Raw genomic sequence first — 72,089 nt, 5'->3', positions numbered from 1 at the left:
CCTGGAAACCTGATGAAACCTGTCAACAACCCCCTCTGAATCCAGAACCACAAAGCCTGGAGAAACCACCTCCTTTTGCGAGTAATCACCTGTCACCTGCCTGGCTTTCCGAAAGGTCCCCGTGGAAAGAACATCCTCAACTACTAGAAGTTCTATGTCCCGAACACGACGAGACATCAGAGCATAAGTGACCTGTTCAGCTTCCTCTGACTCACGAACACAAGAACTACCAACATCAGTACTGGAAAGTTCCTGCCAACTGCTGCCATCTACTGGCAAGCTATCCACCACCTGGTCTCGGAAAGCCCGCACCTGCAGCGTATCCACACTTGAGTAGCCATCACCAAACTGCCACTCATCACAATCCTGAGGACCTGGGAGAGAGAGTGCTGAAAGCCTGTAAACTCCATTCTCCACTCCACCTTCCCAAACCACTTGGCCTGTTGCTTTGTCCCGGAAAGCAACAAAATGCTCATCAAACTCCACCCGTACGCCAGTCTTGCAAACCTGATGCACTGACAACAGATGAAAACCAAGTGCCAGAACATACAACACCTGGGAGGAATGCTTCCCCCCTCTGCCATCGGGAACTATCTCCATCTTGCCCTCACTGTGAACTGGGATAGTGGATGTATCCCCAGTAAGAATATGACCAGAAAGCCTGCAGAGATCCTGTAAACCGAAACGGGAAGGAGTCATGTGCCTGGAAGCACCACTATCGAGAATCCACTCCCGAGTATCCGTTGTTGCGGAGAGTCCTCCAATCTCCTCCCTGCCTGAAGAAAATGAAGCATCGGTGTCCATCACCTCCAGGTGCACAAAAACCGGAGTCTTCATGATTGCTGAGGAGTCTTCACCCTTCTCGGTCTTCGGCTTGGGACACTGCCTCCAGTAGTGGCCTTTCTCGCCACAATCATTACAGGTCCTCTCTGCCTTCAGTTTCTCGCGGTCACTAACGGACATCTTCTCAGAAGACTTCTCCGACGAAGCCTTCCCCTTGCCCGTGTTACGGCCTTTCGACCGTTGGCCAGTTAAGGCCTCCGAGCCTCCACCCTGAGGAGGGTTCGTGAATCGTTCCTCCTGGTCCAAGACCATGGGCACAAGCTCCTCCCACATGATGGTGCTGAGCCTGCCACCACTGGTAATCAACGACGAGTAGAATGCTAAGTACGAAGAGGGCAAACGTGACAGCAACGTGATGGCCATGTCCTCTGACGATATCTCCTTCCCAGCTTGGAGAACTTCCTGCTGAAGAGCTTGCAGCTTGTTAATATGCTCCCGCATCGTCGACGACTTTGCAGGGCTCATAACCCGCATCTGTACTTCCAAGGAAATCGTTTTCATGGGCGATACCCTGTTGTAAAGTGAGGCCAAATGCTGCCATATACCTCTGGCCAGCGTCATGTGCTTTACATGATTGATTACCTGTGGTGTGCAGTTGAGAAAGATAAACGAACGGACCCTGGCGTTGACGCGATCCCACATCTACGTTTGGGCCTCCCGGTCCTTTCGGGTTGACGGTAACTCCCCTTCCTCTACTTCCGGCAGTGGAACACCAACAACGACGAAATCGGCGAGGTCGTAAGACTCCAGAACGGATTCCATCATCACCTTCCATATGCCGTAGTTGCTCCCGTCCAATTGATGGTCCACCGGGAACGTGGGGAGTGTCGGGATCTTCACATGTCTCTTGGCCATCTCAAACAGATCTGCCATAGCGGGGATGTACTCTGAAAAGGGTGGGTGGGTGGGAACAAAGAAGAACTGATGCCTGCAAGTGGCTGTCCAGCAAATCAGCCCGCCTTCCTCTTGCTTCTCCTCTTCCCGATCAGCCCAAAACAGTCCACCAATCAGCCACAAAACAGCCCCCTCTTGCTCACACAAATCCCAAGACCTATCTAGAGCCTAGGGCTCTGATACCATGTCAGAATATGCAGCGGAGATGATGACCAAATCTGGGAACACAAGAGCAAAAGCAAAAAACGCAGGCAGAAAAACAGCACAAGAGAGAGACAGATGTAGGCGTGTAACTCTGCTCCATATACACAAGAAGATCTTGAGATATGATACAAATGAGGTATGGGGGCTGAGGACCTATATATACTCCCCTAGAGGGCAGTCGGCCAACATAAGAGAAGCCCACGACTGATAAAAAAAGGTCCACGACTGCATAAATGCAGTCGGCCAGCTATCTGGAGCTATCTGGTGCCAAGACCTGATCAAAACTAGTCGGCCAGCAGCAAGAGTGCCCACGACTGATAAACATCCAGTCGGCCAGCACTGTACTGCTCTTGGCCCCCTCTGGCAGCCCTCCCAAGCCTCAGAAAAATGGGAAAAAAATAGGGGAAAAATACGGAGAGTGGGGAAAAATGGGAAAACACCTCATAAGGGCGGGCACACCCACAACAAAGGCCCTGGTGTATAAAACTAGACAGGAGATGACTTCTAACAAGGAGAACCAGGGATTTTTTGAGGACACCTGACAGTGATTTAGGTGTACGCAAGTCTATGAGGGTTAGATACCTTGTTGATGACAGGCTGAGATATGATGGATATATAGCCCATCATTATGTTTACATGGTAAAAGCAATACACAGGAGGTTGAGCCCACTTGCTTTGAGTAGGAAATTGGAAATAAGAAATGGGAAGATGCCATGGATGAGGAGATGGCAGCATTGGATGCAAATGCAACATGGGAGTTAGTGCCTTTACCTAAGGAAAAGAAGGCAATTAGATGTAAATGGGTGTATAAAGTCAAGCACAATGCTGATGGTTTAGTGAGTAGGTACAAGGAAAGATTGGTTGCTAAGGGCTATGCGCAGACTTATGGCATAGACTATGAGGAGACATTCAGCCCTGGTTGCACGAGAATGGTAACCGTGAGAGCTATCATTGCTATGGCTGCACAACGAAGGGTTGGTCTAAAATGGATATAAATAATGCTTTCTTGCATGGTGATTTGCAAGAAGAAGTGTATATGATGCAACCACCAAGTTATGAGAGTGATGCACACCCAGATTGTGTGTGCAGGTTACACACAAAGCCTTGTATAGCTTGAAGCAGGCACCCAGAGCATGGTCAAACAAGATCGGGGAGTATCTCGTTACCATTGGATTTCAGATATCCAATGCAGATTTTTCACTATATGTAAAAAAGACAGATAGAGGGATCATGCTATTAGTCATCTATATGGATGACTTGATTATCACTGGTGTGATAGTGATGCAGACATACATGATGTCAGGATGCTTTTGAAGCAGAAGTTTGAGATGAAGGATTTGGGTGAGGTACGGTATTTCTTGGGCATAGAGGTGGTGAGATCACCTCATGGCATTTCTTGGGCATAGAGGTGGTGAGATCACCTCATGGCATTTTGCTATTTCAGAGACAGTATGGCTTGGACATGCTGTCCAAGTATGGTATGATAGGTTGTAAGCCTATTTCAGTGCCATTGGAGCAGAACACAGTTTTCTACAGATACAGGTGAGCTTTTGGAGGACCCTACTACATACAGGTGCATAGTGGGTAGTTTGATCTACATGACCATTACAAGGCCAGACTTGAGCTATGCTGTTAGACTTGTGAGTCAGTTTATGCAGGCCCCTAGGAAGCCACACTTGGATGCGACTACTCGGATGGATCCTCAAGTACATAAATTCCACAGTTGCTTATGGACTTTTCTATGAGGCTAGTATAGAGATACAGTTGCATGGGTACACAGATGCTGATTGGGTTGGTAGTATTGCAGACAAGAGATCTACCATTGGTTTTATATTCTTATTTGGGAGTGCTACTGTGAGTTGGAGCAGTAAGAAGTAGCCAACAGTTGCCTTGCCGAGTACAGAGGCAGAGTATAGGGGGTACATGTAGCTTGGTTTCAGAAGCTACTTGGTGACATGGGAGAGCCCGTGGGGATAGGGCAGTTGTCATATATTGTGACAACATGAGTAGCATACAATTATCATGCTAGAAAAAAGCACACATTGAGGTGCATTATCACTTTGTGAGGGAGAAGGTTCTAGCAGGAGATGTAGATCTGGTATATGTCAACACAGAGGATCAAGTGGCTGACATCTTCACGAAGGCATTGGACATAGAGAAGCTCCACAGGTTTAGGAGCTTACTTGGAGTGCAGTGTGTGGGGTTGAGCTCGAGGGGGAGTGTTGAGATATCGAACTCAACTAGTGCTAGGACGGACATTGATGACCCGCCTTGGTGATAGCTTCCGCATCTACACTACTGGCATGGTTGGTGAATTTATGGGTGATATGCGGCCAGTGGGATGGCAGGCTGTGTGACAACCATTTTGGATTACTAGAGACTAGCATAGTTATAGTGCTAGCTCATTTAATTGGGTTCACATTATGGACCAACCCGTGTATGTTGTAGTATAGTTGAGTACTAACCCATATAGTGTGCACTCTTAACTTTATGTTATGTTGGTTGAGTAGAGAAGAATAAGATAGAAGAAAATTCAGCTATCCATCTCTCTCTTGTGTCTTGCTCTCTCTTGGGTGTGTGTGTTTTCTTGCTAGGGTTTGAAGCTCTCCCTCCCCCCCACATTCTCTTTAGTTTTCCTATTATATAGGAACAATAAGCAATACCAAAACGATTCCTCTCTCTTTATTTCTAACATTTGAAAGGTTTCCAGGTTTGTGTCTCTCAAACCCACATGCCTTTCTCAAAATAAATATCAAAGCATTCCTTTACTTACATCTTATGGAATGGTTAGGAGAGAAGAGATAGCCAATGCCTCCAATGTAGCCACTTATTTTTGTGTAGAGGATAGGGTTGATTAGTGATCATAACAAGCTTAATAACAACTAATGCAACTCCTAATTAGTGTTAATATTGAGTTGTTAGGATGAAATGATGACCTAGCTCTACTACCATGTTAAAATAAGCGGATTTGAAGAGAGCATTGAGTGCATAACCATGAGCATTGATTTGTAGCTCTCATTCACATGTTCTATGCACACTTGTGCCATCCATGTGCCTACTTTTTGACCATTTACCACCTTTTATTCACATCTCCTAATAACCTTAGCTTGCATCCATTCCAATCTCATAGCATCCTAATCTTCTCCTTATTCCCACATATATGTATCCCATACATAACATGGCAGGCACCATAATTCAACAGCTCTTACGTATGCACTAACCCATGCACCTGTTTTAACATTATGCCTACTTTTTGACCATTTACCACCTTTTATTCACATCTCCTAATAATCTTAGCTTGCATCCATTCCAATCTCATAGCATCCTAATCTTCTCCTTATTCCCACATATATGTATCCCATACATAACATGGCAGGCACCATAATTCAACAGCTCTTACGTATGCACTAACCCATGCACCTGTTTTAACATTATTTGATTTCCTTGGACCATTCTTTGTGGTAGTGGATGCTAGTGGACATGGTATTAGTGCTACACTTATGCAAGATAATCATCCAATTACTTTTGAAATTATGAAATCAAAACCATCTAAGCTTAAATATAGTATTTATGAAAAAGAATTGATTGCTATTATTTATGCATTAAAAATTTGGAAACATTATCTTATGGGTTCTGATTTTATCATTAACATTGATCAACAAAATACTAAACATTTGCTTTCTCAACCTTTAATATTGGATGGACATATTAAGTAGGCATATTTTATTCAAAGTTTTCAACCGGCTATTCAATATACACCTAGTCGTGTCGTGAGAATGTTGTTGTTGGTGCTTTGAGTAGGATACCTAGCATTAATAATATATCCGTTATTGAGGGGATTTATTTTAATAACATGAAAGGAACTTATAAAAGTAATTTTGATTTTTTCAATGTATATAACAAGATGAAAGACAATGATTGGTTACCTCATTTGGATTATTCTTATGATGATGGTTTTCTTTTCTTTAAAAAGAAGTTATACATTACTAGACCATTTAGGCAAGCACCTTTTGCAAATAGTTGTAGAGATTTATTTTGGCCTAATATGTATAGAGATGTTGCTATAGGAGACGTGGATTTGAGGAAGGCTTGGGTTTGTTTTGATCACGTTAGGCGTGTGCAAGGATGGACAACAATGGCTGCATATGTATATGATCCAAGGTAGAGTTTGGTCTTGTTAAGTTCTTGAATTACTTTTCCAATTGTCGTATGATGGCATGCAACCTGCAAGAGCTCATGATAATTGCAACTTGTGAAATGAAAGAGGAGGACACAGTGGCACAAGTTCTTTTCTGGGAGATGATTAACAATGTTGTAGTCCAAAAAGGCTTCTCCAATTCAGATTTTTTTGGCTTCATGGGGCTAATGAGGTTGGAGCAAACTGGAGGGTAGTTAGGATTGCCTATAATAATGGACCAGAGAATATATTGGAAGGTCATCAGCATTCGTGTCTTTCTCATTGGGAACAAAGCTTTAACATCCATATAGTACAATATGTAGTTAGGAATTTTCAGGAAGAGCACAAGTGACTTGTTCATTCAGTGGCGTTGTACATTGATTGAGGAAGAGGCACTTTTAAAATATAGACACATTAGATCATGGTGGATGAACGGTAAAGTCACTGATGCAAACTTACCAGCCATGGATTGTTAGCTTAGTTGGTGGCATACTAGATATCCCCATTAGAGGAAACATCTTATAGGGGTAAGTATTGTTTTCTTGGTTCTTGAAAAGAATAGCTTGTATTTTGAATCTAAATTGTCAACTTAACTATTTGGTTATAGAATGTGATTGGAGGATGCAATTAACTTAATTTTCTATTGTAAGATGTCGACAATGCTTGTGTGCCACACATGCTAACCACCAATCTAGTAGAAATGAAGCATGCAAGTTGGTTATCATCAGGAGAGGGTTTCAGGGGAACCATCTCTTTATATAATGCAACTGTTTTAGACCTCGCTAATGCCCTCTTGCAATACACAAAGAAGCATACATTTATGCAAGGCAAATATCACGAAGCAAGCCCTACAATAACAAAGTTGATGGAGAAGGCCAAAACATCAAAAGCTCCAAGTCCGTTAAGCACTAGCAAATTGGTGGGAGAAGCAGTGAGTGGCACACCAATGCACATGCAACCAAATGTTTTTGGTGATAACATTACTCTGTTAGCTAGTGTTGAAAACCCACAGTTATAAATCTTGAGGAAGATAACTTATCACATTATCCAGAGTATGTCACAGAAAACCAGCCATGCATGAAACAAGGTAGGAGATTAAGCCTTCCACCCACTAAGGTGGTCAAAAAATACAGAGGGAGAGATAACTGAAGCAGAGCTGCAAGAAATTGTGGAGAGTGAGACATACACGATTCAATATGGGCTATACGTCGAACATCTCTACATAGCAAGGTAACTTTCCAAGGATGGTTATGTGGCTAAGATGGCAAGTGAAAAAAGAGCATCAAGAACTGTGGGGCAAGGTGTTCCAGCTCCTTCTTTCTAGGGTATGAGACAATGGTATGGGGGCAAAGGTGTCAGTTCATGTGGTTTTGTACAATAACATGGATCATACTTGGAGAGTATGTAACACCATCTGTCAAACACCTATTAAAACCCCGCTTGTTTGGCCCCAATGGGACGAGGTACAAACCTGACTGTGGATGAGATTCAAGAATTGGAGGCTGGTGGGTTTGTGTTGCAAAAGGGACAATGTTAGGAAGCAAATGATGTAGGCTAACAGTCAACAAGGTACAAAAGTGGCATATCAGATATGGCAGCCAAGCGAATAGATTCGACAATTTTAAGTACAACTATGGTCTTTGAGCATTTGGTCATTAAAGTTGGGCAGATGGAAGTGTTTGTAATTGAGACTGAGAAATCAGTAGTGTACAATGAAAAATACTGGGTGACTATGGGAAAGAATCCATCATGCACATGTCCCAATTTTCAAATCAGGGTAGGTGCTGGACAACCATATTGTGCATGCAAGCACTTTACTTTGTATATTTGCATATCTTTGGGTTAGATGTGAACCACAATATGTTTATACATCAACCCACTCTAAAAAAGGAGGACCTAATGAGAATGTTTAACAGCAGGAGAACAATGTGAAAAGGACCTAGTACTCTTGATGACATTGTATTGTAGTTTTTAAAAAATCCCTCATGTTGAAATAATAAAATGTCCAATGTCTCAATTCTCTAGCAAGGACTATTTACTTTTTAATTTTTTTAAATGTTTTAGCAAGGAAATTAATATGGTTATTTGTTTATGTCTTGAATATGTTCATTTCATTCATCTACTTTTTCAGGAAAAAAAGTGGATAGACATGCATCTACTTTTCTAAATTTAGGGAAAAGCCATGCATGTACTTTTCTAAATTTAGGGAAAAGCCAAGCATCTACTTTTCTAAATTTAGTGGGTAACCATGCAAAGTAGATTTTTTCTTTTGCTTTTTGCTTTTTTCTTTGTGTATCTAATAAATTTGACCCTTGCCTCTTACTCTAATCCTCACTTCCAAATCTTGTTGCCTCCCTCTCCCTCTTGTTGCCTCCCTTGCCCTCTCTATTGTTCTCTTCCTTATTACAACCCTCAGACCATCGACTACCTTTGTTCATCTCTAATGGCTTCTTCTAATGGCCCTAGTTATACTCTGAACAAAACCCTAGAAATACAACAAAACGGGTGGAGATGCAACAGAACATCTTTGAATCATGACAGAGGCCCGCAATCTTTGGACAAAGATGCTAGTGGATGAGCCTATTGATTATGGATATTTGTTCGTGTGGAACATGAAGATTAGAAGTGCCATCGGTACTTGGCGAAGTTTTGGATATATTGCTGAAGAGACAGAGGAGCCCTTATGGGAGGAGTGAAAGAAAAAAGTAGCCGAAAAAAGTGTATAGGTGTAGGATCCATAGGTAGTTATAATATGTTTTTAATTTTAAATAATGTTAGATTGCAGTAGCCCATGTAATAACCTTTTTTTAGAATAAAGTGGTTTTAACTATAGATCGCCGTCTTTTGTATTAATTGTGGGTTTGTTGTTGTTATGATTAATTATATCAAATTCTTGGTTTATTGTATGTTTTGAATAGCAGCATCATGTTCTTCTCTCTCAATCATAATTGACCAAGTTAATAAATTTACATTCTTCATTGCTTCTTACGCAAGGCATAGAAGATAGCTTGTATGTATAAATCTTGAAATTATTCACCTTGTTAATTGTACTCACATGATGCAGAGATATGCCATCACATGCAAAGGCTTTAAATGCTATGAAATTTACATTCTTCATTGCTTCTTACACAAGGCATAGAAGGTAGCTTGTATGTATAAATCTTGAAATTATTCACCTTGTTAATTGTACTCACATGATGCAGAGATATTCCATCACATGCAAAGGCTTTAAATGCTAGGAGATTAATAAATGTGAGTCTACTTAAACTGCCTACTTTTTTGAATGCGTTCTTTTGTTTTATAAAATAGTTTTGGGACTAATTAGATTTGGACTATCTAACTGTAGCATTCAAGAAAGTCACATATCAAGACATCCTTGTGTTGATGCTATCCTTATTGAATTTAATGAGGATAGTGAGGGGGAGGTTCTCACAGTGATCGCTCGCTTAAACATGTAAGAGAATATATGTTTTAAGACTTTTTGAATCAGGAATATAAAGATGAAAGAAAGTGGAGGCATGCTACAAGGATGTCACATATCAAGACATCCTTGTGTTGATGCTATCCTTATTGAATTTAATGAGGATAGTGAGGGGGAGGTTCTCACAGTGATCGCTTGCTTAAACATATAAGAGAATATATGTTTTAAGACTTTTTGAATTAGGAATATAAATATAAAGTGGAGGCATGCTACAAGGTGGCTGGCGGTGATTGTTTGCAAACCTTGCGCAAGGGGAAGGTTTCTTTGAGTAAGAAATCCTACACTATTTCCTCTATCTATTTCATTGGCAATAACATTGTATGGTTTTAATGTTGCTGTTTAATTATGGTCTTGTGTTGCAGAGCAGACGACTAGTGCAAGTTAATTGGGACGTGAAACCGGATTGTTCTATACAACTTGGATGCTCGTTGCCAAATGACAACAAAGCACAGATTTTGGATGTTTTGATTGATGACAATTTGCAGAGGCTGAAGGATTCACAAATCCCTAAAAGTATGTAATAATTACTTTTCCTATCTTCTTGATAATAACAAAGTACTCTATTTTGTTTGAATAACAATTTCAATGGCAATGCAGCAAATGCAAATTTATTCAGGGATTGGCTTTGAAGAGAAGTCATATGGCATGAGATTGGAGCGCAGGGTGTAACCGTCCCTTGTAGAAATATCAAAAAAGTATAAGGTAATTTTTTCAGATACATTCTTCGAACTACCCTGCTGTTGTCTCAAGGCTACCAAGTGTACTGTGTTCAAGTGCATAACATTCCATAAAGCGTACTTACTACTTGGTTGTGCTCTTATATTTGTAAACTGAATGGATGTAATAGTGTGTAGATGGATTTGTAAGTGCCATGTAGAGAGATCTATTGCAGATGTGCCTGCAATCTTAAAAGAATGGTACAATCCAAAACATGAAAGCACTATGTTTACACAACAACAACTTCGAGACCTTTGGGATGCAGAGATATACAAGAGATGCCCATTGTTCCTTGACCTTCTAAGTGGAAATTTCCCAAGAGTGAGAAGGAGATGTATACTCGGGCTTGTAAAGTAAAGCAATCAACCATGGTATGAACTATACAATTAGATATTTCACTTTAATTTAAATATTATTTCTTATATCTTTTCGAATGGTGAATTCTATTATGAAGCCGAGAAGTCTACGTGACAAATCACATGTTCAAGGCAAAGGAAAATGTCTTATAAAAGATGAAGGGGTTAATGAAGATGAAAAGGATGATGATGATGAAGAGGATGATAATGATAAAGGGAAAAAAGTGTCAAAAAATTTTGCAACAAAGGGAAAGGGAAAAGGAAAGTCACTATAGGAAGAGGACGACTTTGATATCTCTCCATCAGAATATGACGAAAGCAATTCTGATGATAGCACATGCAATATTGAGGCAACCCCAAAAGTTGAAGAAGTTGGTCATGCTACAACACATGGCAGGGCACTCTTTTACTTGTGGTTCATTGGTATTATTGTTACATTGTTTGCATACTAAAATAGATTAAGTGTTAAATAAGCTTGGCAAGAGGTGAAGCGCCAAATGCACTATTGTGACCAATTCCTCCACCTAGCCTGGGTGACCTGACTCCAATCCAAATGAATTTGCTAGGTATGATTTTACTCATTGGTAATGATAATGTAAAGTATTTGTGTGGTGCATGCACTTACAAAATGTATGCTTTGTAGGAGTGTCTCGTCGTACCACGACAATAGTCCTCGGTACTCCCAACGAACATCAAAGTGCTAGTTTCTCTACCGTTATAGAAGCCTCGGCATTAACAGGTGTAATAATCAATTATGACCACATGCGAAATGATTGTAAAGGTGTGTCTTTTATATCTTGTAATAACAATTAATGTATAACTCTACTCATACCTATCAAATGAATTTGCTAGGTATGATTTTACTCATTGGTAATGATAATGTAAAGTATTTGTGTGGTGCATACACTTACAAAATGTATGCTTTGTAGGAGTGTCTCGTCGTACCACAACAATCTGTGAAATGATTGTAAAGGTGTGTCTTTTATATCTTGTAATAACAATTAATGTATAACTCTACTCAACTCATACCTATCAAATGAATATCCTTATGCATATTTAATTGATTAGAAATAGTGTAAATCCACCATTTTAGATGATGTTGACCCTTTGGAATATCTTTTAAATAATCCACAATTTTGAATGATGTTGACCCTCTTGAATATCTTTAGTGATTAAATAAATAGGATCTTATCCCTTGTAAATGATTGACCATAGTCTCTCGAATTTAATACAGAATTAACCTCTAAGGTCTAGATTATTGGTAAATTTTAGGTCTAGTCTAAGCTGCAGGCTTATGTTGATTTTTCTAGCCTAGGAAAAGGTTTGAATTCATAGTTTAGGATTGATTTAAGTTTTCTACATATCCTAAGAGTGGTTGGGAATAATTTATGCAATTTAGTCTAAGGTGCATAGTAAATTAATTTAAATTGACTCTAGGCATCATCTTAATCATAGTAACTAAGGTGCATAGTAAATTAAATTGACTCTAGGCATCGTCTTAATCATAGTCTAATCCATGGTTTAATACGTAGAGTTGAGATTTGATTAATCTTAGAAGGGCTTAAAATTAAGGCTAAAATAGGATTGTAAAAATAGAAAAAAAGAAGAAGTGCATGTGCATAGATGTGCACATTGCACACATTAACTTAGAAAATTTTAGAGAGAAAATATGAAAATACACGTACATAGAGGTACACATTTCAATTTGATTTGGGTAAATTAAATTAGGATTTCACATAAATGTAATGTAGCCATTTATATGGTAGTGATGTGGCTAATAATGGACTGGGACACTTTTTCCCTCTTTAGGAGAGGTTTTTTTCCCTTGAGCATATGTATGCACACTTATAAGTGTATGTAAGTGACCTTATCATGTTACTTCACTTGTACTTCATGTTTGAATTAGGGTTAGGGTTTCAACAATGCACACACACAAGATAGAGAAGCTTGAGAGCACACAAACTCACTAGAATAGAATGAACAAGTGTGTGCTAGATACAAAAGATAAGTACACACCCCAAAATGAGTAGATAAGAGGGTGTACATACACACGGAGGAAAAAACCTCCTAGGTAGCGAGGGAAAAAGTGCTCGACGGTCCTAAGTATGTTCACACACATCACTACTATATAATGCTAGAAATCCCCCCTAGAGTGATGATGTGAACATGTACAGGGTATGGCCGATCGAAAAGCTTCAAACTTTTCATGAGGAAGAGCCTTCGTGAATAAATTTGCCATGTTGTCATGTGTAGGCACATAGACCAAGCTGATCTGCACAGAGAGTCTTTCCCCTGACAAAGTGGTAATGCACCTCAATGTGCTTAGTGCAAGCATGAAACATTGGGTTCCTCTTGCAACTGCTAATGCGCTCTAGCTATCAGTGAAAATCGTAGTGCTAGACGACTATCCAACACCCAAATCAGCCATAAGACGTCTGAGCCACACACACTCAACTACAGCTGTAAAAGCTGCCCTGTACTCAGCTTCACAGTTGGAAGAGTGAAGCTATAGGCTTCACTGTAGGCTACTTCTTGCTGAGCCATGATATACATGAATCACCAAGGCGAAAACAAAACCCACTAGTGGATACTTATGTGTCATAACATCCAACCCAATCAGAATCACTAAAAGCATGCAGATGTGACTCACCCCCCTTTGGATAAAACAATCCAAAATACAAAGTGCCCTGCAAATAGCGAAAAACCTACTTGACAGCCTACCAATGCTTCGTACTTGGGCTATGCATAAATCTGCTCAACTATGAGACGGGATACTGTATATCTGGCCTCGTGTTGCATACATAAAGAAGGGATCCAATAGCCTATTGATACAAACTAGCATCAAAAGAGTCTCTTGCATCTTGAAGACTAAGTCGAGTACCTATCTCCATAGGTGTAGACACAAGTTTACAGTCTTCAAGATCAAACCTCTCCAATAGCTTCTATATATATTTAGACTGCAACATAACGATGCCATCATTGCGCTGCATAAACTGGATTCCCAAATAATAATACAAGGACCCCAAATCTGACATCTCAAATGATGACTGCAAATCAGCCTTAAAGGCTGAAATCTGATCTATATTGGGTCTCGTGAGCAGCATGTCATCAACGTATAGAACGATGACCAAAAATGTGTCCTTACTCCTCTTCACATAGAGGGTACTCTCTGTTGGGCTGTTGCAAAAATCATTTGCAACCAAGTATGCATGAATCTTCTCATCATACCATGCTCTAGGAGCCTGCTTAAGGCCATAAAGAGCCTTTTTCAACCTGCATACTTTAGACTCTTCTAAAACAACCAGGAGGCTTCAATACATACACCTCCTCATGTAAATCACCATTCAAGAATGCAGTCTTAATGTCCAACTGATGTACATTCCACCCATGATGTGCTGCCAAAGCAATGAGACACCTAATGGTAGTCATACGAGATGTGGGTGCAAAGGTCTCATCATAATCAATGCCCTTTTGTTGGGCATACCCCTTTGCAACAAGTCTGGCCTTGTAGCGATCAATGCTACCATTTGCTTTGTGTTTTAACTTGTAAACCCACTTAGTAACAATGGCCTTCTTCCCATGAGGTAGATCTGTCAAATACCAAGTGTCATTCTTAAGTATAGAGTTATACTCATTCTGTATAGCATGCATCCAATGATCATCATCTTGTGATTCCTTAAAGGACACAGGTTCCTAGAACATGATCCACATGAGAATAATCTACATGATGAGAACCTACACGGGTTCTGCTAGGTAAAGGAGCTACCAACTTGCTATCCCTCAATGTCTACACAAGCCATTTTGGCATATGCCTAGATTCTTCTATGGCTGCTCTCTCCTCATCTACTACATCCTCAATAATTGCCTCATCAAAAGATCGATTTGCAAGCTGATTTTGCACCTACAAAGGTTGAATTTCAGCACTTAGTTAAGCACTCAATTGCTCTACATATGGCTGCTCTCCATTAAACAAAGGTAGGAGCAAATCAAACATGTCCTGTAAGCATACATTTTGTTATTTTTTGCATGAAAGAATGGGATGAACTGAGTTTTCGGCAAAAACATCTCTACTTACCAAATTCTACTTTGAGGCCGGATGGTAGAGTCTATATCCCTTGCTTTCTGAACTCTATCCCAAAAATATACATTTAACTGTCTTATCATCAAGCTTACTGCGTTGTTGCTCAGGCACAAGAGCATAAGCAAGACAACCAAAAACACGCAAATGAGCCACAAAAGGCTTCTTGCCATGCCAAGCTTCATAATAAGGAGTTTTAGACCACAAGGCCTTGGTATAGGGCATTTGTTCAACAAATAGTTTGCGCACATAGTTGCCTCTAACCAAAAACCATGAGGTAAATCTTGGGCTTTCACCATACATCGTGCCATCTCTATGAGAGACCTATTCTTCCTCTCAGCCACACCATTTTGTTGAGGTGTGTATGGCAATGTACATTGATGCCTTATCCCTTTTTCAGCCATATATGCATGAAATTCCTTGGACATATACTCCCTCCCTCGATCTAAACGAAGGGTGCCAACTTTACATTCACGTCCATTTTCAGCCATGGATACGAAGTGCTTAAAGCACATAAAAACCTCTGACTTCTGCTTTAATGGATACACCCAACTTTATCTGGAGTAATCATCAATAAAAGTGACAAAGTAGAGATATCCCCCAATAGATGGTGTCCTCATAGGACCACATACATCACTATGTATAAGCTGCTATAATTTCTTTAACAGCTCTCATAGATCCATCCTTTGAAAATGATGCCCGATGCATTTTACCAAGAATACACCCCTCACATACATGTCTAGTAGGGGTCTCAAGAGTTGGCAACTCAGACACCATATCATGCCTTTGAAGGTGTAGCAAACTGCCATAATTCAGATGGCCAAATCGTGCATGCCATAATTCTGCATCACTCAAAGCACTAGTCGTCGTCGCGAGACTGAGCAAGCATCATGCTACTACAACTTCTCAAATACATTCATCTTATATAGGCCATGAAACAAGGTACCTGAGGCAATGATAGAATAACCATAAAACTTGCAGATTCCTTCTTCTCTGCACTTGGTGCAAATGCATCAGCCACCACAGCCATGCCCGATTCTTTCTTTTCCTCCTTCTCTAGCCTTTTCTTGCACTCATGTATGTAGTGCCCTAGTTTCTTGCAATAGTGACACTTGCCCTTCTTTTTAGGCTTACCACCTTCTTTCTCTGCATCCTTACCTGAGGATTCTGATTTTGGCTTATAGCCACCATGAGAAGAAGCTTTACCTTTGCCTTTCAGATTGGCAACAAAAGCTTAGTCACCAACTCGCATATTAGATCTTTTGCCTAGACTGCTCTTCTTGTAAGAGTACTGAAACCAGCTCATCAAATGTAAGGGCATTTGGATTTCCCTTCATCATGAGTCTAAGGGTAGAGGTAAAACTCTGATAAGAATCCGACAATGCATTGAGAACTGTGGGAACCAATGTACTATCAGGATGTATCTCATCCACACTAGTAAGTTACTCCTTAAGATCTTTGATCTTGGTCAAGAAGTTGTCCATTGAGTCTCCCTCATTCATATACTCACACTCCAATTATTTGCACAGATATGCAACACGTGCTTCATTGCTCACTTGGTATAATGCATCTAGTGCATCCCATGCCTGTTTTGAAGTCTTACATGACCGAATATGAGGAATAATGCTTCACTTCACAGAAAGTGCAAGCAATGCATGTGCATGTGTATCTCTTCCATCCCATCTCGTTTGAGCAGCAATGGGAGGTGCTAGTTGGTGCATGTGGAGGAGCCACATCTATATCAGATTCTACTTCAAATGTACCTACAACACTTGGTTGCACTGATAGTTGTGAAGAAACAGGATGAGTTTCACTACTACTGACCACATTCCAAAGGCCTTTAACAACCAGTACTACATGCCTCATCATATAGGACCACAATGGGTAGTTAGTCCCATCAAGTTTGTCCTCAGCAAACAACATGTTGAATACATCATTACTGCCAGCCATGACTTTTTATCAAATGCAAAATCTTTCAACACACTACAAGTACTCAGTATTCACTAAATGCAATCCTGGATGGCTGCCAAACTAACTGAATCACCTGCAAAGTGTATGAAAAATAACACAAAGTAGAGAATAGAGTGTTACTGGCAAAAAGTATGTGGCCGATGTTGTCGAAGACACTGTAGATGCTGCTGCACACCAAATCTTTGCCATTACACAACCCAAACACCCAAAATCGAGCAGAACCAATCCAAAATGACACCTCTCCAGAACATTTGCAGAAACCTTACAGCGCCCAAAATGCTACCGAAATGCGAATCATGCCACAGACCCCGAAAAATTTGTATACAATGTATACTGTATACATTGTATACATCACACTATATTCTACACCTTCTTCTCCTAAGAGGGTATCTCAATCGGAGATAGAAAAATAGGGTCGTGTGAGGAGAGAGGTAGACTACTAGATCAAGTGTCAAGGAAGCTAGCTCTGATACCATTGTTGGAATTAGGGTTAGGGTTTTAACAATGCACACACACAAGATAGAGAAGCTTAAGAGCACACAAACTCACTAGAATAGAATGAACAAATGTATGCCAGATACAAAAGATAAGTACACACCCCAAAATGAGTAGATAAGAGGGTGTACATACGCATGGGAAAAAAAACCTCCTAGTGAGGAAAAAAGTACCCCGGCGGTCCTAAGTATATTCACACACATCACTACCATATAATGCTACACTTCATCTAATTTGAATTTTGTGCCTCCATCTATCTCTTCTTGCTAGCTGCATCTATGTGTATGTTGCTACCTTGCTCTCCACTCCAATAATTGATATCAGCGTAGGTTATCTTGGCTCTCACCCCCTTGTTATCTTCTTTTGGATTTTCTCTTTTCATTGTCTCAGATTGAGCCATCCTCTTAGGTAGAGAAAATATACCCTATAACATGATGTTAACTACATCATTTTAGCATATTTTAGAGCGTTTCACGCATGTTTGCAGGGCTCATTCACATGCTTTAAGCTTTTTTGCAAGCATCCTAAGGGAGTGTCAGTTTGAATTGTTTTGTTTGATTTTGAGTATTTTTCATAGCAAAAGCAGCATTTGGTGTGTAAATACAGACGTTGTCATCTTTGACATTGTATCTTCAAGGTCATCCTCAACTTCAACATCGTTTAACACTATCATCGATTTTGGGATTCTTGCTAAGTATTATTTCCATGCTCCACACTGTAAATTTTCATGCACTTTGTAGGTTTCCTTGATCACCATTGATCTATTGACAGCCATATCGGTTACATTCTCAGTGGGCATTGACTATACCTACAATTAGTTAGGATATTTGGATTTTGTGTTAAAGATTAATTATTTGTAGGCTGAATGGCAGTGATGTATTTGGGATGCTTTCCCCACAGAGGTTAAGCTTGACATGACCAACTACTTGTTTATAGTCCTATATGATGCGCCATGTATTGGTCGCCAAAGGGCTTTGGATATTGGTCGCCAAAGGTGGCATGGTAGGGATGCACAGGCACATACATTACTGGCAATTTTAATGAAAAGGAGCATTATTCACTCATGTAAAACTATGAAGCATGCTCAAGATCTACTTGTTGTGCTTTACCAGGTACATAAGGAGGCATAAGTGTCGTACTTGCACTTTACCAAGTATGTAACGAGTCACAAGTGGCGTACTTGTGCAAGCAATTAGAGGCTGAGCATATGAATGAGGAAGATTTAATGGATGAGCTCCTCACAAGGATTCAAGATCTCAAGGAGAAGCCCCTATTGGCATGTATTGAATGAGGCCTAGCCAGATAGTTCTTTGGTTTCTATTGTGCTCACAGCTCTACCAGATTTATACCAAGGTTTTATATCTACACTTCAGCTCATGATGAAGGGAAAACCTAATGCCCTTACTTTTTATGAGTTGGTTACAGTAGTGCTCTTGCAAGAAGAGAAATCTGAGTAAAATCAAATTAGTATGCATGTGGGAGATCATGCATTTACTGCTAGTCAAAAAGGTAAAGGTATTTCTCAGGGTGGCTATAAACCGAAGGCATTTACTGCTAGTCAAAAAGGTAAATCTTTTTCTCAGAGTGGCTATAAATTGAAGGCATTTACTGCTAGTTAAAAAGGTAAATCTTTTTCTCAGAGTGGCTATAAATTGAAGGCATTTACTGCTAGTTAAAAAGGTAAATCTTTTTCGCAGAGTGGCTATAAACCAAAGGCAGAATCAACCCAGTCTTCTGGAAGAGTTGGTTGCAATAGTGCTCTTATAAAGAAGAGCAATCTCGACAAAACCAAACTAGTATTTATGTGGGAGACAAGCATTTTCTACTAGTCATAAAGGTAAAGATAAAGCCTTTTCTCAAGGCAGTTATAAACCAAAGGCAGAATCAAACCAATCTTTTGGCAAGGATGTCGAGAAGGGGGGTGATAAGCCTAAGAAGAAAGGCAAATGCAACTACTATTGAAAGCCATGCCATTACATCAATGAATGTAGAAAAAGGCTTGAGAAGGAGAAGAAGAAAGAGTCAGCCATGGTTGATGTATCAGCGCCAATGCTGATGCATCAATACTAATGCTAAAAATAAGGAGTTAGCAAACTATGCATCATTACTGATGTACCAGCGCGCCAATGTTGATCCATGAGTACTAATGCTGAAAAGAAGGAGTTAGCAAACTATGCATGGGATAATTGGGGCATTCATTGTGCACTACAATTATGATACTTCTATGCATGCAAAATATACATAGAAGGATAATTGCGCATTCATTATGCACTATAGTTATAATCCTTATTTGCATGACGTATGCATGATACTTCTATACATGCAAAATATACATAGAAGGATAATTGCGCATTCATTATGCACTATAGTTATAATCCTTATTTGCATGTGAGTGATAGATCAACATATCTAGTACTTTGATAGTGGTGCTAGCAAGCACATTGCTTCTCAACACAATTTATTTTCCTCACTTGAGTATGTTCTCAAGGAGGAATAGACACATGTGCAAACAACTCCTCGTATCCAATAAAAGGAGTTGGTAAGGTTGTTCTCACTGTTGTAAATGTTACAAGTATATATTTTATCATATTTTTGATGAATTAATAATCGTAGAAAAATATGCTTAATTTAATTTGTGTAGGATTCAACTTAATGGAATGTGCTAATGTGCACAAGATTATTATATGTGCAAATGTGCACAAAGTTATTTTATGTAACAAGCCCCATTAGCAATTATATCTCGGCAAAGCTTTTTATATGTACAAACCTTAGGAGACTTCATATAGTTAATAATATGTAAAACAATACCCAAAAGTGAGAAAAGCAAGCCTGATTTATGCGCACATCTATTATTAGCTCCCAATCTTGTCTTGATGGTGATGTTATTCTATTTCTCTTGCCTTATGTTATGCTATGTTATTTGAATTCAATTTAATTCAAATCTTTGTTTTAATTTTTGATATATTTTGTGAGTTTTTAAATATTTTTTCAAGAAGTACAAAAAGGGGTTCATCCACATATAGTGGTATGAGAGGGAAAGACTTGTGGACAAAGAGGTGAAAGAAACAAAGGCAAAGGTGAATTTGGTAATTTTTTAATTTAGTTTGAAGAAAAAGAGGTTTATGGGTTTATGGTTGAAAGAAGACTTGTTTTTAACCATTGGATAACAAATCTCCATCAATCTATTAATCTATTGGCCAAAGGGTAAATCAATCTATTGCCCAAAGGACAAAAGGTAAAGCAAGGTTAAAAACTATTAGTGGGTTTGTGAAAACCACAAAACCACCTTCTTCAACATTAATCCTCTTCATAATCCATCCATAAAGATTGAATGAGCAAGGGAAATCTTTATGAGCAAGGGAAGGAGCATAGAGAGCCATAGCAAGATTGCTAAGCCAATGAAAGTGTGTGATTTCTATAATGGACGGACATGAGAGCCTCTCAAGTCAATTATGCTTTAAAAATCAAATAGCTTGTTTTTTTTTCTCTCTCTCTCGGACAGTAAGTAATTGAAGAATTAATGTGGCTTCTTTCCCACCAATTCTACGGCCAGCGAGCAGCGCTAATGTTGTCTTCTTCTGTTCTCCTCAGTTGAGCACTAAGCGCACATCGTGACTAGGCGTTGCAATTATATTAAATATATATATCTTTATTTCTTTTATCAATTGTTATTTTTTTATTTTTATTTTTACATGCGCTATTCTTCCTCGTTTTTTCCTGCGAGGCTTGTATATTAAGCTTTTCATAGGTTAAAGTTTTGAAAAGCTTTAGTTATTATTATTATTATTATTATTTTAAAAACAGGAGGGACCCGATAGTTTCCACCTGGGCAGCACAAATTTTCAGCGCAGCCATTTTCTTTTTTTTCCCCTTTTCATTTCTACGCATTTCCGTGCTTTGTTTGGCATGAACATTGAAAATGCTTGATTTTTTTATTTAAAAAAAAGCTTTTAATAAGCTTCCTTATATTTCTTTTTTTTCGCCTGTTGGGTTGCGCTATTTACAACTACTCAGAGATTTTGATTAAAAGCCTTGCTACTAAGATTAATTAAAGGTTAGTTCTAATATATATATAAGCTTCATGCTCTTTCTTATGGATTCTTGCAACAAGAAGACTTTTAATTAAAAGCTCTTTAAAAAAACATTAATTCAAATTTACTTAAACTTTAAAATTTTTTGGTTTTCTTTTAAAAGGCCAAAGCTTATACTTTAAAGTTTAATCATTAAAGCTTTAATATATATATATATATAATTAAAGATTTTAAGAGTGCATATTTTATTTTTAACAATCCCCTTGAAGAATTTTTCAAATGGCTAGTTCATTGGAGCAATGACGGGAAACTTGCTTCGTTCACCATCGAGACTTCTATGAATTATTTCCAGAAATTATTTTCCTTTTCTAGCTCGGCTCCCACAAATCATAAGCTAAGTCTTCACTACAATTACTCTTTACCAGTTGTAAATTAAATAAATTATTGCATGCATATTTTGTGTTGTCCAATCAACTATTTTATAGCTCAAGCCGACAAGCTTTGTAGAGATAAGTATTGTAAATATATATATAAATATAATTTCAATTATACTATCTAGTTGTGTATTGTATTTTTGCAGCCAACTGACACGATATCTAAGCTAAGTATTTACTATACTCTCTCTATTTATATTTTTATTTCAAATATTCAAGCATTTTGAGAGTATACTGTTTACAATAATTAAACCTTAATTTATTGTTCCTTGATCCTTTAAATTCGTTTAAAATTGTCAAATAGTATCCTTTTCAATCCAAATAAATTTCATAAGTCATTTTTGAGATTATCCCATTTTTTTAAAGGGTGATTATTTCATTTTGCATGTGCAAAATTAATTATTTCAACATTTATTTTCTAGTTTTTAATTAAAATTGTCTAAAAAATATAGTTTGCATGCTAGAAAAATCCATAAAATGAAATTTAAGTTTTTAAATATTTTTAGACTATTTTTTTAGATTTTAAAAATATTTTTAATAATATTTTGGTTATTTTTAATAATTCATTTTCTATAATTTTAATAAAAGTGAGTGTTAAAAAATCTATTTTTGATGTTCAAAAAAATAAAGAAAATTAATGCAAGTCCCTTGAGTTGTCATGAAGGTGTATGATGATGCAAGACCCAGACAGCTTACATACAATCACGAAAATTCTCAAGGATTTTTCTTCGAAATTGGAAGTATTTCTTTTTTTCAGACCGCGAGCTCAAGTCAACAAGCTTCGCATAAGATAAGTATTGCAAATATCTATATAATTTTTTTCGATTATAATGCTTAATACATGTTGTATCTTGTTACAAGTGTATATTTTCGCAATTCAAGCTAAGTAATAATTACACTTTCTAAATTTTATAAATTCATATTATATTATGAATTAAAACTAACATACAGATTAGTTTATGACAAATCTCCAATGATTTATCAGTTAAGTGTTCGCCTTGTGTAATTTGATTACTTGCATAAAATAAAATTATTAGTTGTCAATTTGTTTTCTTCTATAACTGATATTTTGCAGTCCAACCCAAGTAAGTTTCTCCATTTCTCATAATTTTAATCATCACAGTAAATTAAAACGTCATGTATGCTTACAATATTTATGTTCTTTTAATGATGTATTTTGTAGCAAAGCTATCAAACACTTATAAGTACGTTGCTATCCTTCATAACTTCGTAAATAATTCTTTTAATAATTCTATGTATGCTTTATCTTTCAAACAGTGATTCGAACACTTTCCAAGTAAGCTTCTCATTTCTAACCTTACAAAAGTGATCATGCTTAAATATTCATTAATAGAACTTCAAACCATATTACTATAAATTTTATTTCTTATAAGATCATAACTTTATATAACCCTAGGTAGTTAGGTTTGGAAGAATAATTATATTTCAATCCATTCACATTGCTTTTTCATTTTTCTAAATGTAGAATATCATTACAGTCAAAAGGTACGACCACCTTACACTTGCCACCTTATGATTGCAAAGTTTCATATTTATTATTCAAGTTTATTTCAACTTCAAATGTAACTTAATCTTTACATCATCTAGATTTGTTCATTCACAATTAATTTTATCAATTGTTTATTTACAATTTCACACCCTCTCAAACAGCTTTTCAACTCAAGGTTAGTATTTCCTACCCTCATACCCCTAATCAATTTATCTTTTATTCTTATGATGTTAAGTTTCTCATGAGATTCTATTTAATACCTTTATATACCTTATCCATAGAAGTAATAACGATTCACATCTCTTTCGAGTATTAATATTGTTTTTGACAGATTATTTCAATTACACCACAGCGATGGAGGTATGTATATGTATATATTCACTTCATTTTATACAACTTTTCATAAGTATTTCTATAATATTTTTTCAACCTATGAACCTAATTAATAAGCCATAGATTCAACATTAAGATTAGTTTAAGTCCAATAACTTAAATAAAATTTCTAGATAGAGAAAATTTGTGTTGGAATTTAAGTTTTAGAGGGAACTAACCACTCCGCCTCAAACTTCTATTCTGAAGGAAGTGATGTATGGAATTAATCTGGTCGTATGGGACATCAAATTGGTTTCATATACTTACTCCAGACACATTTATGTCTTCTATCTTTTCCCATCCTATGTGTGTATGTGCAACGCGCCTATGTGGTATGGGACACTTAGACTCATCTTACATACATAGTCCGGAATAGTGTTTCTTCAGACAAGTTCTTTGCACACATTATTGCTCTACTCTTGTAAGAAAGTTCTTTGCACACATTATTGCTATACTCTTGTAAAAAACTAAGAACCCTCAAGAATTATTGCTCCACACTTGTAAGAGAGTAAGAACCCTTGTATCCTTGAATAGAGTTCAAGGATACAAGGAAGAAGATGGATGTCTTTACTATAATAACAAGCTTTATATCCCTAACATCAACGAAATCAAAGATAAATTCCTAACATAAGTCATGATAGCCCTACATGACATCCTAGTTATGTAAAAACCTTTTTGATCATCAAGAAAAACCTCTTTTTGGCTAGGACTTAAGAAGGATGTATTAAATCATGTGAGGTAGACAATGTTTGATATGCTACAAGGTAAAGGCTTACTACTTACAAAAACATAAGGAGTGAGTAGGTGAGGAGGAAGCCATATAGCAAAAGTGGATTATCCCACATGCAAGGACCAAGCAAAGATATAAAAGGGATCGTTTTCAAGCAATGAAAGCATGAAGCACTTGCACACATCTCAAGCCTCTTTATGAGTACAAGTCTTAATCTTGTAACCTAATTGTGCTTGAGTCTAATGCATACACTTATCATTATGAGTGCACTTAGGCACCACCCATCGTAGGTTTAATCACTGTGATTAGTGTGTGCTTAGTTTGTCATTGGTCTAATTAGCTCCATGTAGAGGAGGTACCATGAATCTTAACATGGCATCACAGCCAACCAACCCTTGTTCCATGACCCTCTCTAACTCTCCATTGCATTAACCTCCACTTAAATTAGCACTAATATCTCATTAGCCTCACTAATCCCCCCTTATCTGCTCACCTCTTGTGGCCAAATTTTGATGAGATGATTTCACGCTACTCTCTTCACCATTGCCCAAGATATTTTAGGAGCTTGTTTATTGTATCATTGTTAACTCACAGCTTGAAGGATTCACTCTATTTCATAAAAAATCACATGTTTTCTATGTTTTTCTACCGGCTGTAAACATGGTCCATTCACTGCATGTAGCACAATGCATCGTACAAGTCGGAAGACGCGAAAACACAGTCGCCTACTTACTAGCATAAATCTATGTTTTTCGTGTGTTTGAGCTAGCTTTCTTCATTCAAACCTTCGTTTCCTATCAAGGGTAAGAGCTTTGAGCAAAAACCCCCTTCAATATTTGCTTGCACACGATCAATTGGGAGCTCCAAGATTCAGCTCACTTAATCACTGTGATTAAGACTAATCAAGGTGATTATTATGTAATTAGCAAAAATTGGGTGAAATTGGGGATACAAGTTAGTAATTACAGTTGCATTTAGTATGTTTACACATCAAAAACACTAATTTTGCATTGGGGCTACCACATCAGGAAGATCTAGAAGCAAAAAAAAAAAAGGAATTTGGAAGTACACGCACTACTTGCATTTCATCCTATTTAAAGCATCCACATTTGCCAAGTTGTACAAGAATAGACACTGCCAATTGAAGCATCACAAGCTCATTGGTAAGACCTTCTCATTATGGCAACATCAGCAAGCATTACCTCGCATGTAGAGAAGTTCAATGGGGAAGGGTTACACACCTAGGCTACACATATGAAGTACCTCCTAATGCATAAGAAATTGTGGAAAGTCACTAAGGAAAATATGCCGAATGTACCAAGTGAAGGGTGGGTTAAAAAAGATGAGAAAGCATTGTCGCTCATTGGTTTACATCTACACAAAGGCTTATTCATCACATCAACTCTATGGAACACGCAAAAGATGCATGGGATACATTGAATCTCATTTTTGGAGCTAAGGTAGAGAACCAGGAAATTCACTTAAAGATTGAGTTCTATGGTCTAGAAATGAACTTTAATGAATCTTTGGCTCAGTTTGTTAGTAAACTGAAAAGCATTATGACCTAGTTAGATGGCATAGATGCTAGGATTGGAGATAAAGATACAGTTGCAATAATCTTAAAAAGCATGCCAAAGGAATACAATGCACTTATCACAACCTTGAAGAATCTACCAGAGCCAACATTTGATGAATGTGTCTCCTCCCTTTTGGAGAAGGAGAGAGAATTAAACGAAAGGAATCCCAGCACTGTTGAGCATGCATTGTTCAACAAAAGCAATTTGAAGTGTCATAATTGTGGCAGGAAAGAGCACTTTCAAAATAAATGGGGGTTCAAAGACAAGCCAAAGTGTAACTTTTGCAACACGTTTGGGCACAAAGAAGAAGATTGCAGATTGAAGAAAAGCGAAGGCAACTTTATGGGGACTACTTCGACCACCAAGTTCAAAGAGACTCCTAGAGATTAGCTCTGCTAAAGAGCAAGGAGGCAACCACCACCACTACCCTGGCCATATGTTGTAAAAGAAGAATCGCCATATGAGTAGACACCCATCTTATCATCTTGTTTGTTATATGTATCTACCCGACCACCTGAGAGTAGCTAGTTGAGCACCTATGGGGGTTAATAATCATTATAACTCATACCCGACCCAGTTGAGCACCCAGGGGGGTAATGACTGTTGTAACTCACGTCTGATGACCTTGAGTAGCCCAGAGATATGGCACCAAGGGGGTATGTTGAGAAGTGTGGTGCCATAGAGCACATGTAGAGGTAGGGAGTGAGTAAGTGAGGAGGAAGCCATATGGCAAGAGTGGATTATCCCACATGCAAGGACCAAGCAAACATGTACTCTACCCATATAAAAGGGGTCATTTTCAAGCAATGAATACATGAAGCACTTGCACACATCTCAAGCCTATTTATATAAGTACAAGTCTTAATCTTGTAACCGGATTGTGCTTGAGTCTAATGCATACACTCATCATCATGAGTGCACTTAGGCACCACCCACTCTAATAAGTTTAAGTTAATCACTATGATTAGTGTGTGCTTAGCTTGTCATTAATCTAATTAGCCCCATGTAGAGGAGGTACCATGAATCTTAACAAGTTTTAGCATAGTCAGTGTCAAACGTTAGTCTTCTTTCGGAAGAAGAACAGAAAGTACCAGGGAGGATTGTGACTAGGGCATTCCTTGTGATAACCTACTATGGCTACAAAATCTCCTCAAGCTCATCCACTTTGGTGGCTAGTCCTCAATCTACAACCCAAGCACCGGAATTCCTAAGAACGTGAAAAATAAGAAATGATGCAAGGACAGTAGTAGGGGAAAAGCTACATTACCCTCCTCATGGCCAATAAAAGTACCCAATCAACCAAGGATCTGAATAAGTCCTAGTGGTAATGAGACAAGGGAAAAGGACCCAAAAGACCACCATTTAGGTTATGCTGAGATCGAAGATGCTTCAGACTTAGTAAGTCAAACAACCTTGGATGAAGAGAGGGAATTAAACGGTCTTGATGATGAACCTGTCCTAATAGAGAGAACCCCTGAACTTTGGAATGAATAACCCTGGGATTAAACCCAACTGATGATTCGAGCTATGTAGAAATAGAAATTATTCCTAAACACCCAGTTCAAGTCACTCTCGATTAAGAACAGGGCAAGAAAAGTGAAGACGAATCGATCATAATGGATCGAAAGAATGAGCTTCTTGAAATGGCCAAGAAAGCCGTGGAAGGGAAGTACAAATTCAGAGGACTAGAAGAACCCCTTCCCAAGAAGTAACAAGCCTATTAGAGAGGAATCCCATGAGGGGGATGTCTCAAATAAGGAACCAAAAGAGCAACCACTAAGGGAGGCAGAACCAAGATTACCGGCAACAACCGTCGAGCCTCACAAAGAGCATGAAAAAGAAACAAAAACATTGGAAAAGCCACTCAAGGAGAACTTCTTCACCAGTCAATGTGATAGAATATGGATCATATAGAACATGAGAGGGTGAGCTACCACAAATCGCTCAAGGAGAACTTCTTCACCAAAGACACCATGGAAAACCAACCAGCCTAGAGGCTCATATGGTTTTCCAGAGCCCCCCAATACAAGAACACTTACCGCCGTAAGGCCCCACCCCAGCAAAGGATAGATCCATAAACATGCCAGTCAAAAGGATCTATTCATATGATGAACATAATTCCAACACGCGGCAAGCAACAAATTCTTTTTTGATCAACTTTCCAAAGCTACCCTCTCCACCTACGAGGTGAAGCCATTCATGGGTGAGCATAAAGACTCTGAAGATCTACATGTCTAAGTCATTTGCAAAATCTTCCACACATTGGTAATTTACCTCGACGGTTGAAGTTAGCATTTGATTTTGCCATTGGCCCGACCTTTGAGGCAAATATATGGCTATTACGAGCGAGTCTGGTACCTCTCGCCCCATCATCAAGAATGTTCAACGAGGACTATTTTAAAGCAGAGTTTTTTTCAGTGTGACATGTCGAAGACAATCCTCTACTTTGACATGATGCCATCCGAAACTTCTCGCTCACACCGCTCGTCGTCGTGTAGTAACGCTTCTAAGGATGGAAGCTAGACTAGGCAGGAGAGCTGTTACTCCTTTTTCAAACACTTTTTATAATCCCCACCCTTGCTTAGATGTTTTGCACTTTAAATGGCCAAAGGCCCACCTTTATAATGAAGGCCGGTCATGTAAGGCTTGTATATACATGTTCTAGGCACCCCATAAGTGTGGGCAATTAGGCAAAGCTTACTTGTATATAAGTGACTTATGAGGGTATGTAAGGCCACTTTTCGTAATACAATCTACTATTGAGCTCAAGCTTGGGAGCTCCTTTCTTCTTGTTTACCTTGTTTCTTTCTTAAGGCCCATCTTTGTGAATGAGGGCCAGCCATAAGGCTTGTATATGTAATGAGGCTTGAGGACATGTTCTAGGTAGCACCCCATAAGTGTGGGCGGCCGGGCAAAGCCCACTTGTATATAAGTGACTTATGAGGTGTGTAAGGCCACTTTTCATAATACAATCTACTATTGAGCTCAAGCTTGGGAGCTCCTTCCTTGCCTTGTTCCTTTCTTAAGGCCCGTCTTTGTTAATGAGGGTCGACCATATAAGGCTTGTATATGTAATAAGGATATGTTATGGGCAGCACCCCATAAGTATGAGTGGCCAAGCAAAGCCCACTCGTATATAAGTGACTTATGAGGGTGTGTAAGGCCACTTCTCATAATACAATCTACTATGAGCTCAAGCTTGGGAACTCCTTCATTCTTGCTTGCCTTGTTCCTTTATTAATTCTTGCATACTTCCGTATTTATGCTTGTAATTAGTTATGAAGTCTTGTTGAGTTTCTTGCTTGCATGTGTGTGAGCTTGAAGCTTGCTTGAGATTAGCTAGATGTGGAGAGAGAGAGAGAGAGAGAGAGAGAGAGAGAGAGAGTAGAGAGAAGCTTGCTAGCTTCCCCCTCGTGCATGATTAGATTACGGAGGTCCAAGCATTGGTTCAGTAGAGCTTGAGCGCTTGACCACCCTTGAGGTTTCTGTGAGGAATGTGTTGTCACACAACTCTAAACAGGTTTGTACTCCTTGGAGTTGACATGCTTGTTGTGAAGCCATAACTTCTCTAAACAAGGAGTCGGGTGGTTAAACACGAGGAAGTTACTCCATAATGCTTCTGAGATGCTATCAGGACTATGTGATTTATGTAAGATCATATGTGGAGAAAATGAAGTTTTGGTTTCATTTATAAATAATCTACCTTTTCCCTCCACAATATGTATATACATCAAGCTAGCGAGGATAATTTTCCTCACTTCTTTCTAGTCTTGTATCCAAGTAAGCATGAGCTTGAAGATGTTGAGGTGTACTACCAACAACAAAGAGTCCATGAGATCAATGTCCCATGAGGATGAAAGCTTGAGGAGAGAAGTTGAAGAGCTAATAGAAGCTCATATGATGTTACGTGAATCAACCAAGTTGGGGATGAGTAAGGAGCAAGATTTTTTTGACAACCAATCTCTCTCTATACCCATGTCTTCCTCCTCTTCCCTACTCCCAACACAGCCAAGCTCGACCCCGCCAAGTTACCTCCTCCCCCCTCCAACCCATCATAGCCAACTCCTCTCTTTCCCTCTCGTTAATGCCCCCTATCTCTCTATCCTCTCTCATCTCTCTCTCTCTCTCTCTCTCTCTCTCTCTCAAAATGGCCCGATGTTAAAGTGGCTGCACATGCCTTGTTGTTGCCACTTAATTGTAAAAATCTTCTCTGATGGGGAAATATATCACTTTTGTGAACTATTTTATAGTTAAATGAGTGTTTGTGAGAGAGGGAGAGAGAGTGAACCATCCAATTGTATGTATTTTAAGCATGATGTAGGTTTGTAAAAGGATGTGATGCAAGGAACAAGAATGTAATATTTGTGTAACAAGAGATATAAAGATAGATGAAGTATGGAGGGGTGGAATGCTGAGTGGTGAGATAACATGGGAGAGGGAGAGGGATGGAGAAGGAGATATTGTTTTGTCATTTTACTAATCTTGGACATTCCATTATACCTTTGGCTCCTACTATGGAGATGGCCATCTATGGTCAAGGCTCATGGCTAGCTTTCAAGCCATCCGCTTGGGTGAGAGGTTAACACACTTAGGCCATTGTGTCTCTTTCTCTTTGCTACATACACATATGGATTCTCTCTCTTGTTCATCCTTGGCTATGATGCTTGGAAATGCTAATTTCATGTGTAATGGATGCTAGAATTCATCTTTCATGTGTTTGATTTCATCTTGAACTCTAGATCCATTCCAATATATATATGTACATACATACATGTATGTATGTATGTATGTATGTGTGTACATATATACATATATATATACATACATATATATACATATATATATATATATATATATATATGTACATACATGTATATACATATATATATACATACATATATATACATATATGTATGTATATATATATACATATATACATGTATATATATATATATATATATATATATATATATGTACATACATGTATATACATATGTACATGTATATATATATGTGTGTGTGTGTGTGTGTGTGTGTGTACATACATGTATATACATATATACATATGTATATATATATGTACATGTATATACATATGTACATGTATATATGTGTGTGTGTGTGTGTGTGTGTGTGTGTGTACATACATGTATATACATATATACATACATACATACATACATACGTATATACATACATACATATATATATATATACATGTATGTATATAAATAATGTATATACATATATATATATGTATGTATGTATGTGTGTACATATATACATATATATATCTACATATGTACATGTGTACATGTGTGTGTGTGTGTGTATATAAACTAAAAACACTCACATACATACCCCCTACCCAAATGTTACATGTGTGTACATAAAATACACATGCACGTAAATGCATGTACACCCCCACTTTCTGCACATGCAACCCCTCCCCTCTCTCTCCCAAAAAAAAAAAATTAATCTTACCCCGCATTAGAGTTAATGTTTCCCCCCTCTCCCCTCCCTTCTAGGCCCCCCAAAAATTTTTAGAGTCACTATCTGTTCTTATTTTTATTTTTATTTTTGAATTTATTTTTTGTGTGTTTATCTTTATGTTTTTCTATTTACATATTTTAAAAAGCCGTTTTAAAATATTTTTTGGCCTCGTGGCCGGGCGCCTCTGTGCCCACCTGTAGACCGGTGCCATCGACGCTGCCACCCCTTTGCCTCCCACGCTTTGCCCCGCCCCGCCCCGCCCCGCCCCACCTCGACTGCCATGCTCCGCCCGCCCGGCACTTTTGCTGTGCTACCGACCCACCCAAGCTGAGCCAAGCGGCAATGCCTTAACCGCTACTGGCACGAAGTGAAGCAACAAGAAGGTCCCCAATGGAGAGTAGCGCCAGTATAGTTGGGTTTGTTTTCAAGTACCTCCATTAGCGAACCGGGAAAGTCCCAGAGTTTCCACCCAACCAATCTAAAACCCCCATTCTGAACCCAACAAACCCATTCCACGTTCACGTACGACCCATTGTGACCACTCCTCTCCTTGCGTCGTCCTAACTTTGCTATGTCCAACCCTCTTCCTCGCAATTGCACTTCACACACAATAGTTGTCCACATACTCAACTAAGGACTTAACTGAACATTCACACAAAAAGCATGGTTGACGGAGCCACGTCCATATCATCCCCATTCCACGTTCACTTACGACCCATTGTGACCACTCCTCTCCTTGCGTCGTCCTAACTTTGCTATGTCCAACCCTCTTCCCCGCAATTGCCCTTCACACACAATAGTTGTCCACATACTCAACTAAGGACTTAACCTTTGCATAAGGAACATTCACACATTCGCACAGAAAGCATGGCTGACAGAGCCATGTCCATATCATGCCGACTGGGTAGGAAACCTAGAAAGCGGCCCTTGAATCTTCTTGATCCATTTGCCGAAATAACAACTCACCATTAGGGATGATTCTTCATGCTAGACTCAACATGCTCTAACATGCTCTCCAAAGTCCAAAGAACTCTCATTCACGCCACCCATGTCAAAACCCCATTAGGAACCACTTTAGAGTCACCTATCCTTCAATACAGTGTTAAGGAATTCTCCAACTACCGAAGTAGCCCCTTACCTCGTCAAAGTCGGGCCTTCCTGAATCAATCACCATCTAGCCCAGATTTCGCTCTCACACCTTGCACTACATTGAATATAGGACACACCCCACGAGACCCGAACCATAATGACTTTTTAGCTTCCCTAAGCACTTCAGAAATCGACACTCATCGTTGGGACAAGCTTATCGGCCATGTGGCCGAGATATCCAAGCGCCACATTCTTCGACAACAAAAACATGAACTTAAGTACTGGGATGAATCTATCCATGAAGAGTGCTAGAGCTTAACCACTCCCAACAACTGCTTCAAGCCACACATGAGAACAATGCAAAACTAGAAGCTAAGCTCAAGAAAGAAAAATGAGAAATATATGGGCTTTAGAAGCTTGTTGAGACCACTCAGGAAGAGCTATAGCCACCGCTCACAAGCAAGACATGGATGATGCAATTCAGCTACAATACCAAGCACTAGAAACTGCCAAGATTAAAAATAGCCCAGGCATATGAAGCCCAAACACATGAACTCAAGTAAGCCAAAGTCGAAGAAGCCCAAGTCGTCATGCACAGCAAAGGAGTGTGTGACATGACGTTGCCTCTTTTTCGATTATGCTACCCTCGCAACCAAAGCTCTTACCGATTTTCGTAAGAGTACAACCAAGCTATGACCAAAGGGGACACTTGAGAAGCAACCTACCAAGAGCAACTCCATCACAAAGAAGTGCTCATCACCCAGGTACACACTGAAATCCATAAGTTGGAAACCATTACCTCGAATGATACCTCGCTCGGTGCAACCAAAAGAATCTCGACATGCTTCTCTCATGGGCCACCAACCTTGACACCTTCCCAACCATGATCTGGTCCCCTATGGATACCCTTACCCTCATCAATCGTACACCCTGTCCCTTTACTTGCTTGATTCAATATCTTTTTATAGGACCCTATTTCAACCCCCACCTTCCACACCATATTAGCCCGCATCAAGACCACCAACCCACCCTTGCCACTCTTTTCTTCTTTGACCAAGCCATCTCCTTCCGAGACACTCCACACTCCTATACTCCATTGAATCCCATCTGGTTGTGTCCAACCTCACCATACGGTGCCACCTTCTACACTTTTTACCGAGTAAGATCACTTCCTCAAACTCATAGCACCACTTGGTTTCAACTTCCCCATTAATGAAGATTTACTTCACTCGGCTATGAAGGCCCTAGTTCATCAAACACATTGAAGTCCACCTACGGCCAGCTTTAACAACCAATACAACCCCTAGGGCGGCCTTGTCCGACTATTTCATATAGTCTACACTTACCTCAAGAGCAAGCCCTCACCATCGAAGATGCCACCATTCATACCATCCATCGAGATGAGACACAAAAGGCCTACGACTTTTTCCATAGCCACAAGCTTACAGATGAAGAGGATGACGTTGAAGATTTCTCATAAGGAAAACATAGTGGACGCCAGCCTTTTAGAGAAAAGGCTCGTAAGCCAATGAGACACACTTTTCTAACAGTTTGGGCGACAAAGCAAATACCTAGGATCCGAACCCAACTCTTCTAATAGTTTGGGCAACAAAGCAAATACCTAGGAGCCAAGCCCAACTCGGGCCATGAGCAATCCCAAAGCCACTCCACCCACCGCTCTAACCAGCCCAATCCTACACCCCACCCATAACCCTCACGTCAACCCATCCCGAAGCCACCCCACCCACCGCTCTAACCAGCCCAACTCTACACCCCACCCATAACTCTCCCGTCAATCCATCATTATCATCCTGCTGCACAAGAGTACCTACTTTGTCCACATTTCATCCCCCAAGCCTGGAGCTTCTCCCCCAACTCAGCAATCTCATCAACTTCATCCATAAGCCTTCCATCATTGAATCATTCCATGAGGGACCAAAGAAGATACATTTTGATTATGTGTATAAAAGATAAATTTTTATTATAAAAGTGTTACTTTTATCATATTTGATTTTCATGCATAGAGATATGCATAAAAGATAAATTTTTATTATAAAAATATTACTTTTATCATATTTAAATTTCATGCATAGAGGTATGCATAAAAGATGATTATTTTATTGTAAAAGTATTACTTTTATCATATTTAGATTTCATGCATAGAGGTATGCATAAAAGATTAATTCTTTATTATAAAAGTGTTACTTTTATCATATTTGATTTTCATGCATAGAGGTATGCATAAAAGATAAATTTTTTATTATAAAAGTGTTACTTTTATCATATTTAATTTTCATGCATAGAGGTATGCATAAAAGATAAATTTTTATTATAAAAATGTTACTTTTATCATATTTAAATTTCATGCATAGAGGTATGCATAAAAGATGATTATTTTATTGTAAAAGTGTTACTTTTATCATATTTGAATTTCATACATAGAGGTATGCATAAAAGATTATTTTTTTATTATAAAAGTGTTACTTTTATCATAATTGGATATCATGCATAGAGGTATGCATAAAAGATATTTTTTTATACTAAGTGTGATTTTCATCATAAATAGATTTTATGCATAAATTAGATGCATAAGAGAAATTCTTTTATTCTAAAAGTGTAATTCCTACTAAATTGAATTTATGCATAAGAAGATACATAAAAGATTGATTTTTAATTCAAAAGTGTCATTCTCATCTAAATTGAATTTATGCATAAGAAGATGCATAAAAGATTGATTTTTAATTCAAAAGTGTTATTCTCATCTAAATTGAATTTATGCATAGAAAGATGCATAAAAGATTGATTTTTATTTCGAAAGTGTAGTCTCCTTAAATGAAATTTATGCATAAATAGATGCGTAAAGAAATCTTATATCAAATATAAGAATTCTCTTGTATTCTATAAATAGATATGAGAAGTGATAGGATGTGATAAGATGCATATGAGATGTGATAGGATGTAATAAGATGTGTATGAGATGTGATAGGATGTGATAAGAGGTGTATGAGATGTGACAAGATGTGATAAGGTGCATATGAGATGAGTTAAGATGTGATAAGACGAGTTAAGATGTGATAAGATGAGTTAAGATGTGATAAGATATGTATGGGATGAGGTAAGAAGTGTGCGTGGATGTGGATGTGGATATATGGATGTAGATACGAACGTGAATGTATGCATATGGATGTGGATGTATGAATGTGAACGTGGATGTGTGAATGTGAAAATGGGAGTGTGGATATATGAATGTGAAAATGGATGTATACATGTAGATGTGTATGTATGAATGCGGATATGGGATGTGGATGTATGAATGAGGATGTGAAAATGGATGTATGCATGTAGATGTGGATGTTGTTTGCTCCCTCTCGATGAGCTTCTTCATTCGCCTTTCGTGAGAGAGAACCACCACACGAAGGACATTCTCTTTTTGCTTTCATCTATGCATACAGAGCAATGTGACAAAACGGAGTGAGAACGCGATAACCAAACGTACCCACATCGAAAAGTTGCAATAGCTACTCTAAGGCAAGGCCCAAGAACACATGGTTCGGCAAGGCTAAGACAAGCTCTTAACTTGAATAATGGGACAAGAGGATGCTAACATGCATGCATCATTTCCAAGACCAAATATTCTATGTCAATTGAAAATGCCAAAATGTTATCAAGAGTCAATCGGCCGATGCAAGATGTGGATGAAGATGAAGTGTTGAATGACAAAGAGTTGTTGATGAAGTTGCAATGATCGTTGATATGCTATAATTGGTTCACTCTAAAGTTCGAGTACCCAAATTTGTTTCCCAAATGTTGAGCATATTGGCAAGTGTGTCCAAAGACATAAAGATCTTTGAATTTTTAATTACACATGATGCTCTTATGATCTTCTGGCTCTAGGAAGGTAGCTCAGTGATAGAGCTCCAACTTCGGAAGTTGGGTATACTTGGCAGCCCCCCCCCTCCCCTCTTCAGGCACAGAACCCAAGACGTGGAATATAAAACAATGAACCTCCTCAAATTTTTTTTAAGTACCAATATGAAGCCACACTTAGGAGGTCCTTGTCAACTCTTGAGTGGGCACAAGACTGCTCCAAGAGCACAAGTCTTTGGAAAGGAGACACAAGGTTGAAAGGTTGACCAAGGGGTGACACCAAGGGCCTTCTATTGAGAATGTTGATCAATATATATACCTTGATGAATCCAAGAACATGCCCAAATTCACCTTTTAGGAACGTGCATGTTATATACTCATGGTAGTTAACCCACAAGACTATATAACGATCAACTCGGAGATGCAAGACAGACTCAACCATAATGAAGCCTAACATTAAGGGAAGTAGCAAATAGAAAGAATTAGTACACAAAATAAGTAGTTGATAGGACAAATGCACCGCTAAAGATAGAAAGAATTAGCACAATATCAATTGGACACAACTCCGATGAAAACTTCACAATGTGAAATTTGCATGTTTGCCAATACACCTAAATCATATACCTAGATGAATCCAAGAACATGCCCAAATTCACATTTTAGGAATGTGCATGTTATATACTCATTGTAGTCAACCCACAAGACTATTTAGCGATCAACTCCATTATGCATAGAATGGACTAGATACTAGGACATCTGCACTAACGTCATCAGTGCCCAATAGTGGGTGTACACACACACACACACACACACACACACACACATAAGAGCATATATTCACACAAAGCCCTTCGTGCGAAGTTTCTGTCAAACCTCCGAAAATGCAGGGCAAACTCAGCCATAGCACCAAGGGAAGTAGCAAATAGAAAGACTTAGTACAACAAATAAGTAGTTGACAGGGCAAATGCACCACTAAAGATGGAAAGAATTAGCACAATATCAACTTAATTGAGAATGTTAAGTTTATGGTTTCCAGTTGATGAGCTGGTGGTTGATGGCCTTTGCTAACTTACTACCTATTGGAGAGGAGTTGAGAAGAAGCAGGGGATTCCCCCGGTCCCCCCTTTTTCATACCAAAATGGTGAGGCGAGCGCCAAGGCCATTCCATGGCTTGGATAGGGGTGGTGGACCGAGGGTAGGGGCAGACCAGCAACCATGTCCTACTCACAATAAAGAGACATCTAAAAATTGATGTAAATTGATTGGTCACAACAAAAAATGTAAATTGATTAGTTACAACAAAAGATTTGATTGATTGCTACAGTCAATTTACGATGCTAGGTCTTCAAGGGTCTTACCCTAAGGAGGTAGATAAGTTCCCCCTGGTGCGAGCAAAGGGATGAAACTAGTGGCAAGCATTCTCCTTACGACACATTTTGCGCCAAGTAAAGCAAAACAAAAAAGTAGAAAGTATGGACCGCACGTAGATTGTGGCAGAGGAGCTGCTAGGCTGCTGAGTTGAATCAAAAGGGTTGTGCTGGCGGAGATAACTAGGACCTGAGTGAACTTCCATCTAGCTTTTATGGCCTACTACCCTTCCCAATAAATCAGTTGTAGACTACATGCTGTGATATCCCAGTGACGATGGGAAGATCCTCTGATGCATGGACATAAGAAACCGTCATAATTTTACAAGAACAAAGGTTGAAGTCTGGCGTTCTTCAATGCCTTTAAAACCTTCTTGGTAGTTCACCTTTAGGAGCAGGAATGAATTTCTAGCACAGACATACATGAGGATTCGTTTTATACCCACAAGAAAACCTTTTGTGAAAATAGAAGGATGATAACTGCGAAGCAAAAGCAGCACTTGGTGCTTCACAACTTCAAAGAGTTCCTGTCACAAAAGAGCATGCATCTACATCTTCATTCTTGACAAGTTCATGTTTTTTTTTAAAGCATGCACCTACATCTGCATTCATGCCAAAGCAACATTCTATGTTAAATAAGACTTTAGATAACACTGGGCCCTTGCTAGAGTGGCTCCAGAGCTCAGCTAGCTGATGACTTAAAAAGCAACCAACAAAACCATGATGCTGATACCAAAACCTTTGCCACAGCATCCATTCACTACAACTGAGTCAGCATGGACTCAGAGACCCATCTATCAAAATTGTATGTTCTCACAAGTGACTTGGTAGGTAAGATACGGTACATTCAAATGGGAAAAGAGGCAGTACATTCAAAGGGGAAAAGAGGCAGAAGGCAGAGTCATCACAGAAACTCATCAAATTTTCCTGAAATTACAAGCCGGAGGTCAATAGATATAAGCTGTCAACAGTCTAGTTCTCATCATGGACTGCATCCATTGTGTAGATCTTAATGAAACTCTGCCCAGCAAACCTGATGGCCACAAAGAGCATGTTTTCTCATTCACCCAGATGTGAGAAAAAAATGATGTAGCACTTAAGGCAAAAGAAAATAAACAGATTTGCATACCCATTGATTTGACTACAATAGTTGGAGATCTGGTTTGTGATCAGATAGCCATCCAAACGGGAAGGCTCGACCAGTGGCTTGAAGATAGGATTGTTCAGATCTTCCTCTGGTAGCGGCTCTTCACCCAGTGCTCTCCTTGCCATGTTTTCAGTTCTAATGTGAAGACAGTCCCAAAACAGGTCTAAGAGCCATGATGTCTTCCTATGAAAACTGAATTGAAGCAAGGGACTTGCAATTACGGCATGTACCTTCTTTTCTGCAACCATGCTTGCTGCTGTGCTTGCTGCCTTGACAGATTTCGATAATAGTATTGAAACTACAACGCACAAATGGATGAGATATTAGCTGCAGTAATGGCAAATTTCTACCAGGAAATAGGTTTGCACAGCTCGCAGGCAAAATTACCCTTTGCTGTTCCATCGATAGATCATCCATGCATTCAATCAGGAACTCCAGATTCTTTTCCATGAATGGATTGGTCGATAGGACCAGCCTATCAAAATCTGACTGAAGCCGGAGGTAAAGGTTACACAAGTCAAAATTATGCATGAGGATTTCGTATGCAGAATGAGGTGACCATTGAATTGGCATGCTGAGAATACAATATAATCGTAGCCTGCCATACCTGTGTGGCAGGAGAGTCTGTCTCAAGCTCTGTCATTATAGCACTCACCAAAGCAGAATTAGATATCTTTACCTGTAGCAACACAAATTTGGAACATCACATTAAGGCTTTTTTTTCAAAAGCAGACTTCTATTATGTATATTTTTACTACTACCAACACACTTGTCAAAAATTACGTCATTGTATAAACACTAAGGCCAAAGATGGAAATATTGATTAGACCATATGGTTAGTGCACAAAATAACAAATAAATAAAAGTAGTATCGAATATGTTAATGCTAATTAAGTGCCTATATATGATGCACATATATATGGGCATAAACTCACTGGAATTTCCTGAAAAATATCCTGCCATGTAAGGTTTTTTTCTCTCAACCTGTGAAATTACATAGTGACCAAGTTAATAACCGTGTGTGAAATGCATTTGAACAAACAAAAATACAGCACTTCAAATACTCAAGCACTTACTTCTCTCCAGTAAAATTCTGATTGCGATATAGGTCCATAAAAGGGTCAGTAAGCTTTAGCGCTTTCAGGGCCAACACACCCTGCCCTGACCGTTGTGGGTCGTAGATGATACAGACACAGCGTTTTATATTTTCCTACCAGATTTTCAAAGAAAAGCTTTAGAATTCATTAGGTACACTGTAGGCTTCAATAAACCCAAACCATGAACAGGATTTTTTTCAGTGATTAAGCCCTAACTGAAACATTGAATAACGCCTACTAAAAACACACCAAAAAAAAGACAGGGACACATCAAAAATGGCCAGATTACATGACTCCTTTACATTTGAAAAGACGAACTGGTTACAAGGTGCACTAGTGCTCCCATAAATGCACTGTGTGGATGCTCATGGAAAGACAAATGTGTAGGTCACATTTACGTTAACTGAAATCCAAAATATACAAAGCTAAAATCATGTACTCTGCATGTAAAAGTAGTCCAACAAAGCAAAGAAAACACTAGGAAGCCTGTCAGGAAGTACAAAAATTTAAGGAAATAGAAAGGGAAAGCAAAATAAAAGAGAAACCGTAACTCACTTGCCCGGGGGACTAAGGACTTTGACACACTTTTAGATACCATCAAATGCTTACTTAACATTTAAACATGAAACATGGCCACAGCCTTGACATATTTCCATAATCACTTTGCATAAGACATCAAAACTGGAAACATCCACTCAAAGTTGAAAATAGATACTTGCACATCTGACGTTGCACTAGAGCCAGAATGGGCCAACACACCCCCCCCCAATTAATTACCAAGGAGTAATTGAAATCTGTACAAGCTTTGAGGGCTCACTCATAACTGGAGTTCTTGCCAGATTATCCATGCACATAACCATGAACAAATGCACAATAGGGCTGTCCATCTCATGCCCAAGAGCCCATGAACATACAAAGTATGTATGTATAAGCCAACATACCTCTCAAGGGTACTGATCTTCCCCAATGACCAGCCCTTCCCACTCTAAAAGAAAAACTGCAAATATTCGGCACCATAAATACCTCTGTCTCTGCCATAATAGAGCCATATGGGTGGGTACAACTGGTACAATTTTCACTTCAGCCAGCACATCAAGTACAAGTGCTGGTACAGCAGGTATAGGGGCTGGTGAAACTGGTACAGCAGCTGTCACAGGTGATACAACCAGTATATGGGCTGGTGCAGCCAGTACAAACGGTATGAGGGTTGGTTCAGTAAGTACAATGGCTGGTACAACAAGTACAATGGCTTTTGTAAAGTAGAGTGAAATAGACAATCTCAGAAATCCAATATATCGGAAAGATTCCATGCCCCAAATAAATAAGAGCGTAAATAAGTTCGAAGGAGTAATCTCTCGTTCCCCAACACGTCAAACGCATGCTACTCTCCATTGGCTTCCATGCTTACACATGCAATCACTAGGCCAAGAAATAGAAGACCGATTGACCATGCACACAGATGTAGAACGTCCATTAGATCTAAGCGCAGACATCAAGTCCCCAGCATACCAAATTCCAGTCTTCTAACACTTTAGTTCCCTACCAACAAGGTGTCAGTCCACATGACCCTTGGCATAGACATAAGTCCCCTGCCAACCAAGCACCATGTCCACTCTACCACTTGCACTACATGTTAGTACTCTGACCACACCTAAGATAAGAATCACTCACAGGCATAAATATCCTGGTGCTCCATAAACATTTATGCAACACATCATTTATAGGCATTTCAACCAGTGAGAGAACTCCAGAGAAAATCCTTGATCCATAAAATACCATGTTTCATAAATCCATCATATCCCAATAAAGGGGGCCACAAAACTATAAATATATATAAAACCACTTAAAAATAAAGCCCAAGGATCACTTAGCCAATGATAGCCATATAGATGGCGCCAAACCATCATATATATATAAATCCTTGAGCAAAGGATGTGCCATAACTAAAGTTCCATAATCCTTAGACATATCCGTATGAAAACCATATAAGCCATTACGATGTTTACCTGAAACAATTCAAGCAAACAACACACAATTCTCCTTGTACGAGAGCTTACAAGGGCTAAGTGTCCAAAAACACTTACAATAAATTGCAAAAAGCACCAACTTTGCAAAACTCAAAATATACTTAGCTTTTTCTTGCCAGATTCGTCATGAAGCCAAAAGAAATATCTCCTCACCATATCCATAAGATATCCCAACATATATCTCCATATAGCTTGCTTATAAGTTTGATTATATAATATATATACCGTCATAAGGCCAGATAATTATATAATCCACAATATCCATATGGAAAGAGTGCTAAACACCGGCACATAAAGCCAACTCTATACTTCCAAGATAAATTCTATGAATCCACAAATCCTTAGATTAAGCTGACTGCTGCTCATGCTCTTGACACATGACTGCTTCCATAAGTGAATAACTTGGCCATGCTTAATAGTAATGATGATAAGCATGGTCCCCACTTGAGATAAATTCTGTGAATCCATAAATGCTTAGATTAAGCCGACTACTACTCATGCTCTTGATGCATGATTGCTTCCATAAGTGAATAAGTTGGCCATGCTTAATAGCAATGACGGTAAGTGTGGTCCCCACTTGAGATCTTTTCTCTCCCTCATTGATGAAAGAAAGCCTCCGCTTTCAAGAAAGCCTATGCTCTTTACTAATGTAACTCGCTTGCCCGGGGGGACTAAGGACTTTGACACACTTGTAGATACCATCAAATCCTTACTCAACATTTAAACATGAAACATGAACACATCCTTGACATATTTCCATAATCACTTTGCATAAAACATAGAAACTGGAAACATCCAGTGAAAGTTGAAAATAGACGCTTGCACATACGATGTTGCACTAGCCCCCCCTCTTTTTTATTACCAAGGAATATTTAAAATCTGTACAAGCTTTGAGGGCTCACCCATAACAAGGGTTCTTGCCGAATTATCCATGTACATAACCATAAATAAATGTACAACAGGGTTGTCCATCTCATGCCCAAGAACCCATGAACATATAAAGTATGTATATAGAAGCCAATATACCTGTCAAGGATACTGATCTTCCCCAATGACTAGGCCTTCCAGCTCTTAGAGAAAAACTGCAAATATTCAGCACCATAAATACCTCTCTGTCTCTACCATAATAGAACCACGTGGGTGGGTACAATCTTCACTTCAGCCGGCACATCAAGTACAAGGACTGGTACAGCAAATACAAGGGCTGATGCGGTTGGTACAGTTGGTACAACTAGTATAGGGGCTAGTACAACAGGTACAAGAGCTAGTGCAACTAGTGCAGTGGCTGGTCCAGCATGTACAGGGGCTGGTGCAATTGGTACAGCGATTGGCGCAGCTGGTACAACGACTAGTACAACAAGTACATGGGCTGGTCCAATCGGTACAAACGGTATAGGGGGTGATATAGCAAGTACAATGGCTGGTACAACAAGTACAATGGCTTTTGTAGAGGGGAGTGAAATAGTGTAGACTCTCCATAGAGTGATGTAAACAAGAAGGCAAGAGCCAACATGGTAGAAGAGAGCCTACAGCAAGAGGGAGCCTCCTCTCAAGAAAGAGAGAGGGCTCCAATTTATAGATATGGGGCTCTCATGAGCTAGAGAGAAGGCTACACTGACAAGTGAAGAGCGAAGGTGACAAGTGTGAGGCCACTTGTCTCACTTTGATCCACTTTCTTGCCGCATGTCCCAATTTAAGAGATGGTTCTCCCCATAAACTTCACCTCTAAAAATATCCCAACTAGTAGACCTTCTGCCAAATGTGCTTTGACATGTCTCAACATTTGCTTAGCTTACGGATGTAATGACGCAAAGCGAATGTCCATCGGGGTTGTCCAAAAATAGTAACCCTCCTAGATTTAGGAGTCTGATCCTTTGTATGCCAAGATAATCACCCATTCCCAAAGCTTGTACTTTCCAAATATTTAGATCTCTTCAAGTCCAGGCTAGGCTGGTGACAAAACTTTTAGGTTAATGTCAGATTTACTTAAAAGTACTGCTATTGTGGTCTCTTGATATGAATAAATCTAAGTATACACAAAGAATAGGAAGAGAAGAAGAGAGCATAGTCTCACCGGAGAGTATACTTAGATCTCTTCAAGTCCAGGCTAGGCTGGTGACAAAACTTTTAGGTTAATGTCAGATTTACTTATAAGTATTGCTATTGTGGTCTCTTGATATAAATAAATCTAAGTATACACAAAGAATAGGAAGAGAGATGAGAGCATAGTCTCACAGGAAACGGGGGAAACGGACCCCTGGAACCGGGAAACGTCATTTCCCCACTCGAAGATGCTAGAAACGCCTCAAAACAGCAAACAAAGGACGAGCGTGGGCACCTCACTGAAAACGACTGAAACGGCTGCCTAGCACACTGTTTTCGGGTGAGGTCCCTACCACGTGGCCAAAAAAGCCCCAAAAAAAAAACGTTGCAAGCTAAATAAAAAAGGACCAGATTTTTTTAAAAACGGTGTGTGCCCAACATGTTAACACTGTCCACCGCCCCGTGTTAGAAGAAAAAAAATACAAACGATGTGCGTGCGCTGGAAAAACAAATATTGTCATTGCCCCCAACGTGCTGATTTTCGATTTGATTCAGGGAACGTTGCAAAAATGTAACATTGGCATCCACATCGACTAGGTTCCATCAACCTATAAGCCTATAGTACTTGTTTGTTATGTACTTGCACACAAGTTCCAAGGGCAAGTAGTCCAATCCCAAAGCTCAAGCACTTACCTCTCTCTCTCTCTCTCTCTCCCTCCCCTCTCTCTCTTTCCGTGCAGAGCAAGGCAATCGCATTCACTTCTCAACTCCATCCTCCACACTCAATAAAGTTTAAACAATAAGCGCTCTTTTATATTTGTAAATGGACCTTGTTTTTTTTTTTAATGACCATTGAAGTTTATTAAATGACCATTGAAGCAAGTCCATATAAAATAGATGGAAAGCATCTTAATTAAATTGCACAGTTTTTTGTCTTATATAACAAGCTCTTTTTTCTTTAGAATAAATGGATCTTGTTTTTCAATAAATCCCCCCCTTCTTCTTACTGTGCTGCATTGAATAGTAGCACCAATGGCATTCTATGAGTGGCATTATGGTTGTCGTTCATGCGTGGCTGAGCAACAATACATCAAGACAACTCATTGTCGATGCCCTTTGGCTCTTCGAGAGAGCCTGACATTGCAGGAGGCAATCTCTAAGAGGGCTCGACGATGTTGCTGTCCTCCCATGTGGTTTTGGGATGATGAAGATTGCTTTTGCTACTGCAAGGAATGCCAAGACACACTCGAAGACGAGCACCCATGTGGCGAAACCTGCAACCTCTAGAAGTGCCTACAGTGGCCCTGGTTGATGCTAAGGCACTTGCCACACCTGAGGATCAGGACAATAATCCCATGTAGAAAGTCGCCTGTTGTAACTTGTATTGCCAAAAACTATTGCTAATGATGAATGAATAACGAATTTATTTTTCTCCGAACTTTGTCCGCTCTATTGTGTACTTTCTTTTTTCGGAATCTCGTGGCACCTTGTCCTTATTGACCATTTCAGTGACCCATGTTACTCATTCCTTCTTTGCAGTCTTTGCACACATGGCCTCCATGGATCAATCTCAGTCCACCTCAAAGAAGTCCAAATCTACGGAATGGTCTTGGTGGGATGAGACAGTGGTAGAGGGTGCCTACAAAACAGGAGGCGCGAAAAAGTGGACATGCAAGTAGTCTCCTTACAAAGTCAAGCAGTGCAACTCGTATTCGAACGCACCCGCTTCATCAGCATGGGCAGGACCTTGCGTTCTGTACTAACATCACTAGTGAAAGACGAGAGGAGCTTCGTCGAAAAGACTACACAACACAGCCATCTTCACTATCTCGGAGAGCAGGGGTGAAAGTAGAGCCTTCCACATATGCGGGCACTTCAGGACAAACCTCTGAACCACTAGGTCTTCATTTGGTGGAATGCCATCATTTTTTGGAACCATTGCAAGCCCATTTGGAGCACCACCACCAGCACTGGGGACGAGGGGTACTATTCGCTTGAGGCAGAGTACACTTAAGAGTAGATGGGACCCAAAGAAGGAGGAGGAGGTGGATGGTAGTGTTGCGCGCTGCTTCTACCACGACGCCATTGCCTTTTAGGCTGCTCGTACCTTCTACTTCAAGGACATGGTGCGCAAGATTACAAAGTATAGATCCACCTACACTCCGCCATCATCAAAGGCATTGAGAACCATACTAGCAAAGGAGAACGGTATACCTAAAGAGATTGTTAGGTCCTCTTGGGACAAGCATGGCATCACACTTATTGCAGATGGGTGGAGTGACAATCGGTCCAGATCCATTCATGGTGTCATTGCCTATTCGAGAGGGAAATCTTAATTTATCTCATCACATGATGCATCCAAGACAGGGAAGAGTGCGGAAGCACTTTTCCAAGAGTGGTCAACAGCCATACAAGCGATGGGTGGTGAAGAGAGGTGATCCATTTTGTAGCAGATGGAGAGAATGAGAACACGGCAACCGGCAGATTGTTGACTAACAGGTTTCCTCATATCACATTTTCCGTATGCATGGCGCACTGCCTCAACAATCTTCTCAAGGACATTGGAAAGTTAGAGTGGATTGCTCCCATCATAGAGCAAGCCACCCAGATTGTATCCTTCATTTACAGGCACACTTTCTTGCTGGCTGAGTTCATGAAGAAGTCATCTAGAGAATTGCGCAAGTATCCAGACACTCGCTTCGGATACAACTTTCTCATGTTGGGGTCCCTTAACAAGTGTTCTAGTGCCCTAAAGCAGTTGATGGTGAGTGATGAGTATGAGAGGCATGCTTTGTCTGGAACTACTATAGGGAAGGCGTGTGCGTTGCATATTGAGAACCCTGTTTGGCGGGAGTAGGTGAGACGCATCATAGCTTTGGAAACCCCAATCATCCACTTGTTGAGGATGACAGATTCACTTCAGCCATGAAAGATTTACGAGGGGATAGACAAGATGGTGGAAAAACTGGAGCACATCGAGCCAAATGAACAAAAATACCAAGTTTTAAGGAAGCTATGCAAGGATAGATGGGATATGTACCATTCACCAATGCATGCAGCAGGTTTTATGGTCGATCCCCAATTTCAAACAAGCAATCAATACACAGATTCAGAGGTGGCAAATGGATGGGACATGGTTTTGGAGAGGCTTGAGCCTAACATTGCAAAGCAAAGAACTATCAAGGATCAGCTACTGCCAGATTACACGGCTTGCAAGAAGAGGTTCAGAAGAATTGCATTGTACTTTGTATTCTAAATTCAACAAGAAATTGACTCGATCTTGAGGTGTCCTTTATGCAAATTTGAGAAAGTATGGCTGTTGAGCTTTCATGTGCGATAGGATTCCATACCACTTTTTTTCATTTCGCCTCTTTTTGTGTACTGCCGTCGCGTATCCTGGGAGCCATACTTGCACGCACGTGCTGTTGCAGTCGCCTGCTGTCGTACCCGTACCTGCTACAAGCTACTGTCCGATTCCTTGCCCCAAGGTGCAGCCATGGCTGAGGGCTCTCTCTCTCTCTCTCTCTCTCTCTCTCTCTCTCTCTCTCTCTCTCTCTCTCTCTCTCTCTCTCTCTCTCTCTCTCTCAACCCTTAATTCAACTAATTATATCTTTAATTAAATTGATTTTAATTTTTAATACCCTTAATTAAACTAGTTATCCCTAATTAAAATCTTCCTAATTTAAACCTTTTTTTAATTTTCCACCATTTCATGATTCATTTTAAAAAATTCAGCCCCTTGAACATCCCTAATTTAATCCCCAATTCAAATCCCCTAATTTGATGGATTTTTTTCAATTTTCATTCTCTCTATCTTCGGAAATTCAACCACTAATGTGAAGAATCAGTTTCCGATTCCACGCATAGATGACATCCTTGACATGTTGGATGGATCGGCATGCTTTAGCTGAATTGATCTCAAGAGTAGGTATCATCAAGTGCGTGTAGTGCCTGAGGATGTACACAAAACTGCTTTCGGGACAACATTTGGGCTTTATGAGTATCTTGTTATGCCTTTTGGTCTTACAAATGCCCCGGCTACATTCAATAGAATGATGGATCGCATATTCCGTGGGTACAGGAAATTTACATGCGTCTTCTTTGATGACATCCTAGTCTTCTCGAAGACCGTGAAGAAGAGCATAAAGCTCATTTGGCCATTGTATTTTAAGAACTCCGTAAGCATAAACTCTTCATAAATGCAAAGAAGAATGACTTCTTCTTGTCAGAGATACATTATCTTGGGCATATTGTGTCCAAAGATGAAGTGCGGATGAATCCTGCAAAGATTGATGCAATTCAGAATTGGCCTGAATTGAGTTCGGTGCATGAGCTCCGTAGTTTTCTTGGATTATGCTCTTACTACCGCAAGTTCATTCGGCACTTTGCATGGATTGCTTCTCCTTTGCATGATTTGACAAAGAAGAAGGCCGTGTTCAAATGGACTAATGTAGAGAGGGATACATTCCTCAAATTGAAAGATGCAACAACTCATGGTCCAGTGTTGATCATTCCGGATTTGCAAAAGCCTTTTAGTGTGGATTGTGATGCATCTGAAAATTGCATAGGAGCTGTCCTTAATCAAGAGGAACATGCCGTGGCTTATGAGAGCCATAGATTGCATGATGCAGAGCTATCTCTTGGCATTTATGAGAAAGAGCTCTTGGCTGTAATTCATGCACTTACTATATGGAAACATTACCTTCTTGGGGCTAATTTCACTGTGAAGCAAGATCACCAGAGTTTGAGGTATTTTCTTACCCAGACTAAGTTGTCAGAGAAGCATATGAGGATGGCCAATTTCCTCTCTATGTTTCGTTTTCAGATCTTGCACACCCCGGGAAAGAAGAATGTAGTGACCGATGCATTGTCACGAAAGCCGTATGTAGCAGCTATCTCGGTTGCCTCTCATGGGGACTTGTCTACCATGCGTGATTTGTATCATACGGATACTGATTTTGCCACTATTTGGGCTGATTTGATGGCTGGTCATGCACATGCCTCATATGTGATCAAAGAGGGTTATCTCATGAAAGATAATTGCCTATGTGTGGTGTCAAACATGAGACAAAAGGTTTTGGATGAGTGCCATGCTCCTCCATATGCTAGCAGGTCATAGAGGCATAATGTCTACTACGCACATGATTGAGCGGTATTTCTTTTGGCCATGTATGCGGAAGAACATAGAGGCACATGTACGTACATGTATCACCTATCAAAAGGTGAAATTTGATAGGCAAAAGGCACCAGGTTTACTTCAGCCATTACCTATTCCCACACAACCATGGGAAAGTATTACAATGGATTTCATTATGAACTTGCCACGCACCCAACACGGTAATGATGCAATTTGGACAATTGTGGACAGGTTTAGCAAGCAAGCTCATTTCTTGCCGGTCAAAAAGACCATCAAAGCTGAGCATATGGTTAAAATATATCTTGCAGAAGTGTTCAAGCATCATGGAATGCCGAAGTCCATTGTGGGGAATAGAGATCCGAGGACTACAAGTGGCGGGCCTTATTTGATAATATGGGCACCAAATTGGACTTCTTATCAGCTTATCACCCTCAAACGGATGGGCAAAGTGAGGCTGCAAATTCAGTCGTGTTGGATCTCTTGAAATGTTATGTGGCGGTTCAGAAGTCTTCTTGGGAGAAGTACTTACCGCTTGTGGAATTTGCATACAACAACACGGTGCATGCATCTACGGGAAAGGCCCCGTTTGTGATCGTTTATGATAAGGTGGTTTTATCCTTCGCACAAAGGATGAGATATTTGTAGCTGATGACTGTGTAAGAGACTTGGATATTGCTTTTGCTCAAGTGAGGACAGCCATTGCAAGGTCACAAGACAAGCATAAAAAGGTTGCCGACAAGCATAGAAGGCAATTGGATGTTAAAGAGAATGATTGGATATTGCTGAAATTTGAGAAAGCAAGACTTGCAAAGAGGCCTAGCAAAGAGGGTGCATATCCTAAGCTTGCAACCAGGTACTATGGGCCTTTTCGAGTGATCGAGAAGATCAATGAAGTGGCTTTCAGATTGGCATTACCTAGTCATTGGCACATACACAATGCTTTTCATGCGAGTCTCCTTCGCAAGTATGTAGGACCGGAGCCCAGTGAGACAGTCATTGAGGATCCACCAGAAGTGGATGAGCTTGAGGAGATCTTGCAGCCAGAGCAGATTGTGTATCACAAGGAACGCAAGCTTGTTGCAGGCAAAGTTGTGAGGCGTTACCTTGTGAAGTTTAAGAACTATCTTCCCATTGATGCTAAATGGGTAGATGAAGAGTTCTTTAGAGATTGCCCACATGTGCTTCAGACATATTTGGATGCTTTTCAGTTGCGGACAACTGTTTAGAAGCGGGGGGGAATGCATTTGGCCACCCAATTGGTCCACCCGTGCTTTCTTATCATGTATGTACATTGGACTGGTGTCCATGACAGTTGTATATACCGGGGATTGATGCCACTCATGTGATACTGTGGACTTGGCTTTCCGTTCGGACTTGTGCCTCCATGTACATGCCCGGAAATGCTTGGTGGATTGGTGTTCCATTGGGTCTGGTACCTCGTGTACTTACCTCGAGCACGTCTATTTTGGTAGTCTCATGAACGGAGATTGTCCATACCAATGCTACATTGCATAGCATCTTTATGTGCTTGCTTGCAATTGAAATTGCATGCTGTTTTCATGCTTGCTTGACCAATGTGTAGTTCCGAGTAAGGGGACGCCCGCCCGCGAACCGTGCGTGTGAAACTGTCTGCTGACATGGTTATGTGGCATGTGACAGGTGGTAAGTATTGGTCATAAACTTGGCCTTAGGAGTTAGCACTAATTTATAAGTGAGTGTATACACACTTCATTAAGTTTTGGGCGACCAAAACTCACTTATAAATTATAACCAGCTCGGTGTTCACACACACTGATGTCCCAAGGAGGACATAACCCAATGTCCACCGCCCAGACCTTATCCCCTTTGTACAAAGAGAGTAACCAGCCATGTGTCCACTCTAGCTTGCTCCACAAAGCACCTGCAAGACACCAACACTACAACTCACCACCTCACTCTTCCTCCTCTCTCTAGAGATGGGTGCCTCGTTCATGAGGGCTGTTGGGCTGCATTTTCTGCACTTTCTCCTTCCCAACTCCATTTCCAAGTTTGCTAAGGTGTTTCTCAAGCTTCCAAGAGTGTTTCCGGATGCTAATCACTCTCCTACACTGTCAAATCCCCACGGATCCCCCCGTGATCGATCTTGGTTCGAAACTCGAATCCTGCAAACAAACGAAACAACAAACAAGCAAGGGGGTGCACGCCTGACTCACCTCCCAACCATGACAGCCGTAGGCAAGCCCACAGTCTTGGCTGTCCCCACCGAGCCGCGAGCTGAGCTAACTAGGATGACGTACCGACCAATCTCCTCCTCGCGACGTCCCATACCGCCGCGAAGCTGCCCTCGCGGGCCTCGAGATTGCTGCCGGCCTCGGCTGCATAAAGCAGGAGCACGTCTGCACTAGATCCAGGCTCCAAGACCATAGAGCTCTCACAAACTCGCGAGACTCTCTATGATCCAATAACTAACCTTGGCCACCCTTTTATAGACTCTTGGCCGGTCATCGGGCGTCCACACTTGGCCGTCCACCCATCCATACTTGGGTGCCCGCCCGTTAGTATATCCCTAACTCAGCTCGTCAATCAGCCTGCCTAGTTCCAAGCTTCCCCAAGCCTCGAAACTAGTCTTGCATGCGTATAGCACACGGTAGATACCCACTGTGCACATGACATACTCCCCTTCCTCTAAGAGCTCACTCCTGAGCTCACTAAAAAGCCAGGGTAATCTCTCTGAAGAGTAGTCAATGTCTCCCATGTAGCGTCCTCCTCAACACGATCCTTCCACTTGATCTTGTATTCCGTGATAAGCGTATTACGCAATCTTCGTTCACGAAAGCCAAGAATCTTTTCAGGTTCGTGCGGAACAAATGTCATGTCCTGGACATCTATAATTTCTTGAGGAGTAACTAACTGATCTGCTCCACCCAGTACTTCCTTAAGTCTACTGACATGAAATACAGGATGAACTTTCACATGAGAAGGCAAATCCAATTCATATGCAACTGAACCAATCCGTCGTGTAACACGAAATGGTCCACAGTATCTAGGAGATAATTTCGGAGATCGACCTGTCCGTAAAGTCTCGGAATCTTTCGCAACTCGCAAATACACCATCGTTCCTTCAGAGAACTCTCTACGTGAACGATGTCTATTAGAATAAAACCTATCTCGGTCTTGAGCACTTCTAATAGATTCCTTTGCAACTTGTAATATTTCCTGCATATCTTGCAAAAAATTACGTGCTGCATCATGCTGAAGTCTTGAGAATCCTACTGTAACAGGTGATCTAGATTGAAAACCATACATAAGCATGAAAGGACTAAACCCTGTACTCGTATGCTTAGTACTGTTATATGCAAATTCTAACATAGGAAGATAATCCTCCCATGAACTCTGTCTTTTGGATACATATGCTCGAAGCATATCCTCCAAAATCTGATTCACTCTTTCAGTCTGGCCATCACATTGAGGATGATCAGAGAAACTCAAATTCAAAGTTGTTTCCAACTTCTCAAAAACAAGTTTCCAAAAGTCACTCGTAAACTTAGAGTCCCTATCACTGACTATGTCCTGCGGTAACCCGTACAGTCTAAACAATTGCTCGATAAACTGCCGAGCTAATTGCGTAGCTGTAATAGTCTTCCGGGTCGGTAAAAATCTAGCCATTTTTGTCAAGCGATCTACCACAACCCAAATAGAATCATGGCCTTGATGTGTTCTTGGCAATCCGGTAATAAAATCCATGGAAATACTTTCCCATTTATTACCTGGGATTTGCAAAGGATGCAACAACCCAGCCTGTCTAAAGCGTTCAGCTTTATATGCCTGACAAATCTGACACTTGAGAACATAATCTTCTACATACCCTTTCATCTTCAGCCAATAAAAAGTGTGTTTCACTAATGATAGTGTCCTGTGTACCCCAGGGTGTCCAGCAGAAGGGGCGTCGTGACACTCTCTCAGAATCTTGGACCTAATGTCCGGGATCTGTGGTACACAAATTTTGTCATTACGGAATAGCAAACCATTCCGAATCATCCACTGGCCTCCTGCAACCTGAATAGTAGACTGCTCAGTCATTGAGTCTTGGTCAATCAATGAGCTCCCGTCCTGGATCTTCTGCCAAAATGGACCAAAATAACTATCAGTCCTGCAAAGCCCTCTCAATGACTGAAATAAGTCAGTAGAAATCTCGGTGAACGACAAAGTATTCACCTCTCTAATCCGACTTAGCACATCTGCAATATTATTCATGGACCCTTTCCGATAACGGATCTCAAAATCAAAATCTTGCAATAACTCTGCCCAACGAGCTTTCCTTCCTCGAAAAAACAACAAAACCGCGAAAAGAACAAAGTTGTTTCACTGTTCGTGGTATAGGCCAGTCCAAAACCTTCTGAACTCGGTCATAGTCAATGCTCAATCCATCTCTAGTGATCTTGTGTCCCAAGTAAATGATGTCAGGCATAAAGAACTCACATTTACTTAACTTCGCATATAGTCGATTCTGTCTTAAAATGGATAAGACAATCGTGAGGTGTCTGACATGATCCTCGAGAGTACGACTATAAATCAAAATATCATCCAGGAACACACCACCACAAATTTCCCCAAATATTCACGAAAAAGATCGTTCATCATTTGCTGGAAAGTGGCTGGAGCATTGGTTAACCCAAAAGGTAATACGAGAAACTCGTAATGGCTATACCTAGTCCGAAAGGCGGTTCTTTCGACATGCCTTTCATGAATACGTATCTGGTGATAGCCAGTACGTAAATCTATCTTCGTGAAATATTTCGCTCCTGCTAACCGGTCAATTAGGTCATCTGATCTAGGGAGAGGATAACGGTTCTTAATTGTCAGCTTGTTCAATCTCTTGTAATCTATACACATTCTCCAGGTGTTGTCCTTCTTTCTCCTAAGCAACACAGGTGCACCCCAAGGTGATTTACTTGGACGGATCTAACCCATCCTCAAATAATCTTCGAGTTGTTTAGCCAACTCATCTTCCTCAGCTTGGCTCATCCTATAAGGTGGAATACTCACAGGATGAGCACCAGGGATCAAGTCAATACGATGATCTACTGCCCGTTCAGGTGGTAAACCCGATGACAATTCCTTAGGAAATACATCTTGAAACGAATCAAGTATCTTCTGTAATTCTTTGCTTTCAAACACACTTAATTCATTCACATCCATGGAAGGGATGAGAAAAGAAGAAAGTGAAATCAATACACAATGGAAAGCGGTATACAAAGAAGAATCCATTATATTTCCAAAATCAATTGTATTTACAAGAGATCCCTGAGAGGGATGGATACAATCACCTAAAATACTATACTTGGTGTCCCTATGCTGAAAAGAAAAATTATGACTAGACCAATCTATCTGGACGTCAAGAGTCTTAAACCACTCAATCCCTAATAACAAGTCTACATTTTCCAGATGCATAACATAGCATTCCAGAGTATCTTTGTAGTCCTGAATCTGGATTGGAAGCATCTCGACCTTGCGATCCCAAACTTGTCTTCCCACAGGTAGACGTACCTCATAGGTATGGTCGCTGAGTGTCGTATCAAGACTCAATTTCTGCACAAGTTTGTAGTTAACAAAGTTATGCGAACTGCCAGGGTCTAAAAGAATGTGAATCTTATGGCCCTTCACTTCTCCATAAACTCGGAGAAGATCATGCATGCCAAATACTTTAGAGTTGAACAGACAATCAGAACAAGTACTAGGGCGAGAAAGTACAGTAATTGACACACCTGTCAAAGACAACTGATTAGCTGCCTTTGGCTTGGGTCCTGCGTTTGACTTGGTACCCTTTTGCTTCGGGCACTCGTTACGCATGTGTCCTTTTTCTTCGCAGATAAAACAACGTCCTTCCTTCTTGAGCTTCAAAGCCCTAAGGAGTCGTTTCTTCTTCGCTGGTGTCGAACTGGAATTCTTCGAAGGTTGGTCTGAAGACTTGCCTTCATTCGTGTTAGCCATAGGTGCGAAGAACTTTCTTTTATGCTTGTTCCCCTGCTCGGTAACGGGTTTCAACTTGGAAGAGACCATTGTATCATCATAGATACGAGCTGAATGAATGGCCTTGTCCAAAGTTTTACATTTGTTATTTTTAACCTGTAATCGGTACGAGTCTGGTAAACCAGCTATGAAAAACCCCAACAGAGTAGTGGGATCCATCTTTGTAGCTTTCATCTGCAAGTCACGAAACTTCTGGAGGTAGACCTCATAAGTGAGGTGCTGCGAGGTCATGGTCAAAGCTGAAAACCGGGCAACAACATCGTAATCATCCTCTTTCTTGAGGAATTCTTTCTTAAAAACGTCTTCGAATTGTGCCCAAGTTGTTGGCTTAGGGTTGAGTTCCTTCCACCAAAGCAAAGCTTTGCCGGATAGGAAACCTGCTGCTAACTGGATCTTCTTTCCATCATCATATGGATGAAACTGAAAGTGAACTTGCCACTTGTGTAGCAACGTGTCCACGATCTCCTTGGTTCGCTGTTTTTGCTCGCCCACGAACGGTTCCGGAGTAATATTGGGGCCTAAAGCTGAAGCCAAGGTATCCATACCCGAGAAAGTAGAGAGGGTAGTGGTCAAGAGAGCGATGGAGTTCTGCAAAGCCTGCATCTAGGCTGCGATTTGTGCCTGACGTTCCGTCGAAGAAGCTTCGAGAGCTACTTTGAACTCTTGGAAATCTGATTTTGACACAAAATCGTCAAAAAGATCGGCATCGGTACCTTCCGTAGCCGGCAAGCCTTCGCGTTCCACGAGGGGCTCCAACTCTGATTCTTGGGTCGACATCGTGAAGAGGGTACATGGAGAGAAAATTCGATCTTTGCACAACAAAAGTGCGAGCGAACTTGAGAGCTTGAGAGCTTGAAAACTTGAGAACTTGAGAGATGTGTGGGAAGAAGCCCACTAGAGGGGGTTTATAAAGGTTTCCCAAAAGCCAAAAATCTCGAAAAGCTAGGCTTAGCTTTTGCTTTAGCTTTTGTGTTTTTTTTTTTGAATAAAAACAGATTCCAATCCCGCGCATTGATGACATTTTGGATAAGCTTGATGGCTCAGCTTGTTTCAACCGTATTGATTTGAAGAGTGGTTATCACCAGATATAGAAGTGGTGCCAGAGGATGTCCACAAAACTGCATTCAGGACAGCTTTTGGATTGTATGAGTTTTTGGAGATGCCTTTCGGTCTCACCAATGCCCCAGCCACATTCAATCGTATGATGAATAGGATATTCCGACCCCATCGAAAATTCACAAGTGTATTCTTTGATGACATCTTGGTTTTCTCCAAGAATGAGCAAGAGCATAGGACTCATTTGGCTACAGTATTTGAAGAGTTGCGGAAGCATAAACTCTTCATTAATGCCAAGAAAAGTGAGTTCTTTCTTTCAGAGATACACTATTTGGACCACATTGTATCCAAGGATGGTGTAAGAATGGATCGTGTCAAGATTGAAACCATTCGGAATTGGCCAGAGTTGCAAAATGTACATGAGGTACGTAGCTTTCTAGGGTTATGTTTATATTACAGACGCTTTATAAGGCATTTTGCTATGATTGCCACACCTTTACATAATCTCACGAAGAAGAAAGCAACTTTTAAATGGACCTCAAAGAAGCAAGATGCCTTTTTGCAACTCAAGAATGCTATCATATGTGGACTCGTCTTGATTGTTCCCGACTTGCAAAAGCCATTCGTGGAATGTGATGCATGTGGGAATTGTATAAGGGCTGTCCTAAATCAAGAAGGTCATGCAGTTGCATATGAGAGCCAACGATTGCATGATGCCGAGCTTTATATGGACATCTATGAAAAAGAGCTCTTGGCTGTAATTCATGTCTTAACGATATGGAAACATTATCTTCTTGGGGCTGAATTTGCAGTCAAGACAGATCATCAAAGCTTGAGATATTTTCTATCTCAAACAAAGCTTTCGGAGAAGCAGATGAGAATGGCAAACTTTCTTTCCATGTTTCATTTTCAGATTGTACATACTCCGGGAAAGAAGAATGTAGTGGCAGATGCATTGTCTAGGAGGCCTTATGTGGCTGCAGTTTCAGTGGCCTCTCATGGGGACTTATCTGCTATGCGAGATTTATATCATTTGGATGCTGATTTTTGCCATATATGGACTGAGTTGATGGCTGGTCACTCACATGCCTCTTATGTGATCAAAGAGGGTTATCTTATGAAGGATAACTGCTTATGTGTGGTGAAAGATATGCGTCCAAAGGTTATGGAGGAATGTCACGCTCCACCTTATGCTGGTCATAGAGGTATCATGCCTACTACACGCATGATTGAGAGAGATTTCTTTTGGCCAAGCATGCGTAAAGACATTGAGGCATATGTATACGCATGTATTACTTGCCAAAAGGTGAAATTTGATAGGCACAAGCCTCCAGGTTTGCTTCAGCCATTGCCTATTCTCTCGCAGCCATAGGAAAGCATTACTATGGACTTCATTAAGGATTTGCCTGGATCCCAACATGGAAATGATGCTATTTGGACCATTGTGGACAGGTTTAGTAGCAAGCAAGCTCACTTCTTGCCTGTCAAGAAAACCATTAAAGTTGATCATATGGTGAAGCTTTTTCTTGCTCACATATTCAAGCATCATGGTATGCCAAAGTCCATCATTGGCGATAGAGATCCCAGGACTACGAGCCTCTTTTGGAGGGCTTTATTTGATAACATGGGCACCCAAGACGAGAGGAATCATATCCAAAGCTTTCTACTTGATATTATGGACCCTTTAAAGTGATTGACAAGATCAATGAAGTGTCCTTCAGGCTTGCTTTACCTAGCCATTGGAAGATTCACAATGCTTTTCATGTGAGTCTTTTGCGGAAGTATGTGGGGCCAGATCCAGAGAAGCTTGTCATAGAAGATCCGCCAGAAGTTGATGAGCTTGAGGAGATCCTTCAGCCAGAGCAGATTGTTTTTCACAAGGAGAGAAAGTTACCACATGGAAAGCTTTCCAAGAGATACCTTGTGAAATTTAAAAATTATTTGCGAATTGATGCAAAGTGGGTAGACGAGGCTTATTTTGCCGACTACCCTCAGCTTTTGCAGGCATATCTTGAGGCTTTTTTTACAAGCCCGGGGGAGTGTCACCATTTAGTCCATCTCCATTTCTGAGCCACTTCTATGGGACATATTTTTATATTTCTATCGCGCCAATTTTGTGCCCGACAAGAACTTCTTGTACAAGTTTCATGAAAGGGAGATTTCGTCCATTACATGTGCACATGCATTTATGCCTGCATGCATAAATTTATTTTTGCATGACTTGTTTGCGTGTGTTTGCCTGTTATGCCGTGCCAGTACACTGGACGGAGACGCCCCCAATGTACCGTGGAATGCTGTTTGCTGACTCGTTGGTGTGGCGTGTGAACAGGTGGTAAGTATTACCATTTTTCTCTTTTTAAAATGTAAAATTTATAAGTTATGGCCAACTTTAATATTTATAAGCCCATGTGTTTACACACATTTAAATTAGGGACTGGACATTATTATATTAGGGTGCCCATGAGCATTTTAAATACCCTTTTAATATGGTGTACCCTTTTTAAAAACCTTTGGATAAACTCTTGCATGAGTTATTATAGAAATAAATCACACGTGGGAAGCTGGTTGCTCATTTCCTCTCATCGCCTGCTATTCTCCCCCTTGTTCTCCATTGCCTACCTCTTCTAGGATTGGTTTTGCTGCATTTTTCTCATCGCCTGCTTCCCATGGATTGTTCGTGCTGCTGAAAACCCACACGTGTGCTGAAAATCAGGTTGTACTTGCTGCCCACGTGGATTGTACCCGCTGAAAATCAGATTGTACTTGCTACCGTGCTGGACTATACCTGATTGTACCTGCTGGACTGTACCTGCTGCTGCTGAAAACCCACACGTGCTTGTTGAAATCTTATGGTACCTGCTGCTGAATTTCACACGTGTTACATTTCGATTGTACCGGCTGAATCTGGGCTGTACTTGCTGAATAGTACCTGCTACACCAGATTGTATTGTTGTACTAGGTGCCCTCATGTTTTCTCATTTGTGTAAATCTGAAATTTGTTAATTTAAATTCAGAGAATTCTTTAAGTTTTGAGCAGAGCAGAAACAAAGCATGTATTTGTTGACCATGCTTAGGAAGTTCTTCCTGGTGTCGTTAGTATTTTTCCCTGTGTGGTGGTACTAACCCGTGCACAAACAGGCACGCACGTACTAACGCAGGCCACGGGGTACACCGCGGGGGGAACATGACATGGTTCTCCCCAATGAGCTTTGCTCCCAAATTCCCTGGTGAGTCTAACCTTCACCACTGACTCTCAAAGGCTCTGAGGGCACGGGTCTCAAAAGACCAGTGAAAGGCACGTGTGCACCTAGTGAAGGTGGAAATGAGCATGTGATTTGAAGCTACTCCGACCAACACATCTTCATCGACTTGAACCAGTTTGTTTGAGTTGTTTTCACTCCCTGGTGGAGAAATCTGGCCTATCAAGCCCGTGACACTCGTACTTATAAATACTCCAAGAATACAAAATGTATTGAGGAGGAGGCCGGCCCTTTCCGGCCCCAGTGCTAGTGTCATGTGTATTTTGGTATTTCCAGTATTTATGTTACTGATGTTTCCATTGTTAACTTCAGTTAAGTTAAGTGTTCTAAATGTGTGTATATTGTCTTCCAATCTATAGGCCTCCTATACGGAACGGTCACAGCTTTGGTGACTGGACTACTACACCTTGGGAGGTGGTGTTTGGTTGTTTTGTTGGAAAGATACCCGGCTGCCCGTACAACACACACCTTATTCAAGACTAGAAGAAAGTATTACAGCATCATGTGACATGGAATGGCCGTGACATGGTGCGAGGGAATTCGCTGAGGACTGAAAGCATACATTGGACTGCGGCTCTTGCTCGCCCATCGGCTTTCACATAGCCAGGAAAAGCTTCCTTCTTGGCAAAAAGGGGCATAATTGAGATCCATGATGTGGCGGACCATGCTGGAAACATTAAGTCCTTCCCTATGGCTCGACGTGCCTTTGGATTGGGTATGCATTATAAACCTTTGTGGTGTGAGATATATGAGTTGTCATCCCCCTTTGCACCAATACTGCCACTTCATATGCATGACCACCAGGCTGACTGGAAGGTCTTGGGGCTGCCTTTGGATGCCATATTGGCTAATTTATTATATGAGGTTGCAGCCACTGCCATGGATTACGCCTGTATGTAATGATCTGTGGCACTTGCAAAAACCATTACTATGGTGAAGAAAATGTTTAAGAGGAATCTGGAAGAGCGTCTTGCCATTGAAAGAACGCTTGTTCCCTGTCCACATTCCAGATCGCTACTAGACAGGGTTTCAGCTTGCTTGTGCATTAGATTTCCCACTCTCTTTTGGGAAACAATTCTGGATATTTGGAGTGCTGACAGTTGCGCTCCAACCTTATGCTACATTCTTCTCCTAGGTACGGTTCTGGGCTATGTGGACAATTTGGACCAAACAAAACTGATTCATGTTTGGCCAGCATATGTCAAACACCTTCTCCTCCTCCAAGCTCCCCTTGTGAAACAGACACTACTCTGGTGTTATGCGAGCCAGGATGTTGATTTGCGGACTTTCTCACTTTTCTTTGATTGTTTTTTAGGAACTGCGAGCCAGGATGTTGATTTGCAGACTTTCTCACTTTTCTTTGATTGTTTTTTAGGAACTCTAGTAGGGGTCCTTTTCGGACTCGCCATTGTACAATGCATATTTCTTCGTGGGTTTTCACCTCACACTGAGGTTTCCCACTAGAAATACATCATTACTTCTTCTTTTTTAATGCGTGTGTGTGTGTGTGTGTGTGTGTGTGTGTGTGTGAGAGAGAGAGAGAGAGAGAGAGAGAGAAGGAAAAGGAGGAGAAGCTTTTTTTAGTCTCTCGGTAAGCAAAGCAACAATTAGGTTCTCATCAGCAACCAAGCATAAGTTGCTCTTTGCTAAGCAAGAACACTTTAGATGTTTTAAACTTGCATAAAAGTCCACAATGAATGAGAGCACAGGATATTCCTAAGCCTCTCAGCAGTAAGCCAAGCAACAATTAGATTCGCACAAACACTTTAGATGTTTTAAACTTGCATAAAAGTCCACAATAAATGAGAGAACAGGATATTCCTAAGCCTCTCAGTAAGCCAAGCAACAATTAGTTTTAAACTTGCATAAAAGTCCACAATAAATGAGAGAACAAGATATTCCTAAGCCTCTCAGTAAGCCAAGCAACAATTAGATTCGCATTAGCAACAAGTATAATAAGTTTCTCTTTGATAAGCAAGAACACATATGCAAAGACTACCAATACAATTTTAATAAGGTCCTTTAGACGTTTTAATCTTGCATACATCGCAAAACAAGTCCATGATAAATAAGAGAACAGGATATTCTTAAGCCCCCATTCAATCATTGTCGAACCATGCCCATATGGAGTACACAATACATGTAAAAAAAATACTTCACAAGAGTACCTGGTAATTCAAAAAAGTCTCAATAAGCTCAACTGTCTGATAAGATCCCATGAATGTGGATTGATACCTGAGAAACAAAAGAGATGTCCACACATAAACAAAAATCACATCTCCACACAATCCAAATATGTGGCACATTCTTTTATCCGAGTATGATTACATATCTTTTGCAGAGCATCCTCTTGCTCTCAATCTACTAGCCTTGGCCCTTAGCAATTCTCTTGTTCATATTCAATTGTTGCAAAACACAAAAGACACTCTTCAAAGCTAATCTGAAAGTATATATAACAAGTACTATGTGGAACTTTCAGAAGCATACCATCCCACTGTATTGTTGTCTACATTCACTTCCCTTAGACAGCGCATCATTTCAAGCTGATAATTTGCGCCATCTGCCTCAACCTCTTCCTCCTCCTCTCCACCTCTACTCTGCAAAAAAACCAAAAAAAAAAACATACATTAGAGTGTACTATAGGCAACAGTGCCAGGTGCATTGAGTTCAAAGAGGTAACGGCTCATTTCTTACCGGAAAAGGAAAACAATTCGTGACCTCCAAAACACTGCCAATATCTAGGCCAAGAAGTTGACCTGTCACAAGGGCTGGCATGAAATCCTTACAGTGCTTTATGATCTTCAAAACCACCTGCACATCATAGACTTGCCAATTTAGTTTATATTCATAGTATTGCAAACATGGCGCGTTGCATTGCGCAATTCCATGTTGTTATGTGTGACTACAGCTCAATATTTATGTCCCCCCAAAAAAGAGACTCTTTTTCCTCGGGAAGGCACTCGGTCAGATCCAAAATTTGGCAATTCACCCACTCATTCTGAAAGAATATCAAGATACCCCTTGATAAGCACTTCCAAGAGGTTTGATCTAATAGAATGTCAGTATCTTCCACTTGCAAATAAAACAGGCATCGTTACTTGCCTCAATTCAATGCCCTAACTGTTTTTGGGCAAACATTTTCACAATGCCTGCAGTAGAAAAAACAGGGTATTTGCAAGTTCTTTCTTGCGCCCATTTCACAAGGGCTGGATGCACAAGCACCTAGTAAGAAATCCACACCAAGCCACGGTGGGGATTCCGGATGCAAAAATTGAAAAGTTGACTATGAGCTGGCACATGCCCACCCATCTGCCCATGTAATGTATCAAACCCTGTTGACAATGAATTGGCACACCACATCAACATTTTGCCCACCCATCTGCCCCTGTAGTGTGTCAAACCCTGAGGTCTATACACCATTCAGAGTCTCACGTCGTCTCTGCCCCTTGTGAAGGAGGAGAACACTTTGAAATGGAGTGCCAATACCGCATGATTAACCCATACATGATCCATCTACGATAATATATATACATATATATTCTATGGTAAGCTCATAGGCATGGTGAAGACAGCCGTTGCAAACTGCTTGCAAAAGCAATGAAACAGATCCAGGGAACTTACCAAACCATCTATCTGGACCACTCGGAGAGGGGTAGAGACTTCCTCTGATGCAGCGATTTGAGCGAACGAGAGCATGGGAGCTGCCAAGAAAAGTAAAAAATCAAGACGGAAAACCCCTAGCAAGAGGATACAGAACAGAAAGACTGTCATGGACAGAACCCTAGAAGGAAAACACACATTGCCCTTCCTTACCTGGGGTGGGTGTGTCTGCCATTGAGAAAACGCTAGGTCACGACCACTGAAACAGGAGGATCTTTCGCAGCACTTTAAATCTTAAGAGGGTCCTCGATTTTTTAATCCAAATAAAATATTAAGAAATCATTTAACTATACTAATAATACAATTAATCTCACCATTAATTATCTTCTTTGTTTCCCCACACACACACACACACAATACTACAAGGGGTTACCACCCTTCCAAATATTGGCCACTTTATAGGCAGTGGACAAGTTAGTTGCTCAGGTGATTGGAGTGAACACCCTGCACAACTTTGCATTTGGGCACCCAATGCTACCGAGTGATGAAGGTCCGTGGTTGACAAGGCTTCCGGCTTTTTTGTCGATGAAGCTTTGAGCTATGAGGTGGGCGACCAGCTTAGGTGAGGCATGGGGTGGGGAAATAGGGGAGACTGCCGGTGATGAGGAGTGGGCATGAGGGGGAAGGGTAGTTGAGGGTGAGGATGTGTGGATGATTTCCTCTTGGGGACACAAGAGGACGACGGCCTTTTTGCCGTTGATTTCCATGGTGGCCATTTCTTCATGCCAAACGATTTAGCAGTGAGTGGCATCCATCCACTCTTTTCTAATGATACTTTGTCCTTGGAGTGCTCCTGCATTTATAACATGAAATCTGCACTCCAATTGGTTATTTTCAATAGAAATTTTAGGAATGAAATACCCAACACTCATTAGACGCATTTCATGTGAGATTTGGATGTAAGTTTCTTTTTTTGTTAGTGTGGGTTTTCTAAGAGCTTTCCACACCTATGAGATTGATGTGGACCATAAGATGTATGTGGGCTTGCCATTGTTGTAGAGAGTCCAATCCATATTCTTGGTGGGTTGAGTTCTGGTGGTAGTTCAAGGGCAGTGGAAGACTTACCAGTTGTTGGGGAGGGTGTGAGAATACCCTTTGTGGAAGCAGTTGGTGGGGGCAGAGGATCAGAGTTGATGCACTCCCCATCCCAGAGGATCGTTGTTACCTTGCCCTGGGGAAGCTTGAGGGTAGCTGTGTTGTTACTTGAGTTAATTGTACTTGTAGCATTTTGGACCCATCTTCCACCAAGGACGACTGCTTCTTTTGTTTTACTTATGGGAACCACATAAAACTTACAAGCCAATGGGTTAGTTGAGTTAATTGTACTTGTAGCATTTTGGACCCATCTTCCGCCAAGGACGACTGCTTCTTTTGTTTTACTTGTGGGAACCACATAAAACTTACAAGCCAATGGGTTAGATAGAGTATGTACTAAAGGACCCAAGGCTTTGTATGCGTTGGCCACCCGATAATTAAACTTTGGCATGGGAAGTTTTAAGAGATGGTTGGCCCAGAGAGACCCATGTTTCTCATGGCAAAAGATTGTGGCTAGTTGTGGGAGATAGCAAGGTACGCTTTCTTTACATGTTTCTACCAAAGGGAAAATCTATCCAGACCCAAACTACTTTTGTAAAGTATCTCGATCCATAGAGTTGATCAAACAACTCATCCATGTGTGGCATCGGATACTTGTTCTTAATCGTTATATCTGATTAAGAGCCCTATAGTCTATGCACATCCGCATAGATCCGTCTTTCTTCTTACCAGAAGAATAGGCGATGGCCACGGACTTGAACTAGGCTGAATGAAGCCTTTGTTTAAATATTCTGTCAATTATTTTTCCACCTCCTGTGCCTCGAAGTGGCTCAATCTATAAGCAGGTCTGCTTATAGGTTTTGATCCTGGCGGCATAACTTTGATGCCATGGTTTACTTCTCTAGATGGTGGTAAGCCAACCGGCAAATCATCAGGAAAAACATCCTGAAATTCCTCTAATAAATTCATTAAAGTATCTATGTACTTTTTCTTTAATGTCTCTTTCACCTTGGATTTTTTCTTGTTTGAATCGCATGCATGCCAAACAAGATTTTCAAACAGTGGGTCTCGTCCAAGGCTATTTTGTTTTCCTTGTTTGTCTACGCAAACATCATTTACAGTTTCATCTACGGAAACAGAATTTAAAAGAGGGTAACAAGCATATACCTCTGCTATCTGGCCTCTACGGACCGCTGTGCACAGCTCCATGGAGGAAATAAGTGGTGTGGCAGGGACAGTACAGTCGCCCTGCAGGGTAATGACTCTACCTCCATGCTCAAAATGTAGTGTATTATGTGGGTAACTCCGAGCTAGACTAGGGCCCAAGCCATACAGCCACTCCCTGCCTAGATATACGTCTGCTCTGGCTAAGTGCATGACCCGAAAGTCAAGCGGAGCCTCATAGTCCTGCATAGATAATGGGACCCCCAATACTACAGTATTCCATACCATTTTGTCATACCCGTTGGCTAGGCCAATAGTATACTCATGATTACTCTGGGCCTCAATCAAACTCCAACTTCTTTACTAACGAGTAGTTCAAGAAGTTGTGGCTAGCTCCATCATCAAGTAAAAACTGTGACTCAACGGCCACCTATAATGCCATACATGCGCACCATGTCATGCGGACCTACAGTAGGCTGCCACATCGCTGGTGTCACTGAACAAGCATGATGCTTATCACAATGACACATTGTCACCTCTGAACTATGCGGAACTGAGAGGGAGTCTCTGTACTGTATGCAACTGCCTACAGGATTTACCATCTCTTTTGGGACTGAGAGGGAGTCTCTGTACTGTATGCAACTGCCTAGAGGATTTACTATCTCTTTTGGGATCGTTGCTGCTCGTGCTGGCTTTAAGCTTTGGACACTCAGTCTTCGTGTGCCCTACATCGTTGCAATTAAAGCTGCAATTTTCCTTTCGCGCTTTAATATACTCCTCTCTTTTTTGGCCTTCGCTGTCTCTTTTCTTCCTGGATGGTCGCGATTTTTTAGACCAATGACCACCCTGTCCTCCCTGGTCCATCCTATCCCTCTGCTTATCACTGCGGAACCCTTTTCTTTTAAGGCCTGACCTCCTCTTCTCACTACCCTCGGCCCTGCTCAAACCACCACCCGCACTATGGCGCTTGATGTCATCAAATATCTGCGCATACTTAATTGCCTCTGCTAAGTCTTTAGGCTGTAAGGACTCTACGTACTCAAGGTAATCATCTTTGAGGCCTCGTTTAAAGCCTCGCAATGTCTGGAATGCATTGATCCCCTTTAGCTTGAGTACTATCTCCCTATAGTCTAAGATGTACTGAGTCAGGAATTTGTTCTCCATCGAGCACTTGTCCCATAACTCCCAACTTCTCTCCACCTCATTAACAGGCAAAAACTCTTTTCGAAACATCATTTCAAACTCCGTCCAAGTGGCAGGACGAGTTATCAAACTCATCCACCACTTGTACGCTTTGCCGGTTTTAATGAGAGGCTAGCCTCTACGGGCTGCACCCGGCTAGGCTGCTGTCGCAACGCATGCAAGTCTGACCACTTCGCTAGAAACATGTTGACTGAGTCCTTGTTTCTTTCCTTCTCCTCGCCACCAAAACTAGGCGGCTTCAAGTCTTTCAGTAACGACAAAGCTGTCTCTACGGACGGCCCTGCACGCGCATCGGCATGTACTCCTGCAACAACCACCACTGGCGAGGTTACGCTCACCCGTGCCACAGGAGCTCGTCTATCATGACGAGGAGTCGGAGTACTAGCCGAGGCGGCTGTCATTGCATCTAACCGTGTGGAGATGCTCTGTAGCATTGTGACTAAGTCAGCCTGAACTTTATCCATATTGTTCAATTTTGCATTAAGATATTTAAAAAGTCCACTAGAGAGCTCCATCTCTGTCAGGACGTCGAGACAGGGTCCAATAGGTCATAATCATCGTCATCATATTCCAAGAGGTCCTCCTCGATCCCCTCGGTGACGTCGGTGTTCATGTCATCTGGCTCATCAGAAAGGGGTCATTTGCTACTGCGACTGCTGCTGCGGGCTCGCTGGGTCCTAAGGCGGGGTCAACAGACAAGGAGGGCGTTGGCGGGGATCACGTGTGATCGACGAGCGCACTCCGAAAAATGGTCGGGCGTCTACGACCTGACAATTCGATCGGGGTCAAACCCACGACGACCGAGGACAAGAGACCTGAAAACCCTAGAGAAGTAGAAGGCGGTGGGGGACACACTATGCCTAGTAGACATATTTTAATTCTTGCACAAATAAAAATGCGAGAACTCAAAAATTACAAAAAAAAACGTTAATAAAATGAGCAGTGGTGGAGAGGGAATAGTCGCCCCTTATTACGGTCGCCTAACTGTCGTCGACTACCGATTTGTGTTGCGCTGCGAGCCTCTACAAGCGTCGCTACTCCGGGATGCTCCGATCCGAGAGAAAGGTGCCTGCAACTCATAAAAAAAATTATTCCCCGCGGAAACCTGTGCCTGAACAACCCTGGATTATCCCTTTACTGCCAGGATTATCCCTCCACTACCGGGAGAGAGGTGTTCATTTGATTTTTTTAAAAACAAAAATAATAATAATAATAAATAAATAAAAATAAAAGTTCCTTTGCTGGCCACCTATGGGCTGGGCCGCCGGCACTAGTTTGGCTGGTCGTCGGCTACATTGGCATGGCTGGCCGCTGGCTACACTGGCCTGGCTGGCTGCCTATGGACTGGCCACTGCCGGCTACGCCTGGCTGGCCGCCTGTGGGCTGGCCACCGCCGGCGCTGGCCTAGTTGGCCGCCTGTGTGCTGGCCGCCGTCGGCGTTGGCCTGGCTGGCCGCTTGTGGGCTGGCCGTCGGCAGCACCGGGCAGGCCGCCCCGCTGGGCAGCTGGCCGTGGGCTGGCTGGGTGTGCGACTATTTTCCAGCTGGCAGCTGGCTGCGGCTGGGTGCGACTATTTTCCAGCTAGAGAGCTTCGAGAGCTCCATCTTCCCCCTGGCTGGTCGTATTCCCTCCACACACACTGGGTTATTTCACAATCGACCAGCGCGTGCAAGTCGACCTCTTCTCCCATTGAATGCATAGTCGACAGCACAAGAGAGCCACCATTACAAGGTTCGCTAGGCAGGCTGCCAGTTCCCTCCACATACGACTTCTCTTACGGAGAATTAAACCCAAATTAACAAGCTCCAAAGCAAAAAACAGAAATTGCTTACTTGTAATTTTTCGCTTGGGTGTGTGCAACACAGAGATAGAGAGAGAGAGAGAGAGAGAGAGAGAGAGAGAGAGAGAGAGAGAGAGAGAGAGAGAGAGAGAGAGAGAGAGAGAGAATAGAGGGAACCTTCCTTCCAGCTATGGTCGCCTCCCTCCACACAGCCAATTGTACCCTGTAGAGAGATAAGGATAAGATTTTTATTGAATGGTTGAAAACCATTGAGTGGGCTCCGGTCCCCGGTCATGCGCGCGGACCCTGACCAAATGGAACTGACGCTCTGATACCAATGTTAGATCACCGTAGCACCACTACGGGCGATACCACAGGAGGGGACGACCTCTGGCTCACCACCCATCATCCCCCAGGCTATATAGTGTGTGGCCTGTCGTCCACACTAGCCATGGTCGCCCATGACTTCGCATGGGCGTCCTCTCCCACTGAACCCCGGATGGCCACATCCTCGGTGCTCCGGCCGAGGCGTTGACGCTAAAGTCCCGTCTGGCCATCCGGTCTGCCGTTGGTCACAGGTGTTACAGCCTACGTGACAGTTTAATTTTGGTGTTGTGTTATAGACGACTAGTGCAAGTTAATTGGGACGAGAAACCAGATTGTTTGACAGAGGATAGGCTATACAAGTTGGCAGCTAGCTCGTTGCCAAATGACCACAAAGCATAGATTTTGGATATCTTGATTGATGGCAATTTACAGAGACTGAAGGATTCACAAATCCCTAAAAGTATGTAATAATTACTTTCCCTATCATCTTGATATTTACAAAGTTCTGTATTTTGTTTGAATAACAATTTCAATGGCAACACAAAAAATGTAAGTTTATTCAAGGATTGGCTTCCAAGAGAAGTCATATGGCATGAGATTAGAGTGCAGGGTGTATCTGTCCTTGCAGAAATATCAGAAAAGTATAAGGTAATTTTTCCAAATACATTCTTAGAGGACCTCGCTGATCTTAAGAGACTGTATTTTGGGAAGCTGTTTGAGGAAATGGTGGGATCCCTAAAGAAACAAGGTGTAGTAGCTTAAAACCCTGCTGTCGTTAAGGCTACCGAGTGTGTTGTGTCCAAGTGTGTAACATTCTACAAAGCTTACTTACTACTTAGTTGTACTCTTATATTTGTAAACTAAACAGAAATAATAATGTGTAGATGGATTTGTAAGTGCCATGCGGAGAGATATATTGCAGATGTGCCTACAATTTTAAAAGATTGGCGTAATCCAAAACATAAGAGCACTATGTATACACAACAGCAACTTTGAGACCTTTGGGATGCAGCGATGTACAAGAGATACCCATTTTTCCTTGACTTTCCAAGTGGCAAATTTCCCAAGAGCAAGAACTCGGGCTTGTAAAGTGAAGCAATCAACCATGGTATGAACTATACAATTAGATATTCCAGTTTATTTTAAATATTATTTCTTATATCTTTTCGAATTGTGAATTCTATTGTGAAGCCAAGAAGTCTACGTGACAACTCACATGTTCATCAAGGCAAGGGCAAAGGTCTTGTGAAAGATGAAGGGGATGATGAAGATAAAGAGGATGATGATGATGAAGGGGAGAAAGTACCAAAAAAGGATGCAACAAAAGGAAAGGAAAAATGAAAGGCACTATAGGAAGAGGATGACTCTAATACCTTTCCAACAGAATACGACGAAAGTGATTCTGATGATAGCACTCGCGCAAGATCGAGGCAACCCCAAAAGTCGAAGAAGTTGGTCATGAAGCAACACAAGCACGACACTCTTTTACTTGTGGTTCATTAGTATTATTGTTACATTGTTTGGATACTAACATAGATTAAGTTATGGATTCAGATAAGCTTGGCAAGAGAGGTGAAGCACCAAATGAACCATTGCGACCTATTAATCCACCTAGCCTAGGTGACTTGACTCCAATCCAAATGAATTTGCCAGGTATGATTTTACTCATTGGTAATGATAATGTAAAGATTTTGTGTGGTGCATGCACTTACAAAAAGTATGCTTTGTAGGAGTGTCTCGTCGTACCACGACAGTAGTCCTTGGCGCTCTAAGCGAACATTGAAGTGTTAGTTCCTCTACCGTTATAGAAGCCTTGGCGTTAACAGGTGCAATAATCAATTGTGACCACGTGTGAAAAGATTGTAAAGGTATGTCTTTTATATCATGTAATGACAATTGATGTATAACTCTACTCAACATGGTGTGGCAGGACATCATTCTACAAAGATGATGGCATTTGTTAAGGATCCTTTGAAGATAGGTTGTGCACTTTTGAACCAGGAGTGTCCACCAGAGCTAGAACATGTCTTTGATATGTTGCAAAAGGCCAACGTGGGAGACATGAACTTTACTGCTAAAGGTGTCAATACAAGCATAACATGTGATTGTATTGTAGTGAGGTTGCCCACAGGAGGTTCCGTTTATGGCTACCCCGATGACATTGTTCCACCATGGAATCTCTGCACATGTGAGTGATGAGATGATTTTCCCTTCATTAAGACCTTATGTGTTGTGTTGTTGTGCATATGTTGCATGTATATGTCATGCTTGTGTTTTTTGTGTATGTCATTCTGATGCCATGTAGATGGAGAGGAGCATCCACTGCTTCAGATTTGTGAGACCATCTTAGACGACAATGCCTCTATTATTATCATTAGTACTGTGTATTAAGTGGCAACCATTATAGCTCACGCTGAGTGCTCTGGCTTTTCCTTAGACACCCTAGTGAATGTGCGATGTACAACGCATATTGGAAGGGCCTTTAGACAAGAGGTAAGCAACACTAACCATAGAGGTTGCCATTGAGCATCACTTTTTGCTATAAAAAATCACCTCATACTCTTGTGTAGATACATACCCTCGTCGTCGTTATCTTCATGAGCATAGTTGGACAAAACCATACACAACCTTTCTCACCTGATTATATCATTGATCTTTGGAACATGATGCATTTGGGCAGACGCCCAGATGGGACAACATGGCGAGGTATGGAGTTAACATTTTTATGCTCCAAAATAAGGGCCTTACATTTTTTGGTGGAATTAAGAGATGTTTTCTTTGCAGGTGGATCTCAACGTGGATATGACTTTTGGGACAGCCTATTGAAGCGTCATGTAAAGCAAGCTCAAGTGACTTTTGGGATAGCCTGTTGAAGCGTCATGTAAAGCAAGCTCAAGTGATAGTAGAGCTTTATGCTGGATGTGAGATTGTGCTATGGTAGCACAAAAATTAGGCATGAACATTATTTGTATTGATCCCGAAGAGGATGTAGTGGAGGGTGTCTTGATGAAGATTTCATTGTAGTGTAGTAAACATATTTATTTGAGAATATTCAAGTGACTGGGTTTAGCAATTGCTTATGATTGTGTCATGATCTTATTTTTCGTTATTTCCCTGCAACGATGTTTATGTACATGTCATACACAAACCAATAAAGAATCGACATTTTGATTATTGTGTGAATGAATAAGGTAGTGAAGCATTTGTAGACTCAAGCATCTATACGCAAAACATGAGTTAAGTATGCTATGTTGAGAAATGAGAAGGAAATATAGAGAGAGTGAGAAAAGAGAAGGACAAAAAGAGTGAGTGAGAGAGAAAGAGAGAGCGGGAGCGATAGCAAAGAGAAGGGAAGAGAGAGAGGGAGGATAGAGAGAGTGAGCAAAGAGAGAGAGAGAGAGAGAGAGAGAGAGAGAGAGAGGGAGGGAGGTGAGAGTGAGCAAAGTGAGCTAAGAGAAG

The 72,089-nt window shown here is 40.8% G+C and overlaps 1 protein-coding gene across 1 annotated transcript; it reads right to left on the bottom strand.

The window, feature by feature from the left end:
* Positions 1-38,147: 38,147 nt before the first annotated feature.
* On the bottom strand, positions 38,148-63,360 carry LOC147625630 (eukaryotic translation initiation factor 3 subunit H-like). Its single transcript, XM_086817144.1, has 12 exons — positions 63,276-63,360; positions 63,084-63,163; positions 62,157-62,273; positions 61,950-62,059; positions 61,631-61,697; positions 39,910-40,043; positions 39,769-39,817; positions 39,441-39,512; positions 39,221-39,322; positions 39,064-39,131; positions 38,816-38,968; positions 38,148-38,719 (listed from the first exon to the last, which is right to left on the bottom strand). The coding sequence occupies exons 1-12, from the start codon at positions 63,295-63,297 to the stop codon at positions 38,659-38,661; spliced, it is 1,035 nt and encodes a 344-aa protein (XP_086673270.1). The 5' UTR covers positions 63,298-63,360; the 3' UTR covers positions 38,148-38,658.
* Between the last annotated feature and the right edge of the window lie 8,729 nt (positions 63,361-72,089).

The sequence above is a fragment of the Cibotium barometz genome, chromosome 23, assembly GCF_041138505.1.
Source record: "Cibotium barometz isolate CiBa-2024 chromosome 23, ASM4113850v1, whole genome shotgun sequence".
Lineage (NCBI taxonomy): Eukaryota > Viridiplantae > Streptophyta > Polypodiopsida > Cyatheales > Cibotiaceae > Cibotium > Cibotium barometz.
Note: the sequence above shows the minus strand (reverse complement) of the source record. Positions and strands in the feature narration are given on the sequence as shown.

Bases quoted from the DNA above. Each gene is read 5' to 3' on its own strand.
- LOC147625630 (XM_086817144.1), bottom strand. From the start codon at position 63,297: ATGGCAGACACACCCACCCCAG. The intron at 40,044-61,630 runs GTACTCTTGTGA...AAAATCTGGTAG, and splicing joins AGACTTTTTTGAATTACCAG to GAAAATATAAAACGCTGTGT. The intron at 39,818-39,909 runs GTAAGTGCTTGA...GTAATTTCACAG, and splicing joins CAGAATTTTACTGGAGAGAA to GTTGAGAGAAAAAAACCTTA.